Consider the following 72,089-nt stretch of genomic DNA (forward strand, 5'->3'; position numbering starts at 1 on the left):
TTTTTAAACAATGGGTAGTTGTTGAGTAGATATTGGCAAGCATCTTTTTGCATACATTCTTTTCTTAGGCAAACACAGACTCATATTCTGGTGAACAGACTGTACTTTCAAAGTCAGTTTTGAAAAGTCTCTCAACTCTTTTGAATCCCTGGCGTGTGTCTACAGGAAGACCTTTAATTAATGGAAACTCATTGTCCTTGGTGTCTTTTAATATTATTTTATATAGTATCTAACATGCTTTCAGGAGGAACTAAAATATCAGGAGAATTTAAGACTGTCCATTCTCTGGAAATGACATCAAGGGGTTAGAGTTAATTGATATTTAATATTAGCAGGTATAGTAAATACAGATAGGAGCTACTTACCTCTCTAAGATCCGCACCATTACTTCATGCTGAATTCCAGGGATAGTATGACGTCTGATGCAATGTGATGCAGGGTCTTGACTCTCTAGTTAAATATTTGAACATCCAGCACTTGTGAAAAATTAAAGTGAAATGAACTGAAATACGTGGATTGTTTACAGCATGTTTACAATATTAAATGACTAAATTTGTTGAGACAATTGTGTGGGAGAGTTAAATTCAGATAGATTTTACATTAATACAAGTTATTTCTGGTAGTATGATTCTTAAGGATAACTTTTAGTATATTTTTAAGTTCTTTTACTGTGTATATGCATATCTCCAGCACTAATGAAATTTAAAGAGAACACATAAAATCAGTTATCCATATAATTATGTAGGATGAATTATTTTGAGAAAAGAGTAAAATCGTTAAAATAAGCCAGACTATTTTCTATACTGAGGTCTTTGTTCATGGAGACATTGACATGTAAGGGTAAATTGTAAGGAATATCACAATAGTTTCTATTCAATTTTCCATGGTAGTGTGGATTGTGGAAAGGTTAGACAAACAATTTGCACTTTAGAGCAGGTTCACTTGGCATTTTCAGTTTTTCCTATTTAGACAAGAAACTTAGTTATTGATTGATACTAATATGTTTTTGTCTCCAATGACTATTGGACTTGGAGAGGCTATTAACAAAACTTTGCACATTTTGCACTAAATTTAACCTTCACATTGGCGTTTCCTTTTTCTTCCTCATACAACTTCAAACTTAGGAATTCTAAAGTTCAAACAGGCTGTCCTTCTTGTTGGAGGTTGTTTTAACATTTGTGCTCAATATTTCCTTGTTTGTTTCATTCTTCTTGCTCAGGTGAGAAAGAAGTTTCTTACATTAAGCAGAAGGACGTCAGAGAAGTCATGACACTAACTGCTCCTTCTTAAAATCTTCAGGGTGGAGTGCTCCCACCTGGGGATATGTGTAAGATGATTAGTTAAATGTGGTAAGAGAATTCTAGAACTTATTCAGTCTTTGAAAATAAAAACTAAAATAAATTTTACTGATATCAAATGTAGGTGCTGTTAGGTCCAAATGTCAAACATTCACATGTCATGTTTCTACTGAGGAACATTGCTTTTTGTTGGTATAGCTATAGAATTAGAATAATAGGGAGTATGTCACAATGTTCCGTTTTATTTGGTAGTATGGATAAGGAAGATATATGTTGAGAAAAGAAAGGGAGTTTCATAACATGTAGTGACTAATTTACTTTCAGTGTATTGCAATGTAATACTGTTTAGGTGTGTTTGAAGAAGAAATTTACCAATTGTATTGTTTTATTTATTATTATTATAATTTTAAAATGTTTATTTTTGAGAAAGAGGGCAAGTGGGGAAGGAGCAGAGAGAGAGGAGGGGGGACAGATGATCTGGAGCAGACTCTGTGCAGACAGCAGAGAACCTGATGTGGGACTAGCACTCACAAACTGTGAGATCATGACCTGAGCTAAAGTCGGACACTGAACAGGCTGAGCCACGCAGGCACCCCACCAATTACATTGTTTTAAATAGTAAAATCTCTAAAAAGTTTCTGTATGAAATAGAGTGACAATGAAAATATTTTGTACAGCACAGAGGTTTGATAGTAAAGTTTTAGTTAAGTCATACTTAAAGATGAGTTATGCATTTTCTTTTACTACAGGCTTCATATTTCTCAACTTTTTCTAGGTCACTGTTGGTAGTAAGCAACATAGTGATATTTTTTGAAAAATTAAAAGCATTAATACGTCTCTACAAAGTAATTCCTGCAATGAACATACAATGATGAATGAAAAAGTAACTGCTTCTTGAGCACAACTTGTTTTATGAAAAACACAATTTGTAAAATCTGTTTAGAAATATTTTTATAAGATTCATTGTCAAAAATTATTTATGTATCCTACATAACCTCTTATATACATATGTACTTAAAAAACTTGGAAAAGAATATTCCAAACTATGTGAAAACTTTCCAAAGGAAGAGTTTCAGTGGGTTTTGAAACAGACCATCTTACTAGTTTAAGAGAAAAATCAATTGATATTAGGAAAAGGGATATAATAAAACATTTATAGACTTGGTGAATAGGATGGAAAACAGGTGTCACAATTCAGCAGTCATAGCTGAACAAGCTGGGTATGATAATTTGGTACCCAAATGTTCTGTGTGGATCTACACTTCCTTGTGAGGCTGTGTTTGCAGCTATGACTCCCTATAAAGCCAATTGTTAAACTAAACACAACAGCAAAATCTGAATTTCTGTGTTGTGTAGTATTAAATAAATATTTTTAAAAAGTAATAGAATAGGGGCGCCTGGGTGGCGCAGTCGGTTAAGCGTCCAACTTCAGCCAGGTCACGATCTCGCGGTCCGTGAGTTCGAGCCCCGTGTCAGGCTCTGGGCTGTTGGCTCAGAGCCTGGAGCCTGTTTCCGATTCTGTGTCTCCCTCTCTCTCTGCCCCTTCCCCGTTCATGCTCTGTCTCTCTCTGTCCCAAAAATAAATAAACGTTGAAAAAAAAAAATTAAAAAAAAAAAAAGTAATAGAATAGCATTAATTTCATTGCTCCCAGTAAAATAAACTTCTTAAAATTATTAGAATTATTAATGTATTTATGAAAAGTATTTGTTATAACTAACAAAATAAAAATTTAAAGCATTGGCTCCCCGCCCCCCCCCCCCCCCATCTTCATCTCATTTGTCTTTAATTTCTTCTTGTCTCATTCTCAAAGGAGACTATTACCTTTATCTGCTTGGTTCCTGGGCTTTTAAAATTCAGAATCAGGAGGCCTGTTAGAAACAGTACTGGTAGATCAGAAAAAGGGGCAAGGGGAGCTTAAAATGAAGGGCTGCCTGGGCTAATATATTGGGGAAAGATTTTGGGGGCTGGTGGAAAGTACAAGAGAAACCTGGGGTAGGGATGATATCTTTCACAAGTTTCTTCTCAGAGCCAGCTCTGTGCCTGGCACATAATGGGCACTCTGCAAATATTGGGATGAATGATGCGCAATCAACTTGCAGATTAAGAGCAAAACAAAATGAGCCCTTCAACATTCTTTTTAGCCTACTTGAATTCTAAGCAATTTTATAAAAAGAAAGTCTAGAATTTGATGCTTTGAAAAATGTGGTGCAAAGCATCTAAATAAAATTCGAAGTAGATGTGTGTCATAATTAACCTTTTAAAAAAATGTCGATTTATTTTTGAGAGAGAGTGTGCAAGCAGGGGAGGGGCAGAGAGAGAGGGGGACAGGGGATCTGGAGCAGACTCCGTGCTGACAGCAGTGAGCCCAACCAACACTGGGCTCGAACTCAGGAACCGCCATGATCATGACCTGAGCTGAAGTCTGTCGCAGAACCCACTGAGCCACCCAGGCGCCCCTTTCAGAATTATCTTGAAAACATTTAAAAATGCATGACAGCACTCTCTTCTGTTCAATAGAAATTCTAATATACATTACTTTTGATGCTCTTTTAAAATAATATTCTCTTTTCTAAATGAGAAATCAGAAAGATACAACAAAGGAATGTTTCCCCCTACAAAACCTAGTTATCCATACAATGCATTGTGTGGTCAATTATTTAGATGTAATGGTGGCCTGTTAGCATACAAACAGAGGTCACAGAATCGAAGGACTCACAGACCAAATTCGAATGTTTGAATCATATGGTTTATTAAATCAATTTAAAACACTCATTTTGGGGGTGCTTGGCTGGCTCAGTTGGTAGAGCATGTGACTCTTCTCTTTTTTAAAATTTATTTTAATAAATAAAATAATAAATTAATAATAATTTTAATAATTTATTATTTATTTAAATGAATAATTTATTATTTATTTTGAGAGGCGGGGGGGAGGACAGGAGAGAGGGAGAGAGGGAGAATCCCAAGCAGGTTCCACACTGCTGTTGCAGAGCCCAATGAGACATTGGAACTCAGGAACCATGAGATCACAACCTGAGCTTAACCTGGTTGCTTAACTGACTGTGCCACCCAGGCACCAGAGCATGTGACTCTTGATCTCAGGGTTGTGAGTTCGAGCCCCATGTTGGGGTGGAGCCTATTTAAAAAAATGGTAAACCCCCCCCCCAAACCCCAAAAAACAAAAAACCCACTCATTGAGAAGTAAAGGAAAGAGATAGGGCAGATGCAACACACCAGATAGGGTGCAGCTGGGTGGATTCCTGTGTTCCACAGTGCTCATCTGTCCTGTCTCTGACACATTGGCCTTTCCCACAGATGGCATGGTTATGCTGAGGTTTGGGTAGGGAAGCTCAACAGGAGGGTGACCTGGACTGGTTGTGTGCACTTGCTTTCTCAAAGAGAGTTAGGGAAAGCATGCCTGGCTATTGCTGCAGCTCACCCACTAGCTTACTGAAAAACTATGGATTTTAGCACATATGGGATCATACAGTGTCACCAACAGGTGGCTAAAGTAGAGATGACAGTTGTTATCCTGGAAGTACCATTGTTATGACCTGGTGTGTGCATCTTTTTCTATCTCTAGAGATCTTCTTGTTTGTTCTTGTTTGTTCCTCATTATTTCATTTATTCTATCTTTTAGCATGTCTCACAGGTTACTGAGTTATTTGCTATCCATATTTAACACATTTTATTAATTCTGCCTATGTATCACAAGCCACTTACTTACTCTTTATCTATATTTAACGTATACAGGCATTCCTCAGAGATACTGTAAATTTGGTTCCAGACCACCATAATAAAGTGAATATTACAGTAAAGTGAGTGAAATGAACTTTTTGGCTTCCTAGTACATTTACATATTTATATTCTACTGTAGTCTGTTAAGTGTGTAATAGCATTATGTATAAAAAATGTACATACCTTAATAAAAAATACTTCATTACTAAAAAATGCCAACCATAATCTGAACTTTCAGGGAATCATCATCATGAATCACAGATCACCAACAGCAAACACAATAATAATTAAAAATTTTGAGATAATGCAAGAAGTACCAAAATGTAACATAGAGATACAAAGTGAGCAAATACTACAGGAAAAATGGCACTGATAGACTTGCTCCAGGATAGCCACAAACCTTCAATTTGTAAAAAACACAGTATCTTCAAAGGGCAATAAAGTGAAGCACGATAAAAGGAGGCATTCCTGAATTGTGTTCTGCCTATGTCTCATAAGCTACTATGTTAAACACTGTTTATGTATTTCATCCATTTGGTTTGTTTTTCTTGTCTTCTATGGCAATATTGAATATTCTCAAATAGTGCAGAAAGCACGTATTACACAATCTCTTTTTTATGGGCCCCAAATATCCATGCAGTTGATCTTGAACAACATGAGTTTAAACTACATAGATCCACTTATAAGTAGATTTTCCTTTTTATAAATATTGTTCTTTTCTTCTTTATGATTTTCTTCAAAAAAATTCTTTTTAACATTTACTTATTTTCAAGAGACAGAGAGAGACAGAGTGCGAGTAGGGGAGGGGCAGAGAGAGAGAGGGAGATACAGAACTGGAAGTAGGCTCCAGGCTCTCAGCTGTCAGCACAGGGCCCAACAGGGGGCTTGAACCCACCAACAGTGAAATCGTGAACTGAGCTGAAGTCAGACACCTAACTGACTGAGCCACCCAGGCGCCCTTTTATGATTTTCTTAAGAACATTTTCTTCTTTTTGAGAGGGAGAGAGCCAAAGCATAAGAGACCTTTAAAAACTGAGAACAAACTGAGGGTTGATGTGGGGTGGGCGATGGGTATTGAAGAGGGCACCTTGTAGGATGAGCACTGGGTGTTGTATAGAAACCAATTTGACAATAAATTTCATATTAAAAATAAATAAATAAATAAATAATAAAAAAGAATTAAACATTTTCTTTTTTTCTAGTTTTATTGTAAGAAGACCATATATAATACATATAACATACAAAGTAGGTTGAATGAATGGTTAATGTTATCTGTAGGGCTTCAGGTCACCAGCAGGCTATCATTAGTTAAGTTTTTGGGGAAACAAAAGTTATAGGTATATTTTTGACTATGAGTGTTTGGTGCCCCTAACCTTTCTTCAAGGCTCAACTATACCTTACTTTATGATTGTGTAATAACTAAAGTCTGTCTGAGAAAGTACACTTAGATAATTTTAAGATTATACCTTTGATTATTATCTTATTGTCAAGAAAAATTGTTTTAAATAAGATGATTTAGTTTACTAAAAAGTTTGGCACACTTTGATAAATTAATATATTTTAATTGTTGAAAATATGTTGGAGTTTGATCATCCTATGAGTTCACACATAAAATTCATGAATTGCCTTCTTGGGCAATACACAGATATGCATGGAGCAGGCCCTGGTTGTCCACTGCTCTGGTTTCAAAATTTTTCTTTCTTTTTCGTGGCTCAAGGGAATGTCTTCTGGTGTGCGGCGAGCTTTTGTCTTTCAAACTCCATTCTCAGTGGTTTAGGCTTTTAAAAAATTTGTTTTAAATATAATTTATTGTCAAATTGGTTTCTATACAACACCCAGTGCTCATCCCAACAGGTGCCCTCCTCAATGCCCATCACCCACTTTCCCCTCTCCCCCACCCCCTATCAACCCTCAGTTTTTTCTCAGTATTTAAGAGTCTCTTATGCTTTGGCTCCCTCCCTCTCTCTTTTTTTTTCCGTCCCCTCCTCCATGGTCTTTGTTAAGTTTCTCAGGATCCACATAGGAGTGAAAACATATGGAATCTGTCCTTCTCTGCCTGACTTATTTCACTTAGTATAACACTCCCCAGTTCCATCCTGGTTGTTACAAATGGCCAGATTTCATTCTTTCTCATTGCCACATAGTCTTCTATTGTATATGTAAAGCACATCTTCTTTATCCATTCATCAGTTGATGGACATTTAGACTCTTTCCATAATTTGGCTATTGTTGAAAGTGTGTTATAAACATTGGGGGTACAAGTGTCCCTATGCATCAGTACTCCTGTATCCCTTGGGTAAATTCCTAGCAGTGCTATTGCTGGGTCATAGGGTAGATCTATTTTTAATTTTTTTGAGGTACTTCCACATTGTTTTCCAGAGTAGCTGCATCAGTTTGCATTCCCACCAACAGTGCAAGAGGGTTCCTGTTTCACCACACCCACTCCAGTATCTCTAGTCTCCTGATTTGTTCATTTTAGCCACTCTGACCGCTATGAGGTGATATCTTAGTGTGGTTTTGATTTGTATTTCCCTGATGAGGAGTGACCTTGAGCATCTTTTCATGTGCCTGTTGGCCATCTGGATGTCTTCTTTAGAAAAGTGTCTATTCATGTTTTCTGCCCATTTCTTCACTGGATTATTTGTTTTTTGGGTGTGGAGTTTGGTGAGCTCTTTATAGATTTTGGATACTAGCCCTTAGTCTGATATGTCATTTGCAAATATCTTTTACCATTCCATCAGTTGCCTATTAGTTTTGTTGATTGTTTCCTTTGCAGTGCAGAAACTTTTTATCTACATGAGGTCCCAATAGTTCATTTTTGCTTTTAATTCCCTTGCCTTTGGAGATGTGTCAAGTAAGAAATTGCTGCAGCTGCGGTCAGAGAGGTTTTTTTCCTGCTTTCTCCTCTAGGGTTTTGATGGTTTCCTGTCTCACATTCAGGTCCTTCATCCATTTTGAGTTTATATTTGTGAATGGTGTAAGAAGGTGGTCTAGTTTGATTCTTCTGCATGTTGCTGTCCAGTTCTCCCAGCACCATTTGTTAAAGAGACTGTCTTTTTTCCATTGGATGTTCTTTCCTGCTTTGTCAAAGATTAGTTGGCCATACATTTGTGGGTCCAATTCTGGAGTCTGTATTCTATTCCATTGGTCTATGTGTCTGTTTTTGTGCCAATACCATGCTGTCTTGATGATGACAGCTTTGTAGTAGAGGCTCAAGCCTGGGATTGTGATACCTCCCGCTTTGGTCTTCTTCAAAATTACTTTGGCTACTTGGGGTCTTTTGTGGTTCCATACAAATGTTGGGATTGCTTGTTCTAGCTTTGAGAGGAATGCTGGTGAACTTTTGATTGGGATTGCATTGAATGTGTAGATTGCTTTGGGTAGTACTGACATTTTAACAATATTTATTCTTCTAATCCATGAGCATGGAATGTTTTTCCATTTCTTTATATCTTCTTCAATTTCCTTCATAAGCCTTCTATAATTTTCAACATACAGATCTTTTACATCTTTGGTTAGGTTTATTCCTAGGTATTTTATGCTTCTTGGTGCAATTGTGAATGGGATCAGTATCTTTATTTGTCTTTCTGTTACTTCATTATTGGTGTATATAAATGCAACTGATTTCTGTACATTAATTTTGTATCCTGTGACTTTGCTGAATTCATGTATCAATTCTAACAGGCTTTTTGGTGGAGTCTATTGGGTTTTCCATGTAGAGTATCGTGTCATCTGCAAAAAGTGAAAGCTTCACTTCATCTTTGCCAATTTTGATGCCTTTGATTTCCTTTTGTTGTCTGATTGCTGATGCTAGGACTTCCAACACTATGTTAAACAACAGCAGTTAGAGTGGACATCCCTGTCATGTTCCTGATCTCAGGGGGAAAGCTCTCAATTTGTCCCCATTGAGGATGATATTAGCTGTGGGCCTTTCATAAGTGGCTTTTATGATGTTTAAGTATGTTCCTTTTATCCCCACTTTCTTGAGGGTTTTTATTAAGAAAGGGTGCTGGATTTTGTCAAAGGCCTTTTCTGCATTGATTGACAGGATCATATGGTTCTTATCTTTTCTTTTATTAATGTGATGTATCACATTGATTGATTTGCGAATGTTGAACCAGCCCTGCATCCCAGGAATGAATCCCACTTGATCATGGTGAATAATTCTTTTTATATGCTGTTGAATTAGACTTGCTAGTATCTTGCTGAGAATTTTTGCATCCATATTCATCAGGGATATTGGCCTGTAGTTCTTTTTTTTGCTGGGTCTCTCTGGTTTGGGAATCAAAGTAATGCTGGCTTCATAGAATGAGTCTGGAAGTTTTCCTTCCCTTTCTATTTTTTTTTTTGGAACAGGTTGAGAAGGATAGGTATTATCTCTGCTTTAAATGTCTGGTAGAATTCCTCCGGGAAGGCATCTCATCCTGGACTCTTATTTGTTGGGAGATATTTGATAACTGATTCAATTTCATCAATAGTTATGGGTCTGTTCAAATTTTTTATTTCTTCTTGTTTGAGTTTTAGAAGTGTGTGGGTGTTTAGGAATTTGTCCATTTCTTCCAGGTTGTCCAGTTTGTTGGCATATAATTTTTCATAGTATTTCCTGATAATTGCTTGTATATCTTAGGGATTGGTTGTAATAATTACATTTTCATTTGTGATTTTATCTATTTGGGTCCTCTCCCTTTTTTGTTTTTGAGAAACCTGGATACAGGCTTATCACTTTTGTTAATTTTTTCAAAAACCAACTCTTGGTTTCATTGATCTGCTATACTGTATTTTTAGATTCTATATTGTTTATTTTTGCTCTGATCTTTATTATTTCCCGTCTTCTGCTGGGTTTGGGGTGTCTTTGCTGTTCTGCTTCTATTTCCTTTAGGTGTGCTATTAGATTTTGTATTTGGGATTTTTCTTGTTTCTTGAGATAGACTTGAATTGCAATGTATTTTCCTCTCAGAACTGCCTTTGCTGCATCCCAAAGCATTTGGATTGTTGTATTTTTATTTTCATTTGTTTCCATATGTCTCTTAATTTCTTCTCTAATTGCCTGGTTGAGCCATTCATTCTTTAGTAGGATGTTCTGTGACCTCCGTGCTTTTGGAGGTTTTCCAGACTTTTTCCTGTGGTTTATTTCAAGTTTCATAGCACTGTGTTCTGAAAGTGTGCATGGTATGATCTCAGTTCCTTTATACTTCTGAAGGGCTGTTTTGTGACCCAGTATGTGATCTATCTTGGAGAATGTTCCATGTGCAGTCGAGAAGAAAGTATATTCTGTTGCTTTGGGATGCAGAGTTCTAAATATATCTGTCAAGTCCATTTGATCCAATGTATCATTCAGGGCCCTTGTTTCTGTATTGATTCTCTGTCTAGATGATCTATCCATTGTTGTACGTGGGGTATTAAAGTCCCCTGCAATTACCACATTCTTCTCAATAAGGTTGCTTGTTTGTGATTAATTGTTTTATATATTTGGGGATTCTGAATTCAGTGCATAGACATTTATAATTGTTAGCTCTTCCTGATGGATAGACCCTGTAATTATTATATCATGCCCTTCTTCATCTCTTGTTACAGCCTTTAATTTAAAGTCTAGTTTGTCTGATATAACTATGGCTACTCCAGCTTTCTTTTGACTTCCAGTAGCATGATAGTTCTCCATCCCCTCACTTTCAAACCGAAGGAGTCCTCAGATCTAAAATGAGTCTCTTGTAGACAGCAAATAGATGGGTCTTGTTTTTTTTTTATCCAATCTGATACCCTATGTCTTTTGGTTGGAGCATTTAGTCCATTTGCATTCAGTGTTATTATTGAAACATGCGGGTTTAGAGTCATTGGGATATCTGTAGGCTTCATGCTTTCAGTGGTGTCTCTGGTCCTTTGTGGTTCTTGCAACATTTCACTTACAGAGTCCCCCTTTGGATCTCTTGTAGGGCTGGCTTAGTGGTGATGAATTCCTTCAGTTTTTGTTTGCTTGGGAAAACTTTTATCTCTCTTTCTATTCTGAATGACAGACTTGCTGGGTAAAGGATTCTTGGCTGCATATTTTTCTTGTTCATCACATTGAAGATTTCCTGCCATTCCTTTCTGGCCTGCCAAGTTTCAGTAGATACGTCTGCTATTACCCTTATGTGTCTACCTTTGTATGGTAGGGCCCATTTATCCCTAGCTGCTTTCAGAATTCTCTCTTTATCCCTGTATTTTGCCAGTTTCACTATATGTCATGTAGAAGATCGATTCAAGTTACATCTGAAAGGAGTTCTGTGTGCCTTTTGGATTTCAATGCCTGTTTCCTTCCCCAGATCAGGGAAGTTCTCAGCTATGATTTGTTCAAGTATACCTTCAGCCCCTTTCTCTCTCTTCTTCCTCTTCTGGAATTCCTATGATACGGATATTGTTCCATTTGGTTGCATCACTTAGTTCTCTAATACTCCCCTTGTATACTCCTGGATTTTTTTATATCTCTTTTTCTCAGCTTCCCCTTTTTCCATAATTTTATCTCCTAATTCACCTATTCTCCCCATTCCCTCTTCAATCTGTGCTGTGGCCGCCTCCATTTTATTTTGCACCTGACTTATAGCATTTTTTAATTCATCATGACTATTTTTTAGTCCCTTGATCTCTGTAGCAATAGATTCTCTGCTGTCCTCTATACTTTTTTCAAGCCCAGTGATTAATTTTATGACTATTATTTTAAATTCTTGTTCTGTTACATTGATTAAATCGATTTTGATCAATTCATTAGCTGTTTCTGCTCCCTGGAATTTCTTTTGAGGAGAATTCTTCCATTTCATCATTCTGGCTAGTTTTCTGTCCCTTATGTGTTTTGAAAGCTTTTTGTGTGCTGTGCACCTGTGAGCTATATTAAAGGAGGGTCAAAGAATGTACAGGGCCTGGCCCTTCAGGAGGTGTTTTTTGGAGATTGTTACTTGCTCTCTGTTGTTGTGACTTTGGTTATTTTATTACCTTACTTGTAGTTATATTTTGGACCCTCCACCAGGTGTGCTTTGATTTGTTCCTTGGAATAACCCTGTAAAGAAAACAGATAGACAAACAGACAAAAACATGCAAACACATAAGAAAATAACACAAACAAACAAATAAACAAAAAGAAAAGACTAAAGACTAAAAACAAAAAAAAACCCAAAACACCAACTACACGTAAAGAAGAGGGCAGAGGCGGTGCTGATGGAAGAGCACATACAAAGAGAGAAATGACGAGAGGGGAAACAAGAAAAAAATAAACATTGACTAGGCAGAGAGACTAAAAGGCTTAATCCAGAGAGAAAGAAAGGAAAATAAAGAAGGAAGCAGGGAGAAAGAAACGCAGATAAAGTTACCCAGACAGAGAAACTATATGGCTTGATTATTCCAGAGAGAGAGAAAGGAGTGTAAAGAAGGAGGTGTAGAACAGGTATCAAGACAATGGATTAAATATGTCTGTTTAGACAAATAATAACCAGAGTAATCAGCCTAGGGGAGGGAAGAGACAAGGTGGAGAAATAGCGGGAGGTGGCAGAATATATCTATATATCCAGAATAGACCTAGAGTTAATCCAGGCAACGCTGCATTGCTTGCCAGGAGGAACTGTCTGCAGGGTGTTTGCCTCTCCGGTGGATATGCAGTTGCCCAGTGCTAAGGAGTGTGGTTTGGTATAGTCTGAACCCACATCCTCTGTGGGCCCCGGAAGTCATCCCTGAGGCTCTGCCTTGGTGGTGCCGGGGTGTGTGTGTGTGTGTGTGTGTGTGTGTGTGTGTGTGTGGTGGGGGAAATGGGAAATGGCGATCCCCCAGTCTCTTCTCCCTGGACGGGACCTGGTGGGCTCCGTTTGAATTGTCCTCACCGTGCCACTGGCACAGATGGGTCAGGCCTTCTCGTTCTGCCAACTCCCCTGACCCTGCGTTTGGTTAGGATTCAAAGTCCTGCTCAGTGTGCTCTGGTGCTGGGGAAGCACCTCTCAGTGTTCCCCATATGTGGTTGCTACTGGCTTTGCCCGTGCTGCTGCAATTCAGGGATGACAGCCTCTTCCTTACTATGGACTGAGAGCTGCCCTCGTGGATGCAGGCAGACACAGGCAGGCTTTGTCTTTTCCCACAGCACTCCATGGAGACGGCCGCCTTTTCCTACAGCAGACTGTCCCGTGGCCCAGCCACTGCTCCCCGGGGGTGGAAGACACAGACAGGTTCTGTACTATCACGCAGCCCTCCAGGGAGGGAACCACTTTCTCCAGCTGCGGACTAAGCCCCTGACCTACCACCGTACCCAGGGCTGCCTCCCCTCCTCCCCGGGTGCACAAACAGGGAGCTGGCTCCAGTCCAAAGAAAGCCCTGCAGTTAGAGATCGGATCCCTCTCAGCCTCAATCCGAGGTCTTTCTCCTGTCCAGATACTGTCCTTCACTTCCCTAGATGCTCTTTCTCTTCCCTTTGTCTCTCTGCAGAAGGGGGGTCCCTCCCCTCTGTGCCCACATGGCCTTTTTTTTTTTATCTCCCCCAGTTCGCAGTTACCCACCTTTTTTTTTTTTTTTTCCAGTTTTCCCATTTTCTTCCTAGTAGATTCAGTCTCTTCTCCTCCCAGGCAATGGTGTTGAAAGTCCTTTGGCTTCTGCACTTTGTTTGAGAGATGCGGGAAGTATGGTTCCCCCTACTTCTCCGCCATGTTGGCCGCTCCTCTCTAGGCTTTTGTTAACAAAAGCCAGGATGCTTATAGACTATTTCTGCTTTTTGTCTAGGGATATACTTTCTTCAGATGATGTAGCCCACAGTCTGTTACCTGCTGAATGTGCAGCATGGGAAAAGAGAAAAGAAATATAAATTGATATCTGATAAACTGTCCAGTTGGTGTCCACTGAGGTGAAGTTGTGGTAATCATCAGGTCTGAAGGGTCTGAGAAAGCTTCTCTCATGTGTCTGATGTGTTGACAGAGAGGGCTGTAAGGCTGGTCTCATCTGGGGATGTCTACCAGCAAGCCTATGTAAGACCTCTCCAGCATGCTGGCCTCAGGGTACTCAGAACTCTTTATTTCTAGATACATATTTTCTTTTCTTTTTTTGTTTTTACAACTAAAAAAATTTTTAAAAAATCTTTATTTATTTTTGAGAGGGAGGGCAGTGGGGAGGGAGAGAGACAGGGAGACACAGAATCTGAAACAGGCTCCAGGCTCTGAGCTGTCAGCACAGAGCCCAACTCAGGGCTCCAACTCAGGAACTGCAAGATTGTGATTTGAGCTGAAGTCCGACGCCCACACAACTGAGCCACCCAGGCACCCTGTTACATATTTTCTGATATTACTGTAAACTGTATTTTCTTTTTAATTGTGATTTCTTTTCACTAGCTGTGTGACTTTCCATCTCTGGCGCCTCAACAAGAGCAGATGCCTCCAGAACTGACCATTTGCAATGGGTGGATGTGCAGAACTAATACTGTTGCCCGATCAAGAGGAGCAAGCCAAACTTGGTACAACATCCAACCCTATAATCTGCAGGCCTGCACTTCCTTCTGCTACAATGGGTGGATTCACTACAAGACTGAGTTTGGAGCCAGTAGGTGAGAGCAAATATGTCCTGGTGGTCACAAAGAGGAGATCTGCCAGCAAGAGCCCAGCCACCTCCCACCTTGGACCATCCATCATCAACAAGAACTCCAGGTCTACGTGGGCAGCACCTGTCACGTGATCTGTAAGAACAAGTGCAGCCCCCTTCTGCACATGCCCCTTATTGGTCCTGCATAGCCATGGTTGTCCAGTGCCACCAGAAGCTGCTAGGGTTGTGAAGAGATCTCTGACCTTCAAGATTCAGCTAATACTCTTACACCCCCAAAGCCATAAAGATGTCAGCTGATTTTTCTCGAAAGCAAAACCAAAATATTTAGAAATGCACGTGAGTCTTATTCTAGGCACCTTGCTAAGTATTCCCATTATTTTAAATAATATGCTCATATTTTAGTTTTTCTATATAAATGATTACACCATGTGTAAATAACAATAATTTTATTTCTTTCTTTCAGTTCTTAGGTCTGATTTCCTTTTATGTCTTGCAACACTGGCCAGACCTTCAGTGCAATAGCACTCTTACATAGTACTGAAATTTAAAGTAAGTTTATTTAATGTTTCCCACTTAGAATGATGTTTTTTCTAGATTAAAAACATAGGCATTACTCATCAGGTTAAGGGAGTTCCTTTATATTTCTAATTTATTATAAATTAAAAAAAATCAACTGTTGAACTTATTAAGTGCTTTTCCTTCTACATCTATTGAAATGGTCTTTATTTTAACATCTCTGCTGTATTGAATTACATTTATGATTTTTTTTCACATTTAACCATATTGTTTTTGGAGAGAAAGTCAATTTGGTTGTTTCTTTAATAATTCTTTAATAGGATTTTGGTTCCTAATATCCTATTGCTTCCCACACCACCCCCCTCCCCCCCCATCTCTTTATAAGTGAAATAAGCCTGTAATTTTCCTTTATTTGGTATCATGGTTAAGTTGGAGAACTTTCCTTCTCTGTCTATCTTAATGCCTGGGAGAGTTTGTACAAAATTGGACTAATCTATATGCTGACAATTTTGCAGACCAACCCTCTTGCCTATAAAACCTCTGGGGCTATTTTTTTCCTTGAGGGAAGATTTTTAACTATTTCTTCAATTTATAAAATGGTTATAGTGCCATTTGAGTTTTTTTCTTGTTGAATAAGGCTGTAAGACATATTTTTTAGGAATATGTCCATTCAGTAAATCTGAAAAATTGTTGGCATGCATTTGTTAATGGCATTTTCTTATCTTACTTTTAATGTTCACTTTATATGTTGTTACTATGCTTTAACTTATAGTATTGTTAACTGGTGCCTTTTCTGTTCTTGATCCGTCTTACTAAAGATTGTTATTTTTTAACTTTTGGCATTTAAAATCTCTACTCTATTTTTGTATTCTATTTAATTAACTTTGACTTATATTTATTGTCTTTTTTGTACATTATTTGGGATTATACTGTTGTTCATTTTGTAACTTCTTAAGAAGGATGCTTAATTCATTTTAAAAGAGTAAAAACTTGACTACAGTATTTGGTCATTTTTAAAAAATTTTTTTTTTTCAACGTTTATTTATTTTTGGGACAGAGAGAGACAGAGCATGAACGGGGGAGGGGCAGAGAGAGAGGGAGACACAGAATCGGAAACAGGCTCCAAGCTCTGAGCCATCAGCCCAGAGCCTGACGTGGGGCTCGAACTCACGGACCGCGAGATCGTGATCTGGCTGAAGTCGGACGCTTAACCGACTGCGCCACCCAGGCGCCCCAGTATTTGGTCATTTTTACTTCAGTATCTTCTAATGTCTCCTAGACTTTATTCTTATTTAAATATTTTATTGAAAGCTCATTTTTGGCAGTTTTTGTTTTTGTTTTGTGTGTGTGTGTGTGTGTGTGTGTGTGGCAGAACTCTGTATAACAAAGCCTTTGAGTCTTTGAATGCCTGAAATTTTTGGCCTCATATGTTAGTGGTAGTTTGGTTAATGATAAAATTTTGGGTTCTCTTCCATCAGTACTTTGGAAACATCATTCCATAGTCATCTTACATCCAGTGTTGGTAATGAAAAATCTTATGTTAATATGATTTTTTCTTTCTTTTGAAAGTTTTTAGAATTTTCTCTTGGTTTTGAATATACCTAAATTATAGTAAATGTGTCTCTGTAGAGCTTTTTCTGAATCATTTCTCTTTTACTCTGAGATCTTTTGTCTCTTTAGATCTGAGAAATATATCTGTATTTTCTTTTAAAATATTGTTTTTTGCCCACTTTTCTTTTTCTTTTTTTTTTTTTGAGGAATTTTTTTTATTTGGATATTAGCACTCTACTTCTATTCTCCATATCTCATACTTTCTTCTTTAATAGTTTCTATTTACATGTTCTTGTTTTTTGCTTCTGGGAGATTTCCTCAATTTGTTCTTCCAATTTGGCTAATCCACTCCTCTATTGTATTCATTCTCTATATCCCAATGTTTGAGCTCTTTATTTCAATTATTATATTTTCATACATAATATTTGTGCTTGCTTCTTTTCTGTATTTTTAAAAAAACTTTTTTGTGTTTCTAACATCTTTCCTTATTTCTCTTAGTAATTATCAAGATAACTGCTCTAATAGTTCTGCTTCTGATAGATGGAATAGTCCAACATGTATTTTTCTTTTGAAGTAGTAGTACTCTTCAAATATTTTGTGGATTGTTTTTATGAGTTCAGTTTTCCCTAGTACTATCATCTCTGCCAAGCAGTGCGCAGTCCCTGATTGCCCCAAATTGCTTAGGTGTGTGTGTGTGTGTGTGTGTGTGTGTGTGTGTGTGTGTGTGTAGGGTGACTGGCCTTTGAGTCTGTCACTTCTCGTTCATAAACAACCTTCAGGCTAAAGAGCCACTCTGCATCACATGGATAAACAACATTAGGAGGGAATGTAGCTCAGATTGTAACTCACTAGCCTTGGAACTTGTATGGGAAAGGTGTAACTCCCCAAAGTGACTTAGTTCCTATTCTATAATTTTTCATAAGCTGTTTTGGGTCGGGTTCCCCAGCTAACAGACCGAGATGAAGATTTCTTTGCAGGAATTTATTAAAGTGTGGTTTCAGGAATAATACCTCAAAGGAAGTAGGGGAAACAGAATTGGGCAGTGGGAGGGGTGAACTGTGATGCTGTTATAGCAGCTGATCCCACAGGAAGTCTGGAGTAAGGAGAGACCTTCAGAGTGTCCAACACTGAGGCAGGGTGGCTGAAATTTGGTACCAAGCTCTCATCCCAATTGACCAGTAATTGAATGCAGGCTATCCCTATGTTTTCTAGTAGGCATTCATGTTCAGCACTGTTTTCTGGGGTTGTTTTGGAGTTAGCAGTAGTATTTCTGAGGTGGTTTCAAGTTTGGTTGTGGTCACTGAGATGGTTTTAAGTTGACTGGTGATCTCAGGGTGGTTTGGGGTTCAGTGATGGTCTCTTGAATGGATTCATGTTGGTTAATGATTTCTGGAGTGGTTTGGGGTTCAGCAGTGGTTTCTGGGGTTGGTGTGTTTTCAAGTTTAGCAAATTTTTTCTAAGGAGGTTCAAATTTAGCACTGGTCATTGGGGTGGTTTCAATCAATGTCTCAGGTTTTTTGAGGGGAAGGTTTCCTGGTAGATTCAGCATCAGTAGGAATCTCTGGGGTAGTTATGGGGTGGTCTTTTTAGGATCAGCAGTGTCTTTTGGGATAGTTTCATTTTCAGCTGTGGTCTCAGGCATGTTTTGATGTTTAGCACTGATTTTTGATGGGGCTTCAAGTATATTGCTTGTTGTTTGGTTGGTTTCAGGTTCAAGGGTATTCTGTGGTAGTTTTGGATTCAGTGGTGATCGCGTGGCTGCTTTCAGGTATAGGAGTATTTTCTGAGGTGGTTTTAAGTTTGGTGTTGGTCACTGAGGTTGGTTTGATGTTTTGAGTTCATCAGTGGTCTCTGGGTTGGTTTTTGATTTTGTGGCAGTGCTTTGTGTGGTCACATGTTCACCAGTGGTCTCTGAGGTGGTTTTGGGTTCAACAGTAATTTTTGGGAGTGGTATCAACTTTAATGACAGTTGTTTGGGTGGTTTCAGGTTCAAAGATATTTGTGGTGGTTTTTGGTTCAATGGTGATCTCTTGGTTGGTTTCATGTTCATCATTCTGTCCAATAGGATAGTTTTAGACCTAATAGTGTCTTCTTTGGTGGTTTTAGGTTCAGCAGTGGTCTCTAGAGTGGGTGTGATTTCAGGTGTGGGTTGTGGGGTAGTTTTGAGTTTGGTGGTGGTCACTGTTTGCTTTGAGTTCTATAGTGTTCCCTGGTTTGTATTTCAGTTCTGTGGCAGTCTCTTACATGAGTTCCTGTTCACTAGTGGTCTCTAAGTGGGTTTTGCTCTCTGTGGTGGTTTCAATTTCTGAGGTGGCCTCTGGGGTGTTTTCAGATTCAGTGGTATTTTCTTGTATTGTTTTGTTTTCAGTTGTGGTCTCACGTGTGTTTTGTTGCCCCACAGTGAATTTTGATGGGGTTTCAAGTTTAGTGCTTGTTGTGTAGGTGGTCTTGTGTGTGGTATTTTGGGGTTCAGTGGTGATCCCTTCACTGCTTTCAAGTATGGGGGTGTTTTCTGGGGTGGGTTTAAGTTTGGTGGTTATCACTAAGGCTTTTTTGGGTTCATCAGTGGTCTTTGGGTTGGTTTTTGGTTTGGTGGTCATCTCTAATGTGATTTTGTGTTCAATAGTGGGCTCTGGGTTGGTTTTGGGTTCAGCAGTGGTTTCCAGTATGGTTTCAGAAATAATTGTGGTACCTGGGGTGGTTTCCGCTTTAGCCACAGTTTGAAGAGTGGGTTTAGGTTCAAAAGTGGTTTTTGTGGTGGTTGTGAGTTCAGTGATCACTGAGGTTGTTTTGGGTCCAGAAATCCCCTCTTGGGCAGTTTTGTAATTATCTTCAGTTTCTTGTGTGGTTTGTTGTTCAGCAGCAGTGTTTTCTGGGGTGGATTCATTTTCAGAGGTGACTGAAGAAGTTTCTAGAGTAGGTTTAATAATAATTGGAGTGCTGGTAGATTTACGTAGAATGCTAATAGCATTTTGGCTAGGCAGAAAGGAGGTGATGGGTGCTTTTGAAGGGAGTTTTGGAGCTATTATTTTATGTTGATTATGAAAGACAAAGTTATCAAGACAAATTATACGGCCTAAAAATGGTGTTCGATATAGCTTCTTACAGATTTTTTTATGTGGGTGGTTCTTTTTGTGTTTACTTTTTTCTGTAAAGGGAGCAAATATTTTCCAGTGATATTTGTGTGGTATGTATGGGAATCTATGAAACTGAATAGCTCCACTTCTATGCATAAAAGCATATTTTGAGACTAATAAAGGATTAGCGTTTGTTTTCCACTGAACGAGTCCTCTGTTTTTTTTCTTACTTTCACTACTAGGCTGTAAAAAGAGAAAGGAGAATGTTATTCATGAGTAAAATATTAATGAAATTTGGATGAATCAAATGTCATTTAAATTTGGAAGTATGTATACTTTTATTAGTTTTTGGTGAAGTATGTCACACATGCATAAAACATAATGTACATATAATTCAATGAATTAAGAAGGCAGATACTTGTGTAACTATAGTACAGATAAAGAAGTAGAACATTGCCATTATTCCAGAAGACCCCTTTAGCCCTTCCCACTTTTTATTCTTCCTTTCTCTTCAAAGTTAACCATCATCCTTTACTTCTAACACTTGTGCAGACCTATTTTTGAATTTTGTATAAATGGAATTATACTATACATCGTGACTTGTGTCTGGCTTCTTTTGCTCAACATTATGTTTGTGAAATTATTCATATTGCATGTAACTGTAATACATTTTTAAAAAGTGTTTTTTTATTTATTTTTGAGAGAGAGCACAGGAGCAAGCAGGGGAGGGGCAGAGAGAGAGAGAAAGAGAGAGAGAATCCCAAGCAGGCTCTGTGCTCAGTGCATAGCCCAATGTAGAGCTCAAACTCGTAAATCATGAGGTCATGACCTGAGCCAAAATCAAGACTCAGAGGCTTAACTGACTGGGCCACTCAGGAGTCCCTGTAATAATTTTTTTGAAGTCACCATAGAATAATTAGTCTCTTCTATAAATCTACCACAAATGTATTTGGTCTATACTTTATGAACCTTTAGAATATTTTCAGTGTTTGGTTATTAGAAATTATATTGCTGTGAACTTTCTTGTATCTGTGTATTAGTATAGATGTATAGGCATTTTCTCGGGGAATATACTAATATTGTTTACTTTATGACTTGGTATATATAGATCTTGAATATTGGTTTATAAAACCATACAGTTTTCCAGAGTGATTCTGCTAACTTAGGTTCCTGCTGGTATGAGAATTCCAACATTTGCTGCTGCCAGTGTTTATATATAATATAATAAATAATATAATAATATATATAACATATATTTAATATATATTTATATAATATATATATTTATATATAATATATAAATATATATATTATATAAATATATAAATATATATAAATATATAAATATATATAAATATATAAATATATTTAAATATATAAATATATATAAATATATAAATATATTTAAATATATAAATATATATATAATATAATAATATAAATCTATATAAATATATAAATGTATAAATATATAAATATATAAATAATATATATATAATATATAAAAATAATATAATAATATATATATATAATATAATAAATAATATAATAAATATATATATTGGTATATATAGATCTTGAATATTGGTTTATAAAACCATACAGTTTTCCAGAGTGATTCTGCTAACTTAGGTTCCTGCTGGTATGAGAATTCCAACATTTGCTGCTGCCAGTGTTTAAAATTTTTTAAGTAAAATTTTAATCATTCTGATTAGTGTGTAGTATTATCTTATTATGGTTTATATTTTCCATTATATATGAAGTTGAATTTTATTACATACATTTAGTGCTACTTGAATGTGACCAAAGTCTTAAAGATACTCTGTTACCTTCTAGATCCTTTAATGTATTGTCTTTTTGCTTTGAGATCTGCAGTTCAGTAGTTGTTTTTGGGAAAGAGAAAGAGGTAGGATAATATAAGTTTGAGGTCGTTTTTTTTTTTTCAGTTTGGATTGTAATTGACTTAGTACTTTTATTTTTATTTTATTTTATTTATTTCATCTTATTTTGTTTTATTCTATTTATTTTTGAGAGAGGGCACACATGTGCTCTAGTGAGGGAGGAGGCAGAGGAAGAGAGACAGGGAGAGAATCTTAAGCAGGCTCCATGCCTAGTGCTAAGTGCAACATGGGGCTTAATCTTAAGACAGCAAGATCATGAACTGAGTGGAAATCAAGAGGTGGTCGCTTAACCAACTGAGCCACCCAGGTGTCAGTACTTTTATTGAAAAGAGTATCCTTTCTCTATTGATCTACAATGCCACCTTTCTTATAAATTACTTGTCCATTTATGTATGGATCTGTTTCTGGGCTTTCTGTTCTAGTGGTTTCTTTATCTTTTGACAAAACCACACATCGTAATCACTGTTACTTTACATTATCTTAGTGATCAGTAGAGCAATCACATGAAACCTTCTTCCTTCCTCTCTCTTTCTTTCCTTTTTTTTTCCTTTCTTTTCTTTTCCTTTCTTCTCTTCTCTTCTCTTCTCTTCTCTTCTCTTCTCTTCTCTTCTCTTCTCTTTCTTTCTCTCTTTTTTTCTTTCTTTCTCTTTCGAGTATCTTGGCTTTTCTTAAACTTTTGAATTCTGTGTAAGAAGGTGTATAGGTGCAGATATGTAATGGAAAAAGGAAAGAAGAGAAAGAGGAAGTTTCTGTCCCAGATTCCCCTGATTGTTTGTATTTCCATGTCTCTGAAGTAAGTGAAGAAATGCTGCCAACCAAGAAGGTACAGGATAAGGAAATAAACGTAGCATTTAGATTCTTACTGTCTAGTGAAAAAAGGAAAGAGACTCTGACACTCAAATTCCAATTATAGAATAGGTGTTCTTATTTAATTATGCAGTCCTTTCTATTCTATCAGATATTGGCAAAGTTTTCTGTGCACCATTTTAATGTTTTGTGATGTAATTCTTTTATGATTTTACATGTCACTTAAATTTGTATTTCCTGCTTATTCTTTCCACACTGTTGTTAACCATGCAAAAAACTTACAAAAAAGAAGAGAAAATCCATGCAGGACAAATAAAGATATTGTATTGGAGCAATTCTCAATTAAAGTTAGCATTTTACATAACAATACAGGATATGGCAAAAGTCAACTCAAAATGTGGTATGTTGCAACTGCATTACAATTTACCAAATCCAGACTGAAGTTTTATACCAATTGTAAATCATGGACTAAAATAAAACTCAGTGAAATTAGATGCCTGAGCCAGGGTTTCCATTCCTTGGTTTTGACAACAAACTAGTAATTTAGCATAGGATAGGCAGTAGAGGAGATAATGCTACATTTCTTTGAGCCAATTAATAGTAATAAAGGATCACTAATTCTCTTTTGGTAACCAATTAGATTTTTAAATAACAAATCCAACAGAAACAGGACTGTATCCAAACAAACTATATTCAAAGATCACTATCTAAACAGAAGCTATGTCTAAATGACAATATTGATATTTAGAGTAAGGATAAAAACAACAGAATCTATCATTTATTTGCACATAGCATGTGCTAATTGTAGGTTAAGTATAGTTTATGTACATCACTTTGTCTAATCTTTTTAGAAAATTTTATATATTTGTTTGTTATAGTCCACTGTTAACATTAGGGCTCACTCTTTGTATTTTACATTCTATGGATTTTGGTAAGTGAAAAATGCCATTTGTCTACCATTATAGTATCAATCAGAGTAGTTTCAATGCCCTGTCCTTCATCTATTCATCCAGACCCTCCCATTCCCCACCCCTGACAATGATTGATCTTTTTTACTGTCTTTGGAGTTTTGAATTTTTCATTGTGTCACATAATTGAATCATATGCTATGTAGCCTTTCCAGACTGGTTTCCTTTACTTAGCAATATGCATTTAAGATTCTTCTGTGTCTCTTCCTGACTGGTAGCTCATTTCTTTTTGTCACTGAATTAATACCCAGTATATGGATGTACCATGATTTGTTTATTCATTCAATTATTGAAGCATATCTTGGGTGCTTCCAATTTTTGGCAAATAGGAATAAAGCTTCTATAAGCATTCATGTGCAGGTTTTTGTGTAGACATAAGTTTTCAAGTCCTCTGGATAGATACTTAAGAGCAGGACTTCTGGATCAGGTGGTAAGACTATGTTTAGCTTTTTTTGTTTAAATTTTTAGTGTTTTTTTATTTTTGAGAGAGAGAGAAAGAGAGAGAGAGAGAGAGAGCACAAGCAGGGAAGGGGCAGAGAGAGAGGGAGACACAGAATTCAAGGCAGGCCCCAGTCTCCGAGCTGTCGGCACAGAGCCCTATGCGGGTCTCAAACCACGAACCATGAGGTCGTGACCTGAGCTGAAGCCGGATGCTTAACCAACTGAGCCACCCAGGTGCCCGACCATGTTTAGCTTTTTAAGAAACTGCCAAACTGTCTCTTGAAATGGATGTACTGTTTTGCCTTCTCATTGCTTCATCTTTGAGTAACACTTCAATGTATGTATTTTATACCTTACTCAGATGGGAAAACTGAAATTCCAAGAGAGTACATAATTTGCCTAAAGTCACACAGCAGAGTAAAGGCTAATGCTGGGATTCAAATTTGAGTTGGCCCGGCTTTGAAGCTGGTGATCTTTTTGTTACACTATGTGTGTCTTTGAGCAACCCAAACACTCAGCTGGGCAGGGTCCTTTAATGGTGTATGTGTATGTAGCCAATTTCTAGTATGTATGTATGAATGTATGGATGCGTGTGTGTGTGTGTGTGTGTGTGTGTGTGTGTGTGATTAGTGGCTCTGTCCGGAGTTTAAAGCTAGACATCAGGGAGATATTTTATTGCAGAAGCCTAATAGCCTTCCTTATTTCCCTGGACCAGAGAGTCACTCTCCCCCTCCTCTGCCATAGCTCCAGGAAGAGATACAAAGCTCTGTGAATATGCTAGAGGGCAGGCACTAGAGGTAGCTACTCCTTATTACAACTTCAGTTATAGGGGAAGACAGTTTTCTATCATTAAACTTTGCATTCACTCCATAAAAGCACTTTAAGTAATGTAAATACTAATCAAGGCCCCAAAATCACATTTTTGAATTCAGGGCTTTTTAATTTTTTTAAAAAGAACTAGAACACTAGTGGCTATCTGTTCTAGGATGGATGGCTGGGAGAAAAAGTCACTGGCTGTCATTTGTAAGTTGTTTTGTCAGTTGATGCTGTTCAATAAGTTCCATAAATTATCTTCACACTTTTTCATTCCTTTTTGTGTTTGGTCCTCTAATTGCATGAATACCATTGCCCTGTCTTTGAATTTGTTGATCTCCTCCCCGTCTCCTCCTCCTCCTCCTTCTTCTTCTTTTCCTTCTTCTTCCTGTCTGCTATTGAATTGCTCTACTTATTTTTTCAGTACAGTTATTGTATTCTTCAGCTCTGATTTTTCTTTGGTATTTTCTTATATCGTCTCTGTTTGTTGAAATTCCCATTTTGTTCATGCATTGTTCTCCTGACCTCAGTGAACATCTTTATGACCATGGTTTATTAGGTAAATCACTTATGTCCATTTCATTAAGGTCTTTTTCTGAGTTTTTGTCTTGTTCTTTCATTTGGAGTGTATTACTCTATTTCATCATTTTTCTTGACTCTCTAATTTTCTATGCACTGGATAAAACAACCAATGCTCTCAATCTTGAAGGAATGGTTTTGTGTAGGAGATGAATTTTATTATTCATCCCTGCTCTAGCTCTTGGCTGACTCTCAAAACGTTGTGATTATCCAAGTATCCTCTTTGCTTTTAGTGGCTCTCAGTTGTTGGATGTGTGTCAAGACTTGTTGGTGTCCCAAAGGAGAGTATCTCAGTTAGGATCTAGATGCAGGCTGATTGCAAGTCAGACTCTTAGGCAGCAGCTTTTAAAGCAGCAAATGTAGGGGCACCTGGGTGGCTCAGTTGGTTAAGCGTCTGACTTCGGCTCAGGTCATGATCTCACAGTTTGTGGGTTTGAGCCCCGCATTGGGCTCTGTGCTGACAGCTAGCTCAGAGCTGGGAGCCTGTCTTCAGATTCTGTGTCTCCCTCTCTCTCTGTCCCTCCCCTTCTCTCTCTCTCTGTCTCTGTCTCTGTCTCTCTCTCTCAAAGATAAATAAAACATAAGAAAATTAAAAAAAAAAATAAAGTAGCAAACATACCTCTTTAGTGGGATGCTGGGAGTTGGGTATTTCTGTCTGATCCCTCGGCCCTGAGCCCTGAAGGCATAGCCAATTAAGAACTGTTTCCTTGTTTGCTCCTATCCCATTGAACTTGTGACCACATCCTCACTAGTCACGAGAACAAGCAGAACCAAGTTAAGAGGCATACCCTGAGTAGCAGCCACAAAAACTGGGGTGTCAGATGTGTGCACAAGTTCCTTTTTGGGAGATACTGGTGACCTGGAGAAAGTGAGAGAGTGTAAAGATGGCATCTCCTGGCTTCTGTGGTCTCTGGAGAGTATTGCAGTTGGCCCCTTGATGTGTTTTAAATTAGAAGCCTGCTCAGGCCAAAGCTTTGAGATAAGCAAACAAACCCCTTTCATAGAAAGGCTGGATGTTTCAGTCCACTGCTTCTGTGCTGGGCCCTGGGATTAGCTACAGTGAGTCTGCAAGAGTGCTTTAAAAACTTGGGGCCCCTGGGTGGCTCAGTTGGTTGAGGATCTGACTTGATTTTGGCTCAGGTCATGATCTTAGGGTCGTGAGATCAAGCCCTGTGTCAGTTTCTGCCCTGAGTGTGGAGTCTGCCTAAGATTCTCTTTCCCTCGCTCTCTGACCTTCCCCTGCTCATGTGTGTATGTGCACACATGTTCTCTTTCTCTCTCAAAAAATAATTGTCTTAGTTTCCTATAGCCTTGTGGGTCTTGTGTATGTGAACCCCATTGGCTTTTATTTTTTTATTTTTTAATTAAAAAAAATTTTTTTTTAACGTTTATTTATTTTTGAGACAGAGAGAGACAGAGCATGAACGGGGGAGGGTCAGAGAGAGGGAGACACAGAATCCGAAACAGGCTCCAGGCTCTGAGCTGTCAGCACAGAGCCCGACGCGGGGCTCGAACCCACGGACCATGAGATCATGACCTGAGCTGAGGTCGGCCGCTCAAATGACTGAGCCACCCAGGCGCCCCCCCATTGGCTTTTAAAGCTAGATACCTTGGTGACCCATTTCTTAGGTGGAAGTCTTAAAAGTTGGGGAGGCAGATGTAAGTTTCAAACCCTTCACTCCTCAGAGAAGCTGGGAGTTTTGAATTCCCTTTCAGTTGTGTGTTGCTGTGCTGGGGTGGGTTTATTGTGAGATTGTGTTTCAACCTCTTCTCCATGTTTCCATGTGGGTTTTTTCTTATTTGCCTAATGTATAGTAGTCACCTAGCTAGTTTCTGGATTTCTTTCAGAGGGAATTGTTCTGTATGTAGCTGTAGATTTAGCTTTCCATGGAGGGAGGTGTGCTTATGAACCTACTATGTCGTCATCTTAAGCCAGAACTTCACATTTGTTTTTCCCAAGCTTGTTTCCTAGTCAGAGTCTTCAGGAGGAACTCAGGGAACAATATACTTTGGGTTCTTCAGTTTCCTAATAATAAAACTTCAGTCTTTATATTTGGAGATCAATTTGGCTGAATATATATTTTGGCTTATATTTTATTTCCTGAGTATCTTAAATATTTTATCCCATTGTCTTGTTATATAGCATAACCATTGAAAAGACTGGCATCAATCTCATTTTATTTTTCTTATAAGTGTACTTGTTCTGTTATCTGGACACCTAAAAGATTTTTTTTAAACATTAAGGGTCTGTAGTTTTACCAGAGTATATATTAGTGTTGACTGCTCTGGTTGGTTTTTCCAGGTACATCAATAGTTTTTAGGAAATGTTTCCTGAATTATACAACTTTAAGTATTTGTTCTGACCCATTGCATTGATTTTCTTCTTCAAGACACCTGTAATCAATCTATCTATCTATCTATCTATCTATCTATCTATCTATCTAGGTAAGTATATATGTATGTATAGGGGTGTGTGTGTGTGTGTGTGTGTGTGTGTGTGTGTGTGTGTATGCGTGTATCTACATACACACCAGAAAGTAATAGACTTAAAATACAGATCATATATGTGTATATATCAGATATATATATATATGATCTTTCCTCCTACTTCCTGTTTTTTTTTTGTTTCTGTTACTTTCTGTTAAGTCTTTTAATCTCCTTCAAAGTTTCTTTTTTTTTATTTAAACATATTTTGTTCCTGCTCATTTCTATTTCTCTTATGTATTTATTTGCTTATGTGATAAATATATTTGATCTTTTTCTTTTATTTCTAATTCTTTCCTGAGTTCTGTAAGCTCTCTTTTCAAACTTTGATTTTGTACAGTCATCTTTTTCTATTTCTTATTTATGAGGTTTTTTTTCATAGCTTTTATTTTTTTCCTCCAAATTTTTAACTTGTTTTGATATATAGGGCCAAAATTTTCATTTGTTTTAGGGCATGTGTTTCTGGCATGATTTCATTACCAGTTGGATCATTATTCTGACCATTCTCCTTTGGTTTTTCTTAAAAAATTTTTCAGTGTGTTCTGGTATAATGTTTTGTGGCTACAATTTTTCAGTGGGATACACAATCTGGTATGATTTTTAAGTGGGATACACTCTCTTGTCCTATGAAGGAGAATATAAAACATCATGGATTTCCTAGTTTCTTGACTTTAGGATTTTCTCTTCTGTTGGTATCATGAAATGTTAACAAATTATGGCCTTAGGATTTTTGAGCTCTACCTGCTCTGTTCCCCTTCCCTCACTTCATCAGCACATTCTCTTTTCTTTGTCTCAACAAGTCCCTTTCCTGCTCAATTTAGACACTACTCTTAACAATTTCTCTTCAGCATACGGGTTCTTTTTTTTTTTTCCCTAAAGGGAGCTTTAGTTAATTTACAGAATTCATAGAGGCTGAATTATTCCATATAGTTAGGTTTTTTCCTGATCCCCTTGGCCATATTAGCAAATTCGGGGACTTTTTGTATTGTTAGGGTGAAGAGGTCACTTATTTTGTTTCAGTTGCCTCTCTTAATTATAGAAATATTATTATTTTTTAAATGTTATTTTTTATGGAACTAGATCTCATTTATTAGTATATTTGTGTATATTAATACTAGTGACAGCTTGATAAAAACATTAGCTCCTTGTAGATATGGGAAGATGACTTATGTGGTTGGTGAAAAAAGAAGACTTTTCAGAGTCAAATGCTTAAATGATACAAAATAGCTTGACAAGCTTATGTCAACAGTGAGAACACACTTCCAGAAGAACTAGATGTTAAGATTGCAGTACAAATGACATGAAGTTACTAACCCAGTTAACATTATAAATTGTGGAAACCTTTTTCTGATTCAGTATAAATCAGCACAAATTATTCACCAATCTTTACAGAAAAGGTCTATTCCGACTTGAAAATCAAAGGGAAAGCTTATGTCTGGATTATTAAGACTCAAATATGTACATAAAGAAGGGTAGTGAAAATGCAAATTTTAACCAAACTATTTCATTTCAGAAAAGAATCACTGTTGGTTAGGTGTTCCTTACTGGTGGCACGTTCACATAATCTGAACCCTTGTGGGTACTGTGGATACTCTGATCATCTCTGAACACTGTGACATTTTTGTTATACAATATGATGTACAACTGGGTGGTATTTGATTTTAGTAAGAGAAGGAGCATAGCATGGTGTTAAGTTGGCACCGAAAGAAGATGAATTCCACCCCCTCCCACCCCCAACACTAATACCCTTGATTCTTGAGGACAGAACATGGGTAAGGGTATAAAACTTTTCCTCAAACATAAACACTGACTGAAGAATAAGAAGTTAGTAGCTCAATATATGCACACAATTCAATCTTTTTCAGTGTGCTTCCAAAAATTCTAGCATTTGGAAAATTCAGAGGACATGAACAAGGCTGAGAATTATCACTATGGATTTGAAAAGATGGTGTGAATAAAATAAGGAGGACGAAGGATTGAAATTGATAGGACTTACCAAAAAACCAGCAGTCAGAACCCAGAGTCCAAGAATCAGGGATAGCGTTTTCATCTTTTCCTGTTATGCCCTGAAAATGGTCAGATGGTTATCTTTCTTAGCCACATTGTACCAACATACCATGGTATAGCCATGTACCAACATCTCTCTCTATATATACATGCATGCACATGTGCATACACACACACACACTGATATATATACTGGTTAGTATCAGGTTTAATTGAAAAAAAATGCACTTTTAATTTTTATATATAATCTTCAAAGACATGGCCTTCTGGATGATGATAAAAAAGTGTTCAGGAATTTTACATAAAGAAATGGACCATTTTAAAGAGGAATAAAGCCACTATCTCTCTCTCTATATATACTGCTATTGCTTCTTTTAAAAATTATAACAGGGATTTTGGTTATGGTTATGGTTAGGAAATTTTTTATTTTTCTACATCATGCACTTAGATCATGGGTCTTCCGAGGAACTTATGCATGAATAAGAGAGAGTCATGGCACTATTTTTAGGGGACGTAAGAACTTTTTCTAAAAATTGTTTAGTCTTTCTTGAAAAAACTTTTCTTATTCCACAACAGTCTTACTAATTAAGAATTAAAAAAATTCACATCTGTGTTAAAGCATTTTCGTATTCTCCATACCTCCCATCACCAAGAATAACCCAAGATAGTCTCTTGTCTGTGCATTGGACTAAAGTCACACACCAATCTATTTCTTTCATTGGTTCTGGATGTTTTCTGTTAAATAGATAGATGTCCTTTTAAGGTTGATGTAAGGAAAGACAGAAGATGAGAAGGACATAGCTCATTAATCTTAATATTTGAATTTTGATTTTCAACAGATGTGGTCTAAAGTATGTCCACAGATAACTATGTTTATACAGTATGAGCAAGAGAAAGTATGTCCTCATAAAAAAAGTAACAAGAAATGGATAATCCTTGGTTCCCAATGTAGAGTTGCAGAGCAGGAAGTTATATCCTGAACCTGGAGGGGACATTCTTGGAAGATGTGGTACTTGAGTTGGTAGAACATAGATTTGCATGGCAGCACTAAAAAAAATATCCCATACTCCACTTCCAGTGTGGAGGCCAGATGAGGACTAAAAATGTTCCTGTATTTGTAAAGGCAAAAATGACATCTTTCTCATAGACTCATCATTAAGAATGACCTAATAATGTGAAAGCACTTTGAAAGGTATAGAGCAATTTCCAGGTATGTAGCCTTTATATGATACCTCAATTCCCAAATCCCCAGCTTCTTAGATTATTTAAGAGACATTTGTTGCATGAATTTTCTATGCCACTCTCTACATGGACAGTAGGAGATACTGAAATAATTGAAAGCAAGTTTCCTGTGGTAAGAAGCTCAATGTCTAAAATAGGAGTCACGTGTAAGATTATCTATAACAAAATTAAAAGGAAACAAGATTATCATAGTGGTCTAACTGAGGTTTGTTTATCACTATCTTGATTCAGGGCAGCTTTCTGTCTGCTGGGGCTTTCCAGATGTGTTCTGTTTGTTGGGGCTTTCCCCTTCATCTAACCCTGCTAAGTGATGAGCTTATAGTTCTCCTTCTAGGAATTCTTTATATCCCTACAAAGAAAACACACATTTTACCTCAGCTTCTCTTACAAAAATTGAAAACTGAGTTTCTGTTTCAAATCTTTTTCTTCAGAATAAAACTTCCATATTTCAAAATAAAAAAAGTGAAAAAATAATATAATGCTACAAGGTTTGTATGCAAAAGGATCTGAGTAAAAAGTAGAATTCAGAAGACTCAAATTCAGAGTTTTCAGTACCTACCTTAATGGGAGGGATGCTTCTCCTCATGGATAGGTCAAAATGTGAGTGAAATTTGATGGTGGCCTGTTGCTGTCTTATGTCTCAGGATAGCAGGTGAATCAAATGTGTGAGCTTTTTAAGGGACATACTGCCTTTTATGGCCTCCACTGTTTATAGGAGATAGGAGAGAGTTTTATTATAAGGGGAAGTCACTTCTTGATTGATAATCTTTATCCACACAGAGAAATGGTATTTCAATGTTTGGCAGCAGATCTCTTCATATCTATTAATTACTGAGAACACTGTGATCCTTTGAGTCATGTCTTTCAGTGAATTTTATGTCTTGGGATTAAGCTATGTAAATTCTTTGGGTCATTGGATTCCCACTCTTATTACTAACTAGATGCCTAATTGTTGATGGTAGCTGTGTACCCATAAGATTTAGCTTACCTTTCAGATAGCCAGGGATTCTGGCAAATATTTATTAAATCTTTAGAAAGCACACAGAATAGTTCCATGTTCTGTCCTATTGTGTAGAAAGGCCCTTTCTAAATAACTAAAATAACCCGTTTTTAGTTATTGGAAACATAGACAACTGAATTTCCTACCATACTTGTATCTAGGGGCCTTGTGTGTAGTTCTGCCCAATGGAACACAAATAGAAGAAATGTATGTCACTTCTACGATTGGCCCCTAAAGTATATCCTGGTTTGTCTTTCACTGTCTTTAAACAAAATATAAGGGAAAGGAAAGGGTAAACTATGCAAATATTTGGGTGAAGGGAGTTCCAGGCAAAGAGAATAATTGTGTGTAGACCCTGGGTCAGAGAGTGCCTGCTTAGAAAAACAACAAAGAGATCAGTATGGCAGAGGTGGATTTTTCCTTCCTATCTACTCAAATGTCATTTTTCTCAGCGAGGCTTATCTTCACACTCTACTTAAAATTACAACGTGTTCTCTCTAGCATTTCCTCTGTTCTCCTTGTCCTTTTTTTGCATATAGTTGGTCTCTTTGACATACATGGAAGGCAGAATAATGGCCTTTAAAGATGTCCATATCCTAATCTCTAGAGCCCATAATCCTGTTAGATTACATGACAGAAAGGGAATTAAGGTTGCAGATGCAGTTAAGTTTACTAATTATCCAACTTTAAAATAGGGATATTATCCTGGATTACCTGGATATCTCCAATGTAATCGCAAAAGTTCCTAAAATTGGAATAAAATGTAAAAAAAAAAAAGTGGAAGAGGGAGAGAAGAGAGTCAGAGGGAAATATGACTGTGGAAAAAGGCATAGAAAGAAGACCGGCTTTGGGACGCCTGGGTAAGCTCAGTTGGTTAAACGTCCGATGTCAGGTCAGGTCATGATTTCTCAGTTTGTGAGTTCGAGCTCTGCGTCGAGCTCTGTGCTGACAACTCAGAGCCTGGAGTCTGCTTTGGTTTCTGTGTCTCCCCTCTTTCTGCCTCTCCCCTGCTCACACTCTGTCTCTCTATCTCTCCCAAAAATAAATAAACATTAAAAAAAAGATACTTGACTTTGAATATGGAGGAAAGGGACCTCTAAGAAGTTAGAAAAGGCAAGGAAAAGATTCCTTAGAGCCTCCAGAAAGGACCTCAGCCCTGCCAACACCTTGATTTTTAGCCCAGTGAGCTCTGTGTCTGAATTCTAACCTATAAAGCTGTAAAAGAATAAATTTGTGGTGTTTTAGCCACTAAGTTGCTGGTAATTTGCTATAGCAGAAGTAGAAAACTATTATAGTATATAACTTGTTTTATAGTTTGTATGTTTATTTTATTGTTTATTGTCAGCTTTTCAATTAACATTTGATTTTTAATACTCTTTTTTTAAAAAGTTTTTATTTTTTTTATTTCGAGAGAGAGAGAAAGAGACAACATGAGCATGAACACACATGAGTGGGGTAGGGACAGAAAGAGAGGGCGGGAGAATCCCAAGTAAGCTCCATGCTCAGTGTGGAGCCCAACATGGGGCTCAGTCTCATGATGGGGAGATCATAACGTGAGCTGGAATCAAGAGTCAGCCTAACCACTGAGCCACCCAGGCGCCCTAAAATTTAATTTTTAGTAGGTAATATATTTTCATACTTCAAAATACAATACTATTCACAATGATATAAAGCCAGAAGTCTAGTTTCCATGGTACTCCCTCCTACTAGTCTTACCGGTCCCATCCCTGTTTTAGGTAAGCATTTTTATTAAACATTTGTTTATTTATGCAGTGTTTTTTGAAAAGTATAAGCAAATACATGAATGTATGCATGTATGTATATACATACATATATATTTTTTCTTCTCTCTTACAGAAAATATACTGTGCTATATATATTATTCTGCAGCTTGTTTTTTTTTTCACTTAATCATGTGTCTTGAGTTTCTCCATGTCAGACATACAAGATTTAGATTTCCTTATTCATTTTTTCAGCTTGACAAATAAAATAACTAACAAATAAAATTGTAAGATATTTAAGGTATCCAGTTTGATGATTTGGTATGCAAGTACATTGTGAAAGGATTCCCCTCATCAAATTAATTAGCACAAACATCATGTCATATATTTGTCTTTTTTGTGTGTGAGAACATTAGTTCTTTCTTAGTAGATTTCAGTGATATAATCCAGAGTCACAACTGTAGTAACCATGTTATATTAGATCTTTAGAACTTACCCTTATAACTGAAAGTTTGTATGCTTATACTAATATATCCCTATTTTCTGCCACCCCCTCATCACTGGTAACCACTTTTATATTCTGTTTCTATGAGTTTGACTATTATTTTGGTTAAGATTCCACATGTAAGTGATACCATGCAGTAGTTGTTTTTCTCTGTCTGACTTACTACACTTAGCATAATGCCCTCTAAGTTCATCCATGTTTTCTTGACAGGATCTTCTTCTCATTAAAGCCTAATGTCCCATTGCATATAAAATGTATATTATATGTATATGTGTGTGTATGTGTATATCTATATATCTTATATTTTCTTGATTTACTCATACACTGACTGACACTCAGGTTGTATCCATACCTTGGTGTTGAGAAATGTGATCATAAAGATGTGATTATGTATTGACCCTTGAGCTTGACCTGGGCAAATTGAGTCTCCTCACCCCCTCCCCTGTCCTTGGAATGTGAGTTCCCCTTCCCTTTTCCACTCCCAGAGGCTTCTCCAAGGACATAACCTTGAGATAGTTATGTGATGTTGAGAATGCCTGCATGGTATACGTGACTGAACCCAGTTAAGTCCTTTTTATTTAATATTTGGCGTGTGGGTGCAGGGATCCATTTGTCTTGCTGCCACCCAAGACAAGCCTAGTATGTAAGCTCCATTTGCTTATTAAAACTGCCGTCTACTGATCTGGAGTGACTGTCTTCTTTCTTTGGTCTCTCTCCACCTTCCCTAATGGGGGCCAGTTTTAGATTATACCAGGGGAGCTCCTGAGAGTTGTGAACTGACACTTGTTTGTTGTGAATAATGCTTCAGTAAACATGGGAATATAGGTATCTCCTCACTATAATGGTTTCATGTCTTTTGGATATTTACCCAGAAGTGGGATTGCTGGATCATACAGTAGCTCTATTTTTAATTTTTTGAGGAACTTCCATACTGTTTTCTGTAGTGGCTGCACCAAGTTACATTCCCATTAATGTTTACATCATCAGTGTTCTCTTTTCTCCCATCCTCACCAACAAAAAACTTGTCTTTTTAAAGAATTTTTTTCTTAAGTTTATTTATTTATTTTGAGAGAGTGAGAGGCAGAGAGAGAGAGAGAGAGAGAGGGAGAGAGAGAGATGGAAAGACAATCCCAAGCAGGCTCCAAGCTGTCAGCACAGAGCCCAATGTGGGGCTTGAACCCACAAACCACGAGATCATGACCTGAACCAAAATCAAAAGTCGGATGCTTAACCAACTGAGCTCCCCAGGTGCCGCAGCACTTGTCTTTTTGTTTTCGATAGCATCCATCCTAACTAGGGTGAAGTAATAGCTCATTGTGATTTTGATTTGCATTTTCCTGATGCTTAGTGACGTTGAGCACCTTTCCATGTACCTGTTGGCCACTTGTATATCTTCTGCAAAATGTCTATTCAGCTCTTATGCCTGAAAATAATTGCTTTATATATTCAGTTGTATGAATTCCTTCTATATTTTGGATATTAACCTTTTATCAGCTATGTGGTTTTCAAATATTTTAGTCCATTTTGTAGGTTTGCTTTTCTTTACATTTATAGTTTCCTTGCTGAGCATAACGTTTTTAGTTTGATCTAGTCCTATTGTTAATTTTTGCTTTTTTTGCTTTTGTTGTCAAATCCAAAAAATCATCACCAAGACCAATGTCAAAGAGCTTATATCCTACATTTTCTTCTAGGAGTTTTATGGTTTCTGGTCCTATATTCAAATCTTCAATCAGTTTTGAATTGACTTTTGTGGATGGTGTTAAAAGTGCTCTAGTTTCATTCTTTTGCATATGGATGTCCAGCTCTTCCAACACCATTTGATGAAAGGACTATCTTTTCCCCATTTTATATCTGGACTCCTTTGTCCTAAGTTAATTGACCTTATATGTGTATGTTTATTTCTGGCTTCTCTATTTTGTTCCATTGATCTATGTGACTGCTTTTATGCCATTATTATACTGTGTTGATCACTACAACTTTGTAATATGGTTTGAAATTAGAAAGTGTGATGCCTCTAGCTTTGCTTACCCCCCCCCCCCCCCCAGATATCTGGGCTATTCAGGGTCTTTACTGGTTCCATACAAATTTTAGGATTTTTTTTTCTATTTCTGTGAAAAATGCTACTGAAATTTTGACAGGGATTGCATTGAGTCTGCAGATTTCTTAGGGTAGGATGGACATTTTAATAATATTAATTCTCCCAATCCATGAACAGGGCATATGTTCTCATTTATTTGTGTCTTCTTCAATTTCTTTCATCAATGTCTTACAGTTTTCAGCGTGTAGTTCTTTCGTCTCCTTGTTAAATTTATTCCTAGGTACTTCAATATTGAATTGTTTTCTTAATTTCTCTTTCTGATAGTTATTTTTGAGCTAGTCTAAGATGATACTGGAAGGAACAGAATTAAGTGAGAGGAATGGGGGTCTTTTATTGACAGTCTGGGAAGCGTAGGGCAAACACAGAATTTGGGTTGGAAACGTATTAATAAGACTAAGTAAAGATTAAGTTAATATAAGTAAATTAACCACTTTGTTTACAGGATTAACCCCTTCCCACCTCACTCCCCCAGGATCAGAGATCTTGAGTGCCCTACTCACATCATTGGCTAATTGTTGGTAGGGTTGACGAGAAGGCAAATCTTCATTGTCACCCATCTCACAATCTAAGATATAAGGGGCTTCCAAATGCACACAATGAAAATTGATTGCCATCTAAAGTTTTTATTAGTTGACAGAAAATCTAAATAAAATCATCAGAATTCTCAGTAGTTATGACGAAAATACCTCCACATCCCATATTAACATTATCTCTACATACTAGATAGGTAGTTTATATTTCTTACTGGATGGAATCAGGGTTTATTTTCAGAGACAATTTTGCAAACATGACATCAGGGGAGTAGTTTGGTATGGTTTGCTTTAAAACACGTTTAAATATATGGCTGAAAGTTTTAGAAAATATTCTGCTGAATACATTTCACATTGAATTAATGTAAATTAATTGAATTACTAAGATGAAGTTAATTGAATTCATAGAAAAATATTATGACCACCATGTGAACATACAAAAAAAGTCTTCTTGTGCTTCACAAAGGTTAGAATCAAGTACATTGGATACAAATTAGCTTAGATATAATACAATAAATATCAACCATAAAGCCTAAACAAATATGTAGTGCCAGACATATGATTTGTACTTGGCTGCCAGATTTCATGTTCACTGACTTCAAATCTTCACTTCAAATAAACTCCTCTTCCTTGGTTCACATTTTGGGGAATGGAATTTGACTTCAAGATTTAAGATGATTGTTTGAAGAGTTTTTTGTCCCTAATCAGTAAAACAGTGATAGGTCTATGACATTTACATGTTTTTGTTTGTTTCGAGAGACCTAATTTTATCCCTTTATATTTGTGGGATTAGATAATTCAGGTGGGTTCTTGATTCGGGGTACAGAGTAGTAACTTTATGGTTTCTAGCATTTAGGGAAAAGTAAATGGCTGCTGATCCATATAATTTTCTCTCTTTAGCTAATGTCTTTCTCCCTTCTGTGGGCTATCTCTATAGGTTCCACAAAGTGTTATTAAATTATGGTCATGCACCTGTTTCGTGGGATAGAGGTGGTTTTTCTTGTCAATAGATCATGTGAGGTAAATAGATTGAAAAATTATTGATAGCACTTTAAATTTGAGGAATATTCTAATTTCACTTTCAGATTAGTGTTAAAAGTACAGGTGGTAGTTCTGCACTCATAAATCATATCTGATGACAGAATACTTCATAACGTATGATGTACTATTTCTTTGATATATTACCAAAAATGTACTTCAATATATCATAAATATATTGCAAGAATGGAAAATTTCCACTTGGGCTGAAAGATGAAGTTGTTTGTCCAACGGTAGTAGTTTGAGCAGTGGCTGGAGTAGTAGTTTGGGTTGTGGGTGCAACTGTAGTTTTGGAAGTTTCAGGTGCAAGAGTGGTTGGGAATGGATTAGGTGTGGTACTTGGGGGAGCTGTGGACTCCAGTGGAGTTGAAGAAGGTTGTGGTGCTGGTGTAGTTAGGGAAGATGTAGGTGGGGTGGCTGTAGTCTCTGGCAGAGTTGGGGAAGATGTAGATGGGGTGGCTGTGGTCTCTGGCAGAGTTGGGGAAGATGTAGGTGGGGTGGCTGTGGTCTCTGGGAGAGTTGGGGAAGATGTAGATGGGGTGGCTGTGGTCTCTGGCAGAGTTGGGGAAGATGTAGGTGGGGTGGCTGTGGTCTCTGGCAGAGTTGGGGAAGATGTAGATGGGGTGGCTGTGGTCTCTGGCAGAGTTGGGGAAGATGTAGGTGGGGTGGCTGTGGTCTCTGGCAGACCTTGGGATGATGTAGGTGGGACAGTTGTGGTCTCTGGTGGAGCTGGGGAAGGTTGTGGTGATGGAGTACCTGCAGAAGAGCCTGTGTTGATGTTTTCAGATATGGTGGTAGCATTCGGAATAAAAGAAGTCACACCTGGAGATTCAGTAATTTTGTTGGAAGTAGATGTGGGACTCAAAGATGGGATTTGAGTGGTAGCCTCTGAGGTTTTACTGTTGACCACGGTGCTACTTGTAACCGGACACTTATGCAGCCAGAGATATTTTGGCATTGGCTGTCTCCTGATTGGGCGTGAAGGCTTTTGGTATCTGTATGGACCAAATAATAAATGCTTTTGAATTAATGTGATCCGGTTAGGTTGATGTTTGAGATGAAATGGTAATCGGTGGTGTAATGTATATCGTTGGACACTACTCCTTTTGTGATGTATTTTCCATGGCTTTTTTTGACCTTCACTGACCTGTAGAAAGAAAGAAAATGCAAGAACTGAAAACTTCCATTGATTTATCAACTAGGTGATTATTGCTGAATGTCTGGTGAACAGTATTTATGGAGTTTTGAGAATGGAAACCAGATTGTGGGGGGTTGAGTCATTATTCTTCCAATTTTACCAAATCTCAAATACAGCTTGTTATTAGAAAGTTTCACTTTGTTAAGCATGTATTTCCCAGCTAGCTACAATGGATCTATTCCTGTGTGTTCACGCCTGAAGGATTAGCTAGATCTTCCCTTTGTGCTCATAGTTTCTCTCTTCTTCCTCTAGTAGAAAATTGTCAGGTTACTGCCTGAAAACTGAGCAACAGGGTACCCTATTTGCTTCACTCTGTTGGTGGAACTCAGTCAAGGACATTCAGTTAAGATCCAGGAATCTTTTCTGAATCACACCTTTCATATCTGCTGTCATCAAAAACCAAAACAACAAAATCCCATACAACCAACTTAACAAATATCCTGCTTCAGCTCTATATCCTCTACGTTGAAAGAAGCTTAGTTTTTAGCTTCTTTAAATTGGAAAAAGAACTTTGGCCATTACCTTTTCATTTTATCATTTTAAAAATTATAATTATGGAAACTCAGAGGTCAGTGGGTCCTATGATATTGTAGGAAAATTTAGCATATTGATGCATTTTGTCTGAATAGAAGAACTACAGCTTTCATCATTTTTCAAGGGTGAACATATCTGAGAAGAACACTGATTTAGTCCAACTCCATACCCAATACTTAATTTTTTCCAGTACACCTGAATGGCTTTCCAGCCTATGCTTGGCAACTTTTTCTGATTGGGAACTCACTATCATGTCTCACCAGGTTGCCTGGTAGAGTTCTTGATACTGAATGGATATTTTTTAGGGGTGGGGTGGAGGTATTTTCATTCTTAACAGAACAGAGATTTTGAAAATATTTACCATGCCAAGTGAGTCTTACATTCTGCAGAGATGTAAGTCCTACATAGTTCCTTTAGCCATTGCTCATATTATTTGAGTTAGAGTACCATCACCGTTTCAGTCTCTTATCCCTAAACAAACTGTAATTTGTCTATATTCTTTATTTCTATATTGTATCTCATACTAAAAATTTAAATTCTCACCCATATTAATTTAAATTGGAAAAAAGAAATATTAACATAAGAATAAGGGGGTACACCCCAAAGTTCCAAGCAAAGATAGGTTACTTTTTTCCTCCTGATAATTTCCACATCAACTTTTTTTTAGACCACCTAATAGATAAATCATTTAAGTCCCACATTATTATAAATGTATCTTCAGAGATGCTTTAGCATAGGGCAAAGGTGACAACTTTTGAGAGACTAGCAGAGTTGTTCAGCTAAGATACTAACATCTGCAGCCTTAAAAATAACTCTGAAAAGCATTAACTGTTTAAAAAATTAAATTACTCAGGACACTTAAGTTTTTAACTGAGAATGTTCATAAATTAAAATATTGGCTTATGATTCTCATAACTTTGATATTTCTGCATAGATCTCTCTTAAACGGGCATAGAATTCCAGAATCTGCCATACTGAACCCAGAACGCTTCTCTGATTATGGAAACTCTCAGGAGATGTTTTCCATTATAGAGCAGGAGTTTTCTAACATAAAATAAGCAGGTCACATTGTCCAAGCAAGTTTTTCCTTAAGATTCAATACGTCATCCAGATAATCCAGAAATTGCTTTGATTGAAGAAGGATGGGGGGCCTCGAATTCCACCAGGTCAGTGGATCTACCTTTCTGTATGGTGTCTGAGGATGCTGTGAAGAACTCTGAGATCTTAGAGGAGCGTGTTTGAAACACACTGCAGCAGACCATCAGGAGAGGTTTGGGTCTGCCTTGCATTTGCCATCAAATAACTGAATGACTTTGGGCAACTCACTTAATTTCACTGGATATCAGTGTACTCATTTATGAAATGATTTAAATAAAATTAAATTACAGATCCAAAGCCTAATTATATGACTTTTATGCTTTGAAATAGTTTTGCTGTTCATTCCCTTAAGTAGAGGAGTAGCTTCATGAGAGCAAGGAGTTTGTTTTGTTAATCTCTGTATGCCCAACACCTAGAACTATGCTGGGTGTGTAACCAGCACCCACTAGATATTTACTGAATGAACAAATGCATGGAATTGATAATTAAAAAACAACTTTCTCATCAAATAAAATCTTAACATTTAAAAGTGTTTATTAGAATGTGAGAAAGTTTCAGCTATTTTGATGTAGATGATCAAAATAATATCTGATATTTTGATATGACAGACTAATTAAAATCCTATTAATTTTAATGTTAGCTTAGCATAGAACTTGCATCAAGTGACCGATTTGACTAGTTTACTTAAAATAAATACTAATTATCATTATGATTGGCAGTTATGGATGGCTCTGACAGAACTTTTTGATTCGATTTAAGATTAGGGAAGTTGGGAGGAGTTGAAAATGCCTCTAAGGGTTTGAGATTAGATTGAAGCATGGAAGTACTTATAGTAAATAGAAAAGAATATTTAAAGCTCATTTTGCCTGTTCACACCTGTCATTTATTTTTGTAAAAGAGTCCTTATATTATTTGTGCACTTTGTGTCAGGCCCTATTTTAAATGGTTTACAAATATAAATGTTAATTCCTTAGCAATACCATAAGGTAGGTACTATTATTATCCTCATCATACAGATGAAAAAACTGAATCCCAAAGAGATTAGGTAAATTTTAGGAGAATATGTCTACATTTGTAAATAGAGATTATAGCAATCTTACAGTCATAATTTTTACATCTATATTCTGCTTTACAGTTTGTAAATACATGGGTTCTTACTTATTCTTCAGCAGCTTTGTGATTATTATTATTATTATTTCTGTTATTATTCTGTTATTATTATTTCCACATAGGGAAATTGGGGCCCTATATTATAGCTCAAGATTCATCTGATGTTCAGATGATGAGCATAAACCCACATCTTCTGAATCAAATTTGAGTGTGTTTTGTTGCTGTAATCGTGGAAATCAGCACTAGGGTCCAGGGAAAAGCCTAAGATATTTTTTTTTGTGGGGGGCAGGGGGAGATATTATGTGCTAAGTGGGGAATAGTAGAGTACCCAAGAGTAATTCTGTCTACCTTAGCAGTTCTTCTGCCCTCTCTATTTACTCTTTACAGTTATAGTATTCTGAAGCTATTCAGCCTCATTTAGTAAATCTACATTTCACTTATTGATTCTTCACATTTCTCAAAATAAAAGTGAACAAATACATGTAGGTATATAGCCCTGGAGATAAATACGGTTATACATAATACAACTCCTTGAATCACTATTTATTTTAATCTACCTTTTCCAGTAGACCCTAAATATCTTAAAGGTGGGGTCCACTTTGTAATCTCTTGGTTTTGGAACCTGTACTTTCCTCTCCTCTTTTGTGCTTCATTCATTTTACTTATCCATATCCAAACTTCCCACGTTTTCTCTAGGTGATCTTCTAAGGTCCCATGACTTCAAATACTTGTTAAACATAAACTTCGCAAGGGGCACCTGGGTAGCTCAGTTGGTTAAGCATCTGAGTCTTCGTTTTGGCTCAGGTCATGCTCTCACAGTTTCATGAATTTGAGCCCCATGTTGGTCTCTGCATTGCCAGTGTGGAGCCTGCTCGGGATTCTCTGTTTCCCTCTCTCTCTGCCCTCACCCTGCTCACACTATCTCTGTCTCACTCAAAATAAATAATAATACATAAAAAATAAATATAAACTTCATTCCTAAACTTCTTTTTGAACTCCAAACAATGTATATCCAACTGCCTCTTAACATCTCCTTGGAGAAGTCTAATAGCCATTTCAAATTTAACATGGCTAAAACAGAACTCTTATGTTCATTTCTTTCTTTCACTACACATCTAACACAGCATAAGTTATGGTATACTTAAACACCAAAATATATTTTAAATCCACCTTCGTGTTTTGTTTTAATTGCTGACATTTCATGTAAGATACCATCATCTTTCCAATTTTAGTATATGTGCTGCTAAAGCGAGCACGAGATACCACCATCTTTTATCAGGACCACTGCTATAGCTTCTTGACGGGTTTCTCTACTTCAGCTTTTGTCTCCTGAAATCTGTTTTCTCCCCAGGACCCAGAGTTGGGTCCTTCCCCTGTGGATACTCTAGGCATCCCAAGGCTTCCTGATACACTAAAAATGGAATCTATATTCTACAGCAGTGAGACCCTACATGATTGATTTTTCTCTGTCTCCATCTTATCTCATCACACCTGTGATAAAGTTAGTGCTATGGAAACATCAATTAAAATGAGTGAAGGGAATCATTTCCTTGTGCTTTAATTAGCTGTTTTATTATGTTTCACAGAAGACAAAAGATGTTAAGCTTTTTGGAAATAGGAATTGCATGTTGTAATTTCCAAGTCTCAATTGGAACATATACACTAAATGTGCCTGGCATAGAAGAACAGTTACTTGGGTGGATACTTACTGAGAAGCAAGCACTCAGTACACAGACACACACCAGCAGTGTCAGGGTTTTCATCGTTTTCTGTTGGCTCTTGGGAAAAGCAGAAAAGTTGCTCATTGTTAGGATGTTGTGAAAGATGGGATGCATTTTGATAAATGACTGAGTTTTTTTCAAAAGTAGATTTTGAAAGATGGCCATGGGGCGCCTGGGTGGCTTGGTCGGTTAAGCATCCGACTTCGGCTCAGGTCATGATCTCATGGTCCGTGAGTTTGAGCCCCACATCGGGCTCTGTGCTGACAGCTCAGAGCCTGGAGCCTGTTTCAGATTCTGTGTCTCCCTCTCTCTCTGTCCCTCCCATGTTCATGCTCTGTCTCTCTCTGTCTCAAAAATAAAATAAAAAACGTAAAAAAAAAAAAAAAAAAAAGAAAGATGGCCATGGTTTCTGAAAATTATGTATGTATTTTCACTCCATAGTGGTGAGGCCAAACTACTTCAAGCTAAAACACATTCTTTCAGAGAGAAAGCATTGGAGGAGAGTCAAGAAGTACTATTGTTATAAGCAGTTTGTAGTGTGGGCATTTTCCGTGGATACTAAAGATTGCCTAGGAAGGGCAGGATCCTATGAAAGTTTAACAATAAGAACAAAATAATTTCCTTCTTATTTCTATTCTAATTCTACAAATCTCCTTGTTTGATGAACCATCATAAAAATTATCTGGTATTTACTGAGCAGTAACTGTTCATGATTTTGTAAATGTTCCATGTTCTTTTTAAGCAAGGAAGTGCTCCTGGTCTCTGTGTTACTTAGACTGTTACTTACGACCAAGTGCCGTATCAAATGGACTCTCCCAAACTTCATTCTATTGTAGATTTTGTAGATTTTTTAAAAATCCCTGAAGGATGGAATTATGTTTTAATAATTTTTTATGACTGTGGTCAGTACAGAGTGCAGATTTACTGAATTAAAAATAAAACTTCCAAAAGTAATTGTACTTTTTGGCTTTAGTTTGTAAGAAGGAAAGACATGGCCTTCTATTTTTCTTATTTTGGTCATGCATGCCATAGTACATGTCAGCTTGATTTTGGAAAACAAAGGTTAAATTGTTATGTAGACAGAGTACTGTTAGGGCAAGTAAATTCATGTGCACACGTCATTTTGGTGTGCTATCAGATCAGATACATCTCACAGTATAGGCCTCTGGTTTATGACACTGGTTTTAGAGGCAATCATACTAGTTTTATTTATTTTTTTTTTTAAATTTTTTTTTCAACGTTTATTTATTTTTGGGACAGAGAGAGACAGAGCATGGACGGGGGAGGGGCAGAGAGAGGGAGACACAGAATCGGAAACAGGCTCCAGGCTCTGAGCCATCAGCCCAGAGCCTGACGCGGGGCTCGAACTCACGGACCGCGAGACCGCGAGATCGTGACCTGGCTGAAGTCAGACGCTTAACCGACTGCGCCACCCAGGCGCCCCTATCATACTAGTTTTAAATTGCAGCTGTGTCATTTACTGTGTGACTTTAAGTGAATTGCAACCTGAATTCTAAGATTGTCCTGAAGATTGACTGGAATGATATATATTACAGATTTTACTGAGCACTATGTCTGGTTCATGGTGGTAATTATTATAGTACTAGTATACCAAGAAGAAAACCACCAGGCCCAGTTGAAGAAGAAATTATTACTATATTATCAGATCCCTAATATCTTGTCAGAGTTTGTTCCCTTTAATTTCAAGATTAAAGAATATTCCCCACTGGGGTGCCTGGGTGGCTTAGTCGGTTAAGCAACTGACTTCAGCTCAGGTCACCATCTCATGTGATCTGGCTCTCTGTTGTCAGCCTGTCAGTGCAAAATCTATTTCAGATCTTCTCTCCCCACTCCCTGCCCCTCCCCCATTTGTGCTCCCTCAAAAATAAATAAAACATTAAAAATATTCCCCACTGATTATATTTTCTTCTAATAATATATGAGTTGAGTCCGTTAACACGTAGTTCAGTGGTTCATAAGAAGAGAGGAGAATAACTGTATTATAAAAACTACTGCCATTACTGAATATATGTATATAACTTAAAGCTTCTTAAAGTTTACACTAGATATAATAGCCCCCAATATATTTAAAACATCCATATACCTGGCCTGCTATGATTCTTTCTTCTTAGGATGTTCGATCCAATTGATGGCCTTCCACTGATCCTTTTAGGATGGTAACCAGAAGCAAAGGAGGAGAAAGCACAGGAGAATTTTCAGGTTTTATAGCTCTTCAGTTCAGTTTTTTTTGAAATAGGAAATTTATTGGATGTAGGATAAGGTCACTCCTGTCAAAGAATCTGATTTCAAAGACAGAGAAAGGTTGTAATTTGCCGATGTTGACAGCAGTCCTTTGTGTGTGACTTTCTTCCTGATGAACATGGTAACAATAAGAGCTTCTCAGTGAGTAACTTACTTGATTGATGAGAAGTGTGATAGTGAGTGATGACACTTAAGAAGACTTGGACAACCATGGCCCAGGTCTTCCCAGCAGGAACAGATCTTCCACGCTTTCCTCTTGGCTTCTCAAAGTATGCAGAGGGAATGTCCTCTGACAGCTCAATGTGATGTCAATTGCCCTCTGGTAGATCAATCCCAATCCCATTTTTCCTCTGTCAAGAAATACAACTTAGCTAAGGGCAGAGTATTAAAAATAAGAACCTGATGCTAAATAATGGTAAAGGACAATTGTTTCAGAGCTGAAAGATAAACATTGACTTCTTTCATGTGAGCAGTTTTTGAAATTTTGACTTTTTATTTTGACAAAACTTCAAATGCACAGGAAAAGTGAGGACAGTGGTATAATGCACAACCATACACTCATTCCCTAGATTTCTCAGTTGTTTGCATTTTGCTACAGATGATTAATTGATTGTTTTGCTGTAATATTTTCAGGTAAATTACAGAAATCATGAGAGCTAATCTCTAAATATTTCAATAGTTAAAAACACCTTTCTTTTATACCACAGTATCAGTGGCATCTAACATTAATAATACACACATACAACCTAAAATTCAGTCCATATGCGAATTTCCTGAATTTTGCCAAAAGTAGTTTTAGGTTTGTTCTAACCAGGACTCAAATAAGGACCATGCATTACATTTACTTCTTACGTCTCTAGTTCTTTTTATTCTAAAACACTCTGCTCTCTTTTCTCCCACGATTTGATCTCTTAAATAACTAGACCAGTTGTCTTGTAAGTACTTATTTTTTTATTTTTTTATTTTTTTAAATTTTTTTTTTTCAATGTTTATTTATTTTTGGGACAGAGAGAGACAGAGCATGAACGGGGGAGGGGCAGAGAGAGAGGGAGACACAGAATCAGAAACAGGCTCCAGGCTCTGAGCCATCAGCCCAGAGCCCGACGCGGGGCTCGAACCCACGGACCGCGAGATCGTGACCTGGCTGAAGTCGGACGCTTAACCGACTGCGCCACCCAGGCGCCCCTGTAAGTACTTATTTTTAGAAAGATGTCTATGAACCATTTTTTAAAAATGTTTATTTATTTATTTTGAGAGAGAGAGAGAGGGAGAGTGCATGAGAGCATGCATGAACATGGGGGAAGGGCAGAGAGAGAGAGAGAGGGAGAGAGAGAGAGAGAATCTCAGGCTGACAGCACAGAGCCCAATGAGGGGCTTGATCTCATGAACTGTGAGATCATGACCCGAGCTGAAATCAAGAGTTGGATGCTTAACTGATGACCCGAGGAACTGTTTTTATAAAGGTTTCAAAATTAAATATTTTGACTATATAAAATCATCAAACTGGAATACAATTTTGAAGCTGTGATTGCACTTCTACCCAGTCAGTTTGTTCTTTTTCACATATGATCCCGGATGAGGGCAGGTTCTGAAGTAAAAATTGTTTGGGTTTAATTCATTGCTTCTCCACTTAGTAACAATGTAATATTTGGCAAGTTATCTAATTTCTCTAAGCCTCATATTCCTATCTACAAAAGGGGAGTGGCATTTTCCATTTGTAAGATGTAATTATTGTACAAAATTTCTGTGAGAATAACATTAGATAATTTAAAGGGTCTGACAGGGTGACCTATTTTATTTATTTATTTATTTATTTATTTATTTATTTATTTATTTAAAATATAATTTATTGTCAAGTTAGCTAACTTACAGTGTATACAGTGTGCTCTTGGTTTCAGGAGTAGATTCCTGTGATTCATCGCTTACATACAACACCCAGTCAGTGCTCATCCCAACAAGTGCCCTCCTCAATGCCCATCACCCATTTTCCCCTCTCTTCTGCCACCACATCAACCCTCAGTTTGTTCTCTGTATTTAAGAGTCTCTTATGGTTTGCCTCCCTCTCTGATTGCAATAGTTTTTCCGCTTCCCTTCCCCAATGGTCTTCTGTTAAGTTTCTCAAATACCACATATAAGTGAAAACATATGATATCTGTCTTTCTCTGACTGACTTATTTCACTTAGCATAATACCCTCCAGTTCCATCCACATTGGTGTAAATGGCAAGATTTCATTCTTTCTCATTGCCAAGTAGTATTCCATTGTATATATAAGTCACATCTTCTTTATCCATTCATCAGTCGATGGACATTTGGGCTCTTTCCATAATTTGGCTATTGTTGAAAGCACTGCTATAAACATTGGGGTACATGTGCCCCTATGAATCAGCACTCTTGTATCCTTTGGATAAATTCCTAGTAGTGCTGTTGCTGGGTCGTAGGGTAGTTCTATTTTTCATTTTTTGAGGAACCTCCACACTGTTTTCCAGAGTGGCTGCACCAGTTTGCATTCCCACCAACAGTACAAGAGGGTTCCTGTTCCTTCACATCAATGCCAACATCTGTTGTTTCCTGAGTTGTTAATTTTAGCTACTCTGACTGGTGTGAGGTCATATCTCATTGTGGTTTTGATTTGTATTTCCCTGATGAGGAGTGATGTTGAGCATCTTTTCATGTGTCAGTTGGCCATCTGGATGTCTTCTTTGAAAAAGTGTCTGTTCATGTCTTCTGCCCATTTCTTCACTGTATTATTTGTTTTTGGAGTGTTGAATTTAGTAAGTTCTTTATAGATTTTGGATATGAGCCCTTTGTCCGATATGTCATTTACAAATATCTTTTCCCATTCCGTCAGTTGTCTTTTAGTTTTGTTGATTGTTTGCAGTGCAGAAGCTTTTTATGTTGATGAGGTCCCAATGGTTCATTTTTGCTTTTATTTCCCTTGCCTTTGGAGATGTGCTGAATAAGAAGTTGCTGTGGCTCAGGTCAAGGAGGTTGTTGCCTGTTTTCTCTTCTAGGGTTTTGATGGTTTCCCTCTCACATTTAGCTCTTTCATCTATTTTGAATTTATTTTTGTGTATGGTTTAATAAAATGGTGGCAGGGTGCTTTAAAATTGTAAACCTTCAACTGTTGAATTGCTATGAGTGGGAAGTAGTAGGTTTTGATGTGGCATTGAGTTAGTGAATATAGAGTATAATACCAATTTTTTTCCCTCTTTTTTGCTAGTAACCAGTCATATGCATTTGCAATATACTTGTGGTCAAAATTGACAGTGGAATAGAATTTTTACTGATATGAAATAATTTTTTTTTGAGTCCATGGCTTCATTAGAACAATTCTCAAACTACTTTAAGTTCTTACTCGGTTAGCGATTTATAATGATCTGAAAAATTGATAGGATTTCCAGAAATGTTTATATCCAGTCTTGATTCATACCTGAAGGTTTAGTTTTCTTTAAATATTGGAAAAGCATAAGAAGCCAGTATTGCTTAGCTGTTGTCTTTCAGTAAGTGATAGTATCATTTATTCTTTTTTTCTTTCAGAAATGATGGTATTTTTAATTTTTTTTATCATTTGTTCTTTTAATGTTTTTGCATTGTGGGAGCCACTTGGCATTTTCAGAACTCATAATCATACAGTAGCAATTATACATGTCAATGATACAATTTTGGGAAATAATGTATGGAAATTATTAATATCTAGACTATAAATTAGCATTATCCCATATATTAAATTAGCACTGGGTGTTGTGACATGGGGTACAACTGATGATCTCACAACATACTGCCCATTGAATTATGCTCTTATGAAATACAAAATTGTAGCTGATCTTCTTCTCCTCACTGCACTTTCACCTCCATACCAAAATGGTTCATAGTTGGAAAAAAAAGATTCTCACCTAATTCAATCAGATTGGATTCAACTAACCAGTTGGTTAGTTGAAAAATATATTAAAGTATGACTCATAGTAGAAGGCTTTTACCAATGTTTTTTCTACCCTGATACCAATCCCATAGATTTTCAGATATTTTATGCTTTCTAATACTTTGTAAAAATAATTAGAATATGGAGAACATCAATAATTTCAATCAGTGGATTAAGACAGCTTTTTCTATATCAATGTTCTTTTGGGAATTGTTTTCATTGTTTGATTTTTGTAATTTAATGTTTTATTTTTTAAAATTTACATCCAAATTAGTTAGCATATAGTACAACAATGATTTCAGGAATAGATTCCTTAGTGCCCCTTACCCATTTATCCCATCCCCCCTCCCACAACCCCTCCAGTAACCCTCAGTTTGTTCTCCATATTTATGAGTCTCTTCTGTTTTGTTCCCCTCCCTGTTTTTATATTATTTTTGTTTCCCTTTCCTTATGTTCATCTGCTTTGTATCTTAAAGTCCTCATGTGAGTGAAGTCATATGATTTTTCACTTAGCATAATATCCTCCAGTTCCATCCATGTAGTTGCAAATGGCAAGATTTCATTCTTTTTGATTGTCACATAATACTCCATTGTATATATATACCACATCTTCTTTATCCATTCATCCATTGATGGACATTTGGGCTCTTTCCATACTTTGGCTATTGTTGATAGTGCTGCTATAAACATGGGGGTGAATGTGTCCCTTCAAAACAGCACACCTGTATCCCTTGGATAAATGCCTAGTAGTACAGGTGCTGGGTTGTAGGGTAGTTCTATTTTTAGTTTTTTGAGGAGCGTCCATGCTGTTTTCCAGAGTGGCTGCACCAGCTTGCATTCATTGTTTGAAATGTATCTTCTCTTTTTACTAAAGTTGAGAGTTGAATTACTTTTAGAGTTTTGAGGAGGTCTTTGCAGGATGATAGAGACTATAGAGTCCACTTCCAGGTTTACAGAAATAATTGAAATTAAAAGCAAATGAATTTGGCAATGCACAATGGAAGATTGGCCTGGAAAAGTGATAGAGAGCAGTGTCTCAGCTTTGTCTAGTCTTGGCAAGGACTATTTAATATATGTCTGTATATGCAAGAAGAAAAGAAAGCTTCATTTGTATCTTGCTTAATTTTTGATTTCCTAGTATGATGTTTTATCGGTATTATGAATCCTAATATCTTAAATGTGTCTAATTTCTTTTTGTTTTCAAAGTAATTCCATGTACTTCATAACTATCAATGTTCTAGAACAATTTTTAGAAGCAAGCATAATATTCTGTAAATCTGTTCGGGCATTCATTATGCTTAACATAACAAAACCAGTGGACCAACAATGGATAATTGTGACATTGATATCTTCTTGATATTGCTTTCTCTAAGTATGTCTATTATGGGAAGGTTAGATAAATAGTTTGTACTTTCCAGTATAATATCTCATTTGGTATTTTCCATTTCTCCAACTTAAGTTGGCTTGTCACTCTTTCTTTGTCATGGCTATCCTTTATGTATCAGCTACGTACTTCTGTATTCAATTTTCTAAAACTAACCCTGGAGATGTTTTTTTATTCTTTTTTTTTTTTTTTTTTGGATTTCAAGATTTCATTTTCATTATTTCTTTCTTGTTTGGGTTCAGCAAAACCTAAACTAAATCATTCTATTGAGTAAGACTCCTCCTCATTGAGAGAAATTACAATTATTTTTGTGATTGCCATGCCTGCCTCTAAAGTTTTATGTCTAGTTTAAAGATGGCATTTTGTACTGGAACAGGAGATAGAGACACAGGATAAGAAGGTCTTGGACTTAAAGGGCAGGAAAGGAAACACATCATTCTGTAGTGGAGAGCAGGATCAGTGGACATTTTACAGCAAGAATGGAGAAGGTGGTTCTTGGCATCTGTCCATGATTAGGCCTTCCCATAAACTAATTTCTCAGGTTGAGTTGTGAAGTGGATTAACAGCAATTGTATTCATTTTATTTTATTTACCTTATTTATAAACCTTATAATTTTATTAAAAAATTTTTTTTAATGTTTATTTTTGAGAGAGAGAGACAGAGTGTGAGCAGAGGAGAGGCAGAGATAGAGGGAGACATGGAATCCAAAGCGGCTCTAAGCTCTGAGCTGTCAGCACAGAGCCTGACATGGGACTCAAACTCATAAACCACGAGATCATGACCTGAGCTGAAGTTGGATACTTAAACGACTGAGCCACCCAGGTGCTCCATTACCCTATCATTTTACTGCAAATATGTAATAAATAAAACAGTAGTTGAGGTGGAAATAACCTGTCAGGCATATTTTTGAATACTGTTGAGTTTTGTAGAGGGTAGAATCTCTGAGCACAAGAGAAAGGTCAACTGATGTCTGTGATGAAGATGATTTTTAAAGTGTGGTATAGTCTTCTAAATAACTTGATTGAAAACTATTTTTGTTTTTAAAGTTCAATTATTTTTTCCAAGAAGGGGTAGAAAAATTAAAATAAATGTTATGAAGTATAGTAAGCTGTTTGCAATTTCAACTTCTATATAATAAACTATTAAAAAAAACAACAACCTTGATCCTTTATCTAAGCAATTGCTGAGAAAGAGATTGTGTTTAAATTCTCCCTGTTCTAAAAGACAGATTAGGTAAACATGAAGGAGAGACACTCAGAACTGCTTTCTAATTAAAACAAAACAAAATGAAGACATCTAATTAAAGAATAGCCACTGGGCAAGTTGCACGGAAATAGTGGAAATCCATAAGTTTTCTTTTATTTTTTGCTGACTATAGGAAAGGAAGTAAAAGAAGAGCTCTGAAATTGTTTTTTCTGGTTAGCTGAGCACAAACAAAAAAGAAAAAGAAAGATATTAGCAAAGGCAAATTTGCAATGGTTTTGAAGGTTTTCCTGTGGTCATAAGAATATGGACCTTAAGATATCCTAGGAAGGAATTTGTGCTCTAAATAAAGACAATGAATAATAAGGAAAGGTCTAATTGAGCCTATAAAAATTATAGAATGAAATGTGTATTATAATTTAGGTTTAGTGAAAATGGTAACCAGGTTACTACTAGAGTAGGGTTTAGTAAACCATACAATGGAAGCCTTATTTGGCCTGTGGCCTGGTTTTATACCAGCAAATGAAGACTGTTTTTACATTTTTGAAAGATTGTAAAAACAAACAGCAGAAAATACCTACAAAACCTAAAATATTTACTATCTTGTCTTTTAAAGAAAACAATTTCTCATCTCTGTTTTAACTAGAGGAACTTTTAAAAGAAAATTTAAAAGAAAATTTAAAAGAAAATTTAAAAGAAAATGTAATGTTTGGGACTATTTTACATAAAAAAAAATAAAACAGGAATATTTTCCATCAAAAGTTGGTGTATTTCTGCAGAGACTGATGCAATATTATCCTATGTATTCAATTGTCTGGTCTGCCATCTGACTTACTGGTTGTATGATTTTATGTAAATTGTTCAACTCTTCTGAGATTTAGTTTCTTTGTTAGTAATGTGATTATGAGCTTTATCTCATGGGGTTTTGTGAATATCAAATGCATTACATGTTACATGCTTAGCAGTATTTGGCTCAAAAGAAATGACCAATACATGTTAGCTATTATTAACTGTGAAACTGTTGGATGCCAGCATTCCAGAATTAAAGCAACAAGGAAACAGATTTACAGTGTTATGTAAGTAGAGGTTTTCGTGACATCCTTGTTTCTGCCAAATGGGTTAATTATATTCAATTTGGAACCTATTTAAGACTTTTTCTTGCCACCTAAAGTTGTGAAATTAACTCCCAACATTGTCACAGGTGTCAAGAAAATACTTACAGCTGACTAGAGACTGTGGCACAAAGCCCAGAGTAGAGATAGTTATGGAGAACCACAGCACCAAAAAACCACAAAACAAACAAAAGCTGTTTCCAGGTTAATAAAGCAGAATTACACATATTTTATAGAGCTTGACAAAGAAACTAACCCTTTTCATTGATACCTGATAAAGTGAATTTTGAACCACTGTAGAAGTAGAAATTGAAAACAAGCTGCCTCGGGGCGCCTGGGTGGCTCAGTCGGTTGAGCGTCCGACTTCGGCTCAGGTCATGATCTCACGGTCTGTGAGTTCGAGCCCCGCATCGGGCTCTGTGCTGGCAACTCAGAGCCTGGAGCCTGCTTTCGATTCTGTGTCTCCCTCTCTCTCTGCCCCTCCCCTGCTCATGCTCTGTCTCTCTCTCTGTCAAAAATAAATACACATTAAAAAAAAAAAAAGTTTAAAAAAAAAAAGAAAACAAGCTGCCTCTATCTCATCCTAGATTGTCTTGGTACAAGAACAAGGAGGTTACAAAGAGAAACTCCTCTTTATTCTTGTTTGATGCAAAATATGACAGGTTAAATGGTGTCAGAGGTGTTAATATAAGAGAATTATGCAAAAAGGCTTGTGTCATTGGAGAATATAACTAGCCCAATTGTTTTAAAGGCGGAACTTTCTAAGTGATAGCAACTTAAATGTGTTTCATGGACTTTACCAGTGTAGTGTATCCGATTTCAGAGAACATGATTGGGAGATTACATATGTCCCAGTATATCTTTGGGCATGTCTAGTCATGGTTCACTTAGATGGCTTGATGCAGTGGTCATGAGGAGCAGGAATTTGGATCTGATACATTCACGGAGTTGAGCTTCTTGGGGATAGAGCCAGCTGCAGTTTCTTGGAAGTAGTTCAGTATAGCGGGTGGAAAATAGCATTTTAAGTTAACAGACAATAAATGTAAAACAGATACTAAGGGTTACAGTCCAGTGGGGAGTCTCCTGACGGTTGACAGACAGCGATACAAAATCTAGAAGGGAATAGGTAGCATTTGGAAATGGAGGCCCACAGGAAGGCAGCAGCAGAACACTAGGTCTTAACTGGTATCCAGCCTACTCTGCTAGATTTAGAAGTCAGGAGTTTCAAGGGCAAGTACATTCACAAAAGGTGAATTGACTGTGTATGCATGGGTTCTTGCTGGATTGCCTCTTCTATTCCATTGAGCTTTATGTCTGTCTTTACAGCAGTACCACATCAGGTTGATTACTTTAGCTTTATATTGTCTTACATTGGGAGTATAGTACTCCAGCTTTTTCTCCCTTTATGAAATTATTTTGACTATTCTGATTCTTTGATTTTCCATATACATTTTATTAAAAAAATTTTTTTTAATGTTTATTAGAGCGAGCGAGAGAGAGAGAGAGAGAGAGAGAGATCATGAGCATGGGCGGGGCAGAGAGAGAGGGAGAAAAGAATCTGAAGCAGGCTCCAGGCTCCAAGCTGTAGGCACAGAGCCTGACACGGGGCTTGAACCCACAAACTGTGAGATCATGACCTGAGCTGAAGTTGGACGCTTAACTGACTGAGCCACCCAGGCGCCCCACCATATACATTTTAGAATCAGCTTGCCAGTTTCTTAAAAAAAACAAAATGAGACTTTGCTTGAGATTGCATTTGGGCTGTAGACCAGTTTGGAAAGAATTAAATCTTTTTTTTTTTTTTTTTAAGTTTATTTATTTTTGACACAGAGAGAGCGAGTATGAGCTAGGGAGGGTCAGAGACAGAGGGAGACACAGAGTCTGAAGCAGGCTCCAGGCTCTGAGCTGTCAGCACAGAGCCTGACACGGGGCTCAAATCTACAAACTGTGAGATCATGACCCGAGCTGAAGTTGTACGCTCAACCATCTGAGCCACCCAGGCATCCCTGGAAAGAATTAAATCTTAAAATGAATCTTAAAATTCCCAAGTGTAGTATGCATGTCCACTTATTTGGATCTTATTTAATTACTCGCAGCATTTTCTATAGTTTGCTATATATAGCTCTTGCAAATTATTATTTAATTTATTCCTAAGCGTTTAGTATTTTGGATGCTGTTGAAAATAGTATTTTTAGATTTTATTTATTAAGTTTTAATTTAAATTCCAGTTAATTAATGTACAATATATTATTAGTTTCAGGTGTACAATAGAGTGCTTCAATACTTCCGTACAGCACTCAGTGCTCATCACAAGTGCCCTTCTTAATCCCCATCACCTATTTAACCCATCCCCCCACATCCATTCTAGTAACCATCAATTTGTTTTTTTATAGTTAAGAGTCTGTTTCTTGCTTTGCTTCTCTCTTTTTCCCTTTACTTGTTTGTTTTGTTTCTAAATTCCACATAGAAGTGAAATAATATGGTATTTGTCTTTCTCTGAGTTACTTATTTTTCTTAGCATAATGCTCTCTAGCTCCATCCATGTTGTTGCAAATGGCAAGTTTTCATTCTTTTTTTTATAGCTGAATGATATTCCATTATAAATATAAATGTAAATATAAATATAAATATACCACACCTCTTTTTTTTAATATGAAAATTATTGTCAAATTGGTTTCCATACGACATCCAGTGCTCATCCCAATAGGTGCCCTCCTCAATGCCCATCACTCACTTTCCCCTCTCTCCCACCCCCCATCAACCCTCAGTTTATTCTCAGTTTTTAAAAAATTTTTTTTAATGTTTATTTATTTTTGATAGAGAAAGGCAGAGCGTAAGTGGGGGAGGGGAGAGAGAGAGGGAGATGCAGAATTCAAAGCAGGGTCCAGGCTCTGCGCTGACAGCTCAGAGCTTGATGCGGGGCTGGAACTCAAGAGTTCTGAGATCATGACCCGAGCTGAAGTCGGACGCCCAACTGACTGAGCCACCCCGGCACCCCAAATTTCTGAGTTTTTAAGAGCCTCTTATGGTGTGGCTCCCTCCCTCTCAAACTTTTTTTTCCCCTTCCCCTCCCCCATGGTCTTCTGTTAAGTTTCTCAGGATCCACATAAGAGTGAAAACATATGGTATCTGTCTTTCTCTGTATGACTTATTTCACTTAGCATAACACTCTCTGGTTCCATCCACGTTGCTACAAATGGCCATATTTCATTCTTTCTCAATGCCAAGTAGTATTCCATTGTATGTATAAGCCAAAACTTCTTTATCCATTCATCAGTTGATGGACAATTAGGGTCTTTCCATAATTTGGCTATTGTTGAAAGTGTGTTATAAACATTGGGGGTACAAGTGCTCCTATGCATCAGCACTCCTGTATGCCTTGGGCAAATTTCTAGCAGTGCTATTTCTGGATCATAGGGTAGATCTATTTTTAATTTTTTGAGGAACCTCCACACTGTTTTTCAGAGAGGCAGTGCCAGTTTGCATTCCCAGCAAGAGTGCAAGAGGGTTCCCGTTTCTCCACATCCTCTCCAGCATCGCTAGTCTCCTGATTTGTTCATTTTGGCCACTCTGACTGACATGAGGTGGTAACTCATTGTGGTTTTGATTTGTATTCCCCTGATGAGGAGTGACCTTGAGCATCTTTTCATGTGCCTGTTGGCCATCTGGATGTCTTCTTTAGAAAAGTGTCTATTGATGACTTCTGCCCATTTCTTCACTGGATTATTTGTTTTTTGGGTGTGGAGTTTGGTGAGTTCTTTATAGATTTTAGATACGAGCCCTTTGTCTGATATGTCATTTGCAAATACCTTTTCCCATTCCATCAGTTGCCTTTTAGTTTTGTTGATTATTTCCTTTGCTGTGCAGAAGCTTTTTATCTTCATGAGGTCCCAATAGTTCATTTTTGCTTTTAATTCCCTTGCCTTTGGGGATGTGTCAAGTAAGAAATTGCTGCGGCTGCGGTCAGAGAGGTTTTTTTCCTGCTTTCTCCTCTAGGGTTTTGATGGTTTCCTGTCTCACATTCAGGTCCTTCATCCATTTTGAGTTTATATTTGTGAATGGTGTAAGAAGGTGGTCTAGTTTGATTCTTCTGCATGTTACTGTCCAGTTCTCCCAGCACCATTTGTTAAAGAGACTGTCTTTTTTCCATTGGATGTTCTTTCCTGCTTTGTCAAAGATTAGTTGGCCATACATTTGTGGGTCCAATTCTGGAGTCTGTATTCTATTCCATTGGTCTATGTGTCTGTTTTTGTGCCAATACCATGCTGTCTTGATGATGACAGCTTTGTAGTAGAGTCTCAAGCCTGGGGTTGTGATACCTCCCGCTTTGGTCTTCTTCAAAATTACTTTGGCTACTTGGGGTCTTTTGTGGTTCCATACAAATGTTGGGATTGCTTGTTCTAGCTTCGAGAGGAATGCTGGTGCACTTTTGATTGGGATTGCATTGAATGTGTAGATTGCTTTGGGTAGTACTGACATTTTAACAATATTTATAAGCTTTCTATACATCCTATTTATAAGCTTTCTAACATCCATGAGCATGGAATGTTTTTCCATTTCTTTGTATCTTCTTCAATTTCCTTCATAAGTTTTCTATAGTTTTCAGCCTACAGATCTTTTACATCTTTGGTTAGGTTTATTCCTAGGTATTTTATGCTTCTTGGTGCAATTGTGGATGGGATCAGTTTCTTTATTTCTCTTTCTGTTGCTTCCTTATTAGTGTATAAAAATGCAACTGATTTCTGTACATTAATTTTGTATCCTGTGACTTTGCTGAATTCATGTATTAGTTCTAGCAGACTTTTGGTGAAGTCTATCGGGTTTTCCATGTAGAGTATCATGTCATCTGCAAAAAGTGAAAGCTTGACTTCATCTTTGCCAATTTTGATGCCTTTGATTTCCTTTTGTTGTCTGATTGCTGATGCTAGAACTTCCAACACTATGTTACACAGCAGGGGTGAGAGTGGACATCCCTGTCGTGTTCCTGATCCCAGGGGGAAAGCTCTCAATTTGTCCCCATTGAGGATGGTATATTCTGTGATGTTACATGTTTTGTATACTTTATAAGTGAATGCTAAGTTCAGTTGTACTTGGTGAGGAATATTTTGTTGTGTGAGTTTGAACATCATGGCCTGAACGCAAGACCATTGCTGCTAGTAGAGCCCAGTGGGTGTTGCATCCCCTTAGTTACTATATCAGTCATGGTCCATCAGGAGACACAAATAGCACCAGTTATTTTTAATTGAGAGAATTTAATATCAAGTATCATTAACTAGGCATTATGAATTGTTAACTGGGTAATTGAAAAGGTAAAGTGAGAACACTAAAGTATCATGGAGATAGGAAGAAGCTAGCACTACTAAGGCTAAAGGAAGAAAGGTAATGTTTGGAATTATAAAAACTTACATGCTTGCAGGAGGGGCTTCAGGGTATGAAACACAAGTGCAAATAACAAAGATAATGAAGGAACACACAGGGAAGATTTATGGCTGCGTTTAGAAGTGACACACCACTTTTTGCTCTCATTCCATTGCCTTAAGTTAAGGCACATGGCCACACCTCATTGCAAGGTAGGCTGGAAATATAGCTCATCTGTATGTCCAGAAAGAAAAGGGAAATGGATTCTCTATGACACCCTAGAGTTTCTGCTATAATCTGAATTTCCTTGACATTTAAACTCTCTGCTCACTTTAAGAGTTCTCTAAGAGATTTGACACTCCTTTAAAATGACTCTTGAATAAATATTTCCATAAAAGTCCCTTTGACCTATATTCGTGCAGGATTTTCCTGGATATCTATGAATTTCTTAAACCCATTATTTAATGATATAGTTGGGAACATGGGAGATATTCTGGAGACCCGACCATCTTGGTGTTGCTACATCCATATTGTTTGTAATTGGCATTGCTGAATGACATCACAGTAGAACCTAACCCGTGTGGAGAGGCACCTTCAGAAGGCTGCCATTATGAAGTAAACATTACCCAGCATTACTGTCAGAAAATTAAATAAAAACTACTTAACAGATACTGAAGTGAGATTGCTTTTCATCCTTGTGAGTAGACTTAGCAAGCTCCTGTGTACTCAAGATAAGAGGAATGGTTATATACATGGTGTTCTTTTTATATTAATGTTTCATCTTCGCTCAAGGTTTAATTTTATTTTCATTTAAACAATTGTTGAGATTTTAATTTGCGTGTCTGTAAAGATGAGTGATTTACACTTTTTCTCTTGGGCTGCTCGTAACATAGAGGAGAAAGAGTAGATAAAATTGACTTGTAGTAAATGGCAGGAATATGTAGCTTGTCCTGACAACACAGATTTGTGATCTCGCTCAGCAATGTTCATTAATCTAAGAATGGAAGCAGAGAAGGTAGACAGTGAGAGTTAGTGAAAACTAAATAAAAATGGAATGTTAGAAATTGTAAGCATTGTGTAAAGAACATGGATCTACCTGAGATGGAATCGTGACTCTGCCACTAATGAGCTGCTTGTTCTTAGCTAAGTTATTGTAACTCTCTGAGCCTCATTTCAAGAAGGAAAGCCCTAATGCATGTATTGTAGAGCAGTACACACACACACACACACACACACACACACACGCACAGAGCTGATCCTTAAACAACATGGGTTTGAACTAAGATCCTCTTTTACATGGATTATTTGTAGTACAGTATTGTAAATGTATTTTCTTTATGATTTTCTTAAGAATATTTTCTTTTCCCTAGCTTACTTTATTGTAATAATACAGTGTATAATACATATACAAAATACGTTTTAATTATGTTGTCAGTAAGGCTTCTAGTCAACAGTAGACTATTAGTAGTTAATTTTGGGGGGAGTCAAAAGTTATATGTGGATTTTAGACTGAGTGGGGATTGATGTCCAAACCACCATGTTGTTTCTGGGTCAACTGTATATATATCAAATATGTTTTTATCCATCTTTTTGTATCTATATTTTGCAGTCAGTTTCAAACATATAATGGATTTATAATACTTGGTTGTTGGTGTTAAATGTTGTAGTCAATTTAGTAATAACTCAGAAATATTCACTGATAACAGCATAATTTTTTCACCATTAGGATCCATGAAGAGAATGGAAATGAGTAAGTTACAAATGGTAATCATATACTGAAGAATCAGGAGGACTTAAAGAGCCTAGCGATACTGAAAAGGATATTTAATAGAGGGAGAGGAAGGAAAATTTAGAAAGAAAGAAAAATGGACCAGAGAAGAGGTTCTAGAGTCCCAGATTTGAAATGAAGGAATTTTATGGGATGTCTGTATCTGAAGGGATGGTTTTCTGGTGATTGGCTAAAGAGCTTATATCAGCACATTCTATTATGTCAATAGAGTTTCCATAAAGAGCAAGTGCCTTTCTGTCTTGGGGTTTTCCCTTGAATCATAAACTAACTAAACCTGGCTCCTTCCTCACAATAGCACACACAACATTTGCTATAAAAAATGTTCTTCATCCCACTCACTATAAGTTACATGTCTCCAGACAATTTTGCTTGCTGCCCTCAGTCACATCCAGATCCTTTCACTACTGTCCTTATTTAGCAAGTTTTTAAACAATTCCTCCTCTTTTACCAATACAATATTAGATAGTGGTCTGCTCTCTATTGACTGTATTCCCCTATTCCTTGTTTCTTATCTTTCTTTTGTATTTATGGGCATTCTTTTCAAGCAAATAAGCCATTTTTTCTTTCACATAGAAAGGGAGTCCATACAGATAACTATATTTTACAAAGCATTGTAAAGAGTGATTGAAAGAGTATCAGTGAGGGGGCTTCCACTGTCTATTGACCTTAAGGTTATAGGGTTAGAGTTGTGATTCAGAGAACACAAAACTGCTCCTCTGCAACTGAACTTACACCCATGAAGCAGTAGTCAGCCACCTCATATACCTCCATTCTTGTTTGCCAGTAGCCCAAGCAGCCAAAAGATAGCTTTTGTCCTACTTCTGCCTTCAAAATCTCATGTAAATGTTTCCCCACTGGATTGTATCTAATCACATTCAGAATACCAGCTGTGTCTTGGAAATATAATTGTTAATTTTTCCTTTTCTGACATATAAGAAGTTGCATATAAATTACTGGAACTGAAGACAAACAGCAATAAAACATATTAAATACACTCCTCATGTCTTTATGGCTTTTTGTTGTTGCTGTTATCTAGCTTAGATTATATAGTTCACTTCTATAATCTTTTTCTTGATGCTGTCATAGACCATGTCCGTGTTCAGTGCTCAGAAACCTTGATTTGACTTGATGGCACATTAAGAAATAAAAAATGGAAGATACGTTAAATAACTCATTCAGCAAGTAATTTCTTGAAAGGCGTTACAGTGGACATTTCAGTGGTGATGCACCTCTTCCCATGCACACCAGTTTAAAGTCAGTTATGGGTTCTGTGATTTGGTAGATATTTCAGTCTACATTGGCTGTTGAAACTTCCAAAATTTGGGTATGCCTATATAAGGAAGAAGGTAAGTGCCAGGAAGCCACTTAACGCATTCTCTTGATCTCTATCTATTGTTTTCTTTGCTTGTTCACATATTTGATAATAATACAAAGTGGAAGTATAGTTAGCCAAGTCTGAGTTGTCATTATACCCAATTTGTAAACTTACACCAGCCTTTGCAGTATAGCTTAGTTCATATATAACCTAATTCCTTGAATAGTTCCTCTTTCCCATCTTTTTTTCTGTCATTCTTCCCTGGCAAAATTGGGATCCTAGTTAAACTCAGTCCTCCCATTTATTCTGCCCTTGCATATAACCTGTCTGCTCAGTATCTATACTTGGAAGTTGTAGGCAGATTATTAAAGGATGTGCTCCTCAAGATTTCCATCCTCTAGTTATTTAACCAAATACTAATCTAGGTACATCTGCAAAAGGACTTTTCAAGTGTTACTAAAATATATATCTTTAAACATAGAGCTTATCCTGGATCACTTTGGTAGGCTGAATATAATCATGTGAGCTCTTAGAAAGTAGAAAAAAATTGTCTGGGAGGAGTCAGAGAGATGTGGCAGGAGTTGAGACAAAAGAGATATGTAGGAGAGATGAATGAACCTTGAAGCATTCTCCCCTAGAGCCTCCAAAAGGAATGCAGCTTTGCCAGTAACTTTGACTTCAGCCTTGTGAGACTCCAGGCAGAGAACCTAGTTGAGCCTGGTTATTTTGTAGACTTCTAGTCTGTAGAACAGTATGATATTGCATTTGCATTATGCATTTTTATTGTTTTGAGATGCTGTTTGTGATAATAATGTTATTGCAGCAATAAAAAATAATACAGAAGTTGGAGATATCAAGCTTAACATATCCAGTGCCGAACCATGATATTCCAAATCTTTAAACTATGATTCCTCTCTAATCTTACCTCTCTCACTGAATGGCACCATTATTCACATGCTTGCTTGGGCCCAAAATATCATAGTTATTTCTAGATTATTTCTTTTCCTTTAAAACCCAGGTCCAAAAACATAAGAGACTCTTTTTTTTTTTTTTTTAATTTTTTTTTCAACGTTTATTTATTTTATTTTTGGGACAGAGAGAGACAGAGCATGAACGGAAGAGGGGCAGAGAGAGAGGGAGACACAGAATCGGAAACAGGCTCCAGGCTCTGAGCCATCAGCCCAGAGCCCGACGCGGGGCTCGAACTCCCGGACCGCGAGATCGTGACCTGGCTGAAGTCGGCCGCTTAACCGACCGCGCCACCCAGGCGCCCCCAAACACGTAAGAGACTCTTAAATATGGAGAACAAACAGAGGGTTACTGGAGGAGTTGCGGGAAGGAGGATGGGCTAAATGGGTAAGGGGCATTAAGGAATCTACTCCTGAAATCATTGTTGCACTATATGTTAACTAACTTGGATGTAAATTAAAAAAAATAAATTTAAAATAAAAAAGTAAAATCCAGGTCCAACACTTCATAAAATACTTTTGAATATATATATATATTTTTAGCTGTTTCTATGTCTGACCACTTCTCCCCTTCTTCATTGATCCCGCTCTAGTCTAAGCCACCGTTTCCCACCAGGATTCTTGAAATAGCCTCTACTATTGTTCTCTTTACAGTGTGGTACTCAGCAGACAGATAAAATTTTGAAAATGCTTATTGGAATATGTTGTTCCTTTATGTAAAGCTCCAATGACCTCTCATACATTTAGGATAAAATTCTGATCCTAGGTCCTTTATGATGTGGTCTATCTCTGCCCTTTTGGTAGTATTTCCTTTCAACTCTCTTCCTTTCTCACTAAGTGTGAGCCACATTAGCATTCTTCTGGTCCTCTTGCACAAAAAATTCACTGTTGCTTCAGACTTTTACATGTTGGATCCCTTCTGCCTTCAGTACGCTTTCTTTAGATCTTTGAATACTTAACATTCTTGAAGTCTTTGCTTAAATACTACTTTATCAGAGAGGTTCTTTCTGATTATCTCAGATAAAACGAACTATCAATACCACTTTGTATCTTTTTACCTTTCTTTCTTATTTTTCAAAGCACTTCTCATTTCTTACATATACATGTATTTACTTTTTTTTTTTTTTTTGTCATATTTGAATGGAAGCTCCAGGAAGGTAGTGACTTTGACAGCTTTCCTTATTGCTGATTACTTAACTACTGAAAGAGATTCTGTATCACAGTAGATTCTCAAGAACTACTGTGGGATTAAAGATAAAATTAAGCACATATAAACAAATTAATGCTTAAAATAGCTATCTTTGAGTAATTTTGATTCATGTGATTGTTGACAATGTAAGTAGTTGTTTTTTGAAAAGAAAATTACTTTAAAAGTCAAAAATGTATGAAAGATATAGTGTTCATGATATAATGAGGCCATTTCTGAAATAGTCATAATACTTTCAATTAAAACCTTAACTAATAGTTGGAAGCAATGGAAACTTTGGAGTCTCAGCCATCAGCCTTTCATTATTGATTTCTGAAACCATCATCTATCTGTTCCTTAACTTGGAAAATGATTTTTCATATCAGATTCCAAGACTTGTGCCCCATAGTTCACTTAGGTATTTTGGTTTGCTAGAAAGGCATTTTTACTCTGGAATTGAGCAGATAATATGAAAGCTTATTTATAATTAATGATCTTGTGGTACTCAGGAATATTTCAGGGAGAATGCTGTGGGGAGAGCTAAGATTATTTGAATATCTACTAATATGTTATTTTGTGTTTTGTAGTTGTATGATGGGTTGTGGTACTCAAGAGAGCATCTTGTTGCCTAATCTTACAGCTCCGTCACTCTAAGTACAAGTCCAGATATCTCACTGTATTTTCCCCTAATTACCTCTTTAACTTCATGTTACAAGGCCAGGCTTCTGGCAGTACTAATCTTCATTGGGCAGAAAAGGGGGGACAGACCCAGGGTGCACATGACCACACTGGAGGTTTCATATTGTTGCTCAACTCTTTATTTTCACTTTGTTGTCATAATGTTTATGTGGGTTGTTTTATAGTTTCTTTCTAAGATTATTCCTCCCAAAGGTTAGAGCTTATGGAATATTTCATTCTCATCCAAAAATTGAAATGAGTCTATCTAAAAAGGTCTTGAGACTTGTCTTTTGGGAAGTAGAAGTGGTAGTTGTCTCTTGGGGAAGAGGAGCTGTCGTTGTCTCTTGGGGAGTAGATGTGGTTGTTGTCTCTTGGGGAGGAGAAACTGTTGTTGTCTCTTGGGGAATAGAAGCAGTCGTTGTCTCTTGGGGAGTAGAAGCAATAGTAGTCGCTTGGGGAGTAGAAGCAGTTGTCTCTTGGGGAGAAGTGGTCTTTGTCTCTTGGGGAGGAGAAGCTGTCATTGTCTCTTGGGGAGTAGAAGCGATAGTAGTCTCTTGGGGAGTAGAAGTGGTCTTTGTCTCTTGGGGAGGAGAAGCTGTCATGGGAGTGGCAGAGTCCGTTTGGGTGGTAGTGGGGTCAGTTGTGGTTGTAGCGGAACCTGTTGTTGTAGTAGTTTGTCTTTGGGGTGTGAGGACAAAAGGATACATCAGAGGGAATCTAGGGATGAATGGAAATCGAATTAGATAACGTCTTTGTTGGAAAGCTGGATATGGATAACCTGGGCCATTGGGGAATAAAGGAGGAGATGGTGGAATTCTCCCGGGGCCAAAAACCTGAGGAGGGGGTGGTGGAATTCTCCCGGGGCCAAAAAACTGAGGAGGGGGTGGTGGAATTCTCCCTGGGCCATAAGGTGGAGGAAGGCGTGGAGCAAATCCTGGACCAAAAGGAAACCGTAGAGGAGGAGGAAGCAGTGGCCTAGGTGGATATCGTCTCCTGGGACCTCTGTGACTCTCACCAGGCTGTGGGAAAACAGAAGTGAACAATTTTTAATTAGGTATTTCTAGGTTAAGCATAAGAATGTATACTCTCTGTGGCAGGCAGAATTCTAAGATGGCTTCCAAGATTCCTGCCCCCTGCTGGCATATACTGGCATAACCTTATCGGGTGAGTCCTTTTAAAATGGGTTCTGCAGGTCAGACAAATTCAGAGATTTGAAACTGCGGTGCTCTCCTATTGGCTTTGAAGCAAAAAAAATGTGTTGTGGAGAGGACCACATGGAAGTAGATGGTAGTAGCGGGCCCTGTGGCTCATAGCCTGCAAAAAAGTAAGGACCTCAGTCCTATAAACAAGGGACTGAATTCTGCCCACAGCCACCCAAATTGGAAAAGAGGTCCCTGAGCTCCAGAAAAGAATACAGTCCTGACAATACCTTTTCAGTCCTGGGAGACCCTGAGCAGAAAATTCAACCAAGCCAAGGCCAGAGTCTGACCAAAGGAACTGTGGGATAATAAATGCATTTTTTCCCAAAGCTACTAGTTTGTGGTAATTTGTTATTTAGCAATAGAAAACTCTTACATACACATCTAACTTACACAGTCTGAAAGTTTGTCTCAGAGAAAGGGAAGAGTTCTCTTTCACCCTCTGAATGCCTAGGCTCTTAAATGAAAGCTGAGGTAGTTTTGATGGGGAAAAAGATCGTGAGTAAAATCATGTCCTATGTTTTTGGTAGAGCCTGTGATTGGAATCAATTCCAAATGAGGAAAATGTCTCTTTATATCTCATTCAAGCGTTGGGGATTATTTCAGGCTTTGAACACTAATAAACGGTGAAACACGTTATTGAGCACTTATTTTGTGCGGTACACTAAAGTAGGAGCTGTGGGCATGCAGACATGCCTTTTGTAAGTCTACAGACCAAGTGGTTACAGTACAAGACAGTACAAAATGGCCCAAATGGAAGCAGAATGATAGTCCGTCGAGTGTAATGCCAGGGTTTGAATTCTGCCCCTGCTACTTAGAGATTGTGTGAATGTTGGAATCCTTTTTGAGACTCTCTTTCCTCATCTGAAAAATGATGTTCATAATAGTACCCAACACCTACCTTTTTTTTTTTTTTTAATGGTAGTCATGTTTATTTCTGAGTATTGAGATTATGGGTAGTTTTAAATTCATTTTTGTAGCTTTGTAAAGTTTAGAAACACTTTTACAATTTATGATCAGAATTTTTTCCTTTTTTAATGTGGGATGTTTCAGAAACCCCCCTCCCACGCCAAATTCAAGTTTGAGACAACTCTGAGGTTGTCTGAGATTTGAAGTGGGTGAGATGTCTCAGATTTGAGTCAGATTTGTTGTGAAATATTACCTGTAAAGTGCTTCGGGCGAAGGCTGGCCCAGTTACTGTGCTCAATAAATGTTACATACTACTATTTGTTATGTTAACACTAGTACAGTGGTTGCAGTTTTTGGAAGTAAAAGTAGTTGAAAAATAGTGTGGGAAACAAATACATTAGAGATTTAGAGCGATTGGTTTATGAAAGATTAAGGATCATTGAACCGAGAAGGCAGACTTTGAAAGGAAGTCAAAATAACAAAAAATGGGGAGAGAGCATGCCGAATGGAGTGCAAATATGCCTGTTCTGTAGCGTAAGAATGCACAAGTCCTGTTCTGCTGAGGACTTATGTCAGACACAGGTGTCTGCATTTCCCTCGTTCTGTTCTTAGGTCCTCCATGTATTTGTTCATGTGGCATTTTGCTCTTGCAAATTCTAAACTTTATGATTATTTTGTCTTCTGAATCATCTGTCTCCCTGATTCCCAATTACAGGTTTTTGAGCAGTGGCAGCAGATGTCAGAGGTACTGAGCCATCACCCATTTATAGTGCCTTAGCACTGCCCTGTGATCTTTTCAAGCATCTCAGGTTAACTGAACCTTATTCCCCAGAGGCTTATAATTTTCTAAGTTTATGGCAATTTTATTGAAGTTCTCTACCTCTTCCTGACCCTCAGTCACCCCACCAGGATGATTTTCCTTCTACTCCAAAATAATGCAAGAAATTAGAAATGAACTTCACCAATATACTGGCCACACAACCACAAAGTTATTAAAATCTACATATTTCCTTTTCCTTTACAAGTATTTTCTCAGAGCTCTGTCAATTTTCCCCTTTCTTCCCCCTGCACTTTAATACGTGTCTTTTAACTGACTTCTTTTCCTTAGGAAACAACTATCATTTATGTTCAGTTTACCTTTTTTTTTTTTTTTTATTTTTTTTTATTTTTGGGACAGAGAGAGACAGAGCATGAACGGGGGAGGGGCAGAGAGAGAGGGAGACACAGAATCGGAAACAGGCTCCAGGCAGCCCAGAGCCTGACGCGGGGCTCGAACTCACGGACCGCGAGATCCTGACCTGGCTGAAGTCGGACGCTTAACCGACTGTGCCACCCAGGCGCCCCTCAGTTTACCTTTTTAAAGAGTCTACTTTCAACCATGAATTCCCTTATTGCTATCACTGTCTTTTCACCTCTTTCCTTTACAACAAAGCTATGTATTTGGAGTTAATTTCTTGTATTAGTTTAAGAACAATCCAGCTAAAACATGGATACTTTGAATCTAAATTTATCTATATTTTAATGGTATTAAGAGTAGTCCCTTTGTCAGATTTGCTTTGAGGATTAAGTGGGATAATGTCTGTAAAGCATTGGGAAAATTACCTATAACAGAATGAAGACCCAATATTACTACTTACCCTGCTATATAAAAAGGATATTCTACTCTGCGTTTCTGTATTTCGGTAATTATTAACCATGATGAATCTCATGCAATTAAGTTGGTGAAAGGCCTACTTCTATTTAAACTGCTCATGCTTTGGGAGTGAGGAGAGAGACATCTTGATGACCTGTGTGGCTCTCTTTCTTCCCCCTTGTAGAAGTGGGAAAGGAGAAGGTTCAGCAGGTCTGTTAGATTAGTAAAGAACAGACTGAGACCAGTGCTGAGTGCCGAAGACGGCTCCTTCCTTTTGTAGAAGACCTCTATCTGATTAAGGAAATTTCCTTCAATCCTGTTTGCTAAGAGAGTTTTTAAAATAATGAATGAATGTTAAATTTTACTAAAGAATTTTTATAAAATAAAAATAAACTACTTATGCTAAACTGCTTGTATTATTGGAACTCTCAAGTTTATTTTGCAAAAAAAAAAAAAAAATCATTGTTACATAATCAAAGCCTAAACCTTTAAAATTTTTTTTTTTTTCAAAGTTTATTTATTTTTGGGACAGAGAGAGACAGAGCATGAACGGGGGAGGGGCAGAGAGAGAGGGAGACACAGAATCGGAAACAGGCTCCAGGCTCTGAGCCATCAGCCCAGAGCCCGACGCGGGGCTCGAACTCACGGACCGCGAGATCGTGACCTGGCTGAAGTCGGACGCTTAACCGACTGTGCCACCCAGGCGCCCCGAAGCCTAAACCTTTAAAAATAACGTGTGTTTCTCTTATATTCTGAGGACATGAAAATATTGAAAGTCAGCTTTAGGATGGGGTCAGTAAGGCATAATATCACTTTTAAATATGTCAGTATGTTTTATTGGTTTATCAAAAATTATGTCACATTTATAGTGCACTTACATGGTCAAGGTCAGACTACCTGAATGACCTATTTAATTGCCTCCTTTTGTTCAAGTTTCTGAGAGTAGATAGAAGAAGCATTGTTTCATGTTTCAGAATAAGTTTATGTTGTGTGCTTTGTAGAAGTCCTAGGTTTCTGAAAAAAAAACCCAAAACTCTTTTTTTTTTTCCATTTGATGTTAGATTTTACAGTTCTTTGGTAGAAATTACTATGGAATTAATCTCTTCCCAAACTGGAGTTAATCTATCCCTGTTTTGAAGTTATCATTTTAATATTTAAAAAGACAAAAACCTGTGGCTTTTTAAAAAAATCTCTTGCAACTTTGAATGTTTAGTAACTTCTGTGGTGCTTCACCCAGTCCTTTATACATGGTGGGTGTTAAAATAAACGTCTGTAGCCCCTGAGTCCATGGCAAAATGCATATTCCCAGGTCCTACTCTCAGACACTCTTATTCTTTTGGGATAAGGTCTGGAATACTCTGTTTTAATAAATGAGTCAAATAACTTTGATTTAGATGACACATGAACCCCATGTTGAGAAAAACTGCTCTAAGTATCTCATTTTATAGATAAAGAAATAGTTCCAATAACGTTCAAAGATATTCAAATAATGTCTTTAAGTATATAGGATCAAAAATCTGCAATAAATTTGCTTTACCTACTTGTGAAATTGCTTATATATGCAGGAACCCATATTTATACATGTCTGTATAATGCAGTCTGATATTATGGATCTAAATTATCCAACATGGTAGCCCTGAGCCATGTGTGGCTATTTAAATTAGATTTTATTGTTTTTAAAAAATGTTTACTTACTTATTTTGAAAGAGAGAGGGAGAGAGACAGAGAGAGAAATTGAGAGAGAAGAGAAAGAGCCTGAACAGGGTAGGAGCAGAGAGAGAAGGAGAGAAAGAATCCCAAGCAGATTTCACACTGTCAGAGCAGAGCCTGACGCGGGGGTCAACCTAACAAACCACAAGATCGTGACCTAAGCTGAAATCAAGAGTTGGTCACTTAATTGACTGAACCACGCAGATTCCCTAAATTAAATTAGATTTTAAATTTAAATTTAAATTTAAATTTAAATTTAAATTTAAATTAAAGCCTTAGAACAGTGTTTCATCAATCATTGATAGCTACTAACATATAAGGAAGGGTAACATTATTAATGTGAAAAGAAATCCGAAGTGATAATTGTGAGAGAAATATGAAGATGTGATTAAGCAGACTTACCAAGAAACATGCTGCAAGAGCCAGAAGGCCTGTGATCAGGCACAGTGGTTTCATCTTTATGATTACCTCTGAAAGTAAGCACAATGAATGGCTGATCAGCATTGCTGTAAAAAAGTACTCTTTGGAATGTATTCCAACTCTTTGTTTATGATGTAGTACAGGATAGTATAGTAGTATTTTAAGAAATTTGCCTAAATGTTATTTTGGAGCAATATTGGTAGGTTTTATAACATTGAACTATAAAACGGTGGAATTAGTTTTTGCTTTTGACTTGTAAATGGACACTGGAGGTAATGGCAAAGAGTTATTCTTAAAAGTGTTTTACTTATTGGAAGCCTTTATGACATAAGGTTTTTGCTTTCAGAAATAGCTACTTTGAAATGGTACTTATTTGGATTTGAACTCTTGGTATTATTAAATAATGGTTACATTACTTTATAGATTTCTGCAGACTTGTATTTGAGCTATTGATGTTTTCTCTAGATCATATGTTTTAAATTAAATTTCTTGGAACACCTAGAAAAAGGAAAGGAAAAGAATCACCCTGGTAGACATAGTTTAAAGAAAAATTGTCACATAATATTTTTAACAATATTCTGCTAAGTTATTTTGCCCTATCATGAGCAATCTCTAACTAATTCCAAAAATTCATATACAAAGACCAGGGTAGAAAAAAGAGAGGTGTCCAGGTATTTTACTGTCAATAGGTTCTAAATTTAGAATATATTGCAAGGACATGATAGCCTGAGTTCTGGGAAAGTAACTTTATGCACCTTTGTGCAGACTGGTTTTTCTGACAGTCAATTCTGACCATCAATTAAATGTGTTAGCTGAACAGTCTTAGTCTTAAAAGAATCCTAGGGACAAAATTTCAGTGAATATTTAATTACAGGTACATATGGTTATTTCTTTAAGCATCCTTTTTTCTATGACACATTTTAATAAAAAGTTTTAAAAAAGCAAAGGCAAAACCAATAATAAAAATATACTGTAGAACAGTTGTCTCAGAGTTATATCTGATAGTATTCTTGTCATTATGAAGCACAAAAGTGTTAAGGTACATTATAGGAAAAAGTTGATTGTGTAAATGGATGGACTTGTCCCACGTGCCTAGCATGAATGCTTTATTGTGACATACAGAATTTCTCAAAATTCAATGCATTTTATGGCTTATCAGATTTCATATAAGTATATATTATTCCTTTGGTGAAAATCAATGTTCTATAAGAATCCCATCAAAATGATACCTTTGAAAGTCTGAGAAAAATTTGGTATTCAAAGTAAGAGTTCTTCAATTCATATTTCCACGTACCTACCGTTGTATGAGGATCCTTCTTAGTAGGGCTGATTAATCTGCTGGTCAAAATTATTCCTGCCAATTAGGTGACAAATGAAGGTGAGAAAGAACAAGAAATCTCAGCTCTTATATATATTACAGTAGATTTCTAGTGATGATAAAGGAAAGGCTAGTTAGAAGATAAAATAACTTGTGGGTTGATGTTCTTTAAACAGAAGATAGGAAAGTCGTTGTTGACAATTTTGCAATCTT

The 72,089-nt window shown here is 37.1% G+C and overlaps 2 protein-coding genes across 2 annotated transcripts; both read right to left on the minus strand.

Annotated features, from left to right (window-relative positions):
• Nucleotides 1-18,878: 18,878 nt before the first annotated feature.
• Nucleotides 18,879-43,552, minus strand: MUC7 (mucin 7, secreted). Its single transcript, XM_086702971.1, has 4 exons — nt 43,499-43,552; nt 37,997-38,996; nt 36,741-36,846; nt 18,879-19,614 (listed from the first exon to the last, which is right to left on the minus strand). The coding sequence occupies exons 1-4, from the start codon at nt 43,550-43,552 to the stop codon at nt 18,879-18,881; spliced, it is 1,896 nt and encodes a 631-aa protein (XP_086559097.1).
• A 21,259-nt stretch (nt 43,553-64,811) lies between these two features.
• Nucleotides 64,812-72,008, minus strand: LOC112858724 (uncharacterized). Its single transcript, XM_025922140.2, has 3 exons — nt 71,857-72,008; nt 70,541-70,608; nt 64,812-65,706 (listed from the first exon to the last, which is right to left on the minus strand). The coding sequence occupies exons 2-3, from the start codon at nt 70,592-70,594 to the stop codon at nt 64,927-64,929; spliced, it is 834 nt and encodes a 277-aa protein (XP_025777925.2). The 5' UTR covers nt 70,595-70,608; nt 71,857-72,008; the 3' UTR covers nt 64,812-64,926.
• Nucleotides 72,009-72,089: the final 81 nt, after the last annotated feature.

The sequence above is a fragment of the Puma concolor genome, chromosome B1, assembly GCF_028749965.1.
Source record: "Puma concolor isolate L17-30 chromosome B1, mPumCon1.1.hap2, whole genome shotgun sequence".
Classification (NCBI taxonomy): Eukaryota; Metazoa; Chordata; class Mammalia; order Carnivora; family Felidae; genus Puma; species Puma concolor.

Bases quoted from the DNA above. Each gene is read 5' to 3' on its own strand.
- MUC7 (XM_086702971.1), bottom strand. From the start codon at position 43,552: ATGAAAACCCTGACACTGCTGGTGTGTGTCTGTGTACTGAGTGCTTGC. The intron at 38,997-43,498 runs GTAAGTATCCAC...TTCTTTCTACAG, and splicing joins TACTGAGTGCTTGCTTCTCA to GTCAGTGAAGGTCAAAAAAA. The intron at 36,847-37,996 runs GTAATATATCAA...CTTATATCTTAG, and splicing joins TATATTGAAGTACATTTTTG to ATTGTGAGATGGGTGACAAT.
- LOC112858724 (XM_025922140.2), bottom strand. From the start codon at position 70,594: ATGAAACCACTGTGCCTGATCACAGGCCTTCTGGCTCTTGCAGCATGT. The intron at 65,707-70,540 runs GTAAGTCTGCTT...GTTTTCCCACAG, and splicing joins CTCTTGCAGCATGTTTCTTG to CCTGGTGAGAGTCACAGAGG.